The following is a 72,089-nucleotide window of genomic DNA, read 5'->3' as shown; positions in this document are numbered from 1 at the left end:
TCTTCTCTAAAATCATTTTCTGGAAATCTCAGAGTAGGTTTGCTAGGGTCTTTGTAAGGTGTCAATACAGAGATCGATAGTTGTATCCTGCAAGATAGACACCCACTAAAGCTACTTACACCATAGTAGGGGTGAAATTCTGTCTTAGGAGATTGCGTTCTGCAAGCCTCTATCAACATACGTTTCAGTCTCGTAAGAAAGAAAGAATCATCAAGTAAGTTTCTGGTTTGTAACAAGTGTAAACTGTATTTGTTCTGTTCTATAAAGAAGACGTAGTTGGATACGTATGATCTGATCTGCATCTATATTCTAGGAATAACAGATGGAGCCATCAGAGATTTCAAAAGAGAGACTGGAACCGTCAAAGAGCCCATCGGAGACGATAACGCACAACGACGAAGACGGTAGAGAGATTGCAAAATCGTCATTTATTTTGATATTTTCTAATATAATTATATCTTAATATTCACAAATGGTATTTTTGTAATATTTTAGAGGATGTGCTAGTATAGGGTATTTCTCTTATTCACTATATATTCTTATCCCAAAAAAAAAAGTAGTAGAGTAAAATGTAAACTAAAAATAAAATAGTAATGTAAAGCTATAAAAATTGTAAAAATAAAATATATTTTTACAATACTAGAAAAGAACGTTTTCCTTTTCAAATGGGTATTTATCATTATTTTTAGTATATAACACTAATCAAAATTTAAATTGTATAAGATAAAATATATTTAATATCTGTAGCCAAATTATTTTAATTCAAGCTAAATATATTATTTTATATTTGATTAAATATTTTAATTAGTCCCATAGTCTAATAGGAATTCATATTAAAACCACGGTTATGAGATGGAAAATCATATATGCGACAAGACATACCACTTTTCTTTTACTATTTTTTGTCTCGAACTAGAAATATCACATTTTTCTATTCTTTTTTTTTTTTTGTTTAAATAGTTATCTTTACATAGAACAAAACAAGTATGATAATTTTTTGTCTATCCCGAATTAAAAACTAATTGAATATTAAACTATTATGAGTGTGGATTATGAATAACATTCCTAAAAATATGTTTACATAGTTAACTCCAGATATACGCAATATATGATGAACATGACAACAAACTTAATTTTTGAAATCAACCCCGCACATAACTTCAAATTTTACCTAATAGTCTTTTGGCAAGGTAACTATTCTCTTTTTTAAACTTTTATGCATATTGAATAAATCTATAGTTTAAAATTCCTGCGTTTTTGCAAATTTAATATATATTTAAACTTTTATTATAATAGTAGGATTGTTACAATCGATGAAAAAACTATCGAGGATGGTGTAGAGGAAAAATTATTGCACATGAACTTTTTTTGGAAGGAGTATCGTGGAAACTTTTCCTTAATGAGCAATGATTTATCTTTAAACTTAGGATTTTGTTGTTAGTAATTTAGTATATGGTTTTTGTATGTTTGAACTGTATCAGTCCTGGGTTTAGTCTCAAAATATTTTCCGTACTATTAAAATTTTTTCCTTTGTATAAAATAAAAAAGAAAAACTTTTGTAACATTTTTCGAATTGGTAATAGAAACTACTTATTGTAAATAACACACATTCAAACCTAAACTACAGAAAAGAAAAAGCAGAAAACAAAAAATTGAGCTAGATATAAAACTTGAATAACTTACCAAGATATAGTATAGATTTCTTCTATACTCCACTTCGATTGTATGGGTTGACATCATCTTATTCAAACACTGGAATTATCCTAAAAATAAAACAAATTTGACATTAGCCTTCATTGAAATTAAAAATACAGCCATTGTTAAACACAAAATTGATTATGTTTCTTATCTTTGAGTTCATCTTCCTCAATTGTTTTCATTATTGTCGAATTCAATAACACCCATATTAACAAGCGAAGCTGAAAAGTAAGTAATGTAAATAGAAACTTCAATATAAACTATAACATTTATTCGATGTGAACAATAACAAAAAATTAAAACTATTTTCTAAAAAAGATTCAAACATGTAGATCAAGACCCATACACGATTCAATACCATGAAGATCCACACTAAAGCTAAATTCATAAATAAAAGAACATGTAAATGATAAATTAGAAAAAATCTGAACTATAAGACGAAAATTTAAATAAGAGATCCAACTATTACCTTAGTCATCCATACAATCGATTTAGATAATCCAAAAAAACAGATTGATGATGGAGCTTTAATTGGGTTTTCAGACTGGAAATTTGGATTTGGCAGAGAGATTATCGGCTGAATCATATCAATTTGGTGGAATTGATTTTTTTGTTTATGAGACAACTCTCTATATTTGTCGTTTCGTCTTTTTTCTTTGTTTTTGTCTTGTTTTTCCCAAACAAATAAATGTTTGTACCCGATGGGATGATAATGACCCATATGTTTATAGAAATGACCCATTTACACTATTAATTTGGACTTCAATATATATGGTCCATTTTTTTTTGGCATTTATACATATTGGATTACATCATATTTAACTTCATTAAAATTAAAAATATAAAGTTTATAAATATTTTTTAAAAATTTCCCCTGGATGTATGTGCAGGTCGATCACTAGTTAGATCAAAAGAAAAAATGTGTCGGTCGAAACCAGGTTGTCAGTATTGGTCGACACCAGGTTGTTAGTGTCGATCGACACTAGTATGGTGTCAGTCGACAGCAACCTTCGTAGAGTTTGTGTCGGTCGACACCGACTTTCAGCGGACGACTATTACTTGTTTTCCTGGTTTGATTGTATTTGTTTGATGATTGTTGGACATTGGATTCTCAAATACTTATGTGTAGAGTCCAGTAGATGGGAGAATTGTCTCACTGAGTGTTTATGACAATACTCATGCATCTCAATTTGTATTTGTGGTGCAGGTAAAGGCAAAATGTGATCGTGAAATCAAGACAATGAAGAGGAGAATGTTCTAGTGGCTCGATTGGTTGTTGTCTGGCTTCTATAGGTTGCTAGAGTTGAGGCCTTAGAATGTTGTTATAACATCCCCGAACCAAAATTGTGGATTTTGGGGATGGGTGTCGATCGACACCAAAGGTAGTGTCGGTCGACACCAGCAATTTCTAGTTCGACCATATTGTTTTAAATCATCAAAATTAGGATTGGCTTGGTTTGGGAAGCCCTAAACAGAAGTATTAAAGGGAGAGGTCGACTTGAGGTTGAGTAGTCTCAGGCTGGGTGACATTCCGGGAAATGATTGTCGGAATTGTGCGAGTGAGGATAAAATACATTGAAAGATCATGTGGTGATTTGTAGGGACGGTAAACAAGTCTTTAAAGTCTCCCGGACGTAGTAAACCGACCGTCATATATGGATGAGCTTACGGACCTAGTAAGAGGACGTGAGGCCCACTAATGAAGGTGGGCCCATAGACTGGGAGCGGACATTGGGCCCACTTAGAGGTGACGGTCAGGGTGTGACATTGGTTATGTTTTACGATATGCATATTGTTGGTTTGATATTAATTGGTTTATGTTGTTAACTAGAATTGGTTATGATAGATTATGTATAGAGATAATTGGAAAAAACATACGTTTTTGAAACATAATTTGCAAAGTAGTACGTTTACTATTTACAATTGGTAAATAACACGTTGACCACTGTTTACCACAGTTCCACTCTCTTTTTTGCCACCCCAGACCCTACTTAATTACATCTCATGCCATTACTCCTCTTTTTTTTTTTTTTTTCAAATAATTGTTAATATAATTTTCTTTTTAGAAAACTTCTTAGATACAAAAAAATTATTAATTTTTTCTTTACAATTTGATATGAATTTTGTTTAATATTTTTTAAATATATTATATTATCCGTACACTATTTTAAGTGTATAGATGTCTTTTCACCTTATTAAGTGTACAAATGTCTGTACACATTATTAAATGTACGATTTAAGTCTATCCAATATGTTGGATTGTTTAAACAAATATTGTTAGACGGTTGAATCTATCTAATATGCTGGATGGTTTAAACCATACACAAATATTGTTGGACGGTTGAATCTATCTAATATGTTGTACGGTTTAAACCATCTAGCATATTGTAAGCCTAAAAATTAAATAAGTTACATTTGTACACTTAATAATGTGTATAGATGTCTGTAAACTTAATAATGTGTACGAATACAAAAGTATGTTAAAAATAGTTAACATTATCAAATAAATTATCAAACAAAATACATATCAAATTATAAGGAAAAAATATAGATTTTATCTATCTAAAAAAATTTTTAAAAAAAAATTTATTGACTACTATTTTAGTTTTTAGATTGAAGGGGCATATAGTAAAAAATAAATAAAATCTAAAAAAAAAATGTGTTTTTGCTGATTGAGAGAGACGAGAGTTGGAGAGATATTCTCCGGCCCCTTTTTGTAATTTTCTCCAACAAGCTCTACCCACACACATTTATATCTCACACCACCTCTATTTCACGTTCCCCTTTTTTACCAATTTTGAATAGTGTTAGTACTACTTTTCTAATTATGTTTCTAAAATGTACTAAAAAACTAACAAACCCTTATGTATATTGGTTACTGTTGGTTTATTATTGGTTGGATTGTACCGTTTGGTATGTTTGGATTGTAATTAAATATTATAAGATATTAAGGGATATCATTAGTATATTATATTTTAAAAAGAAAAAAATGGTAGGGTTGTTTCAAAAATTTTCAAAAAAGAAAGTGGTATTATAATGACTTAGTAGTATCTCTAGTAGTTTAAATCAATGTAGCAACCTTGAAACTTAATATCTCTATTGGTAAATATCTTAATAAAACTGTAAAAGTTGCAATGTAGTTAGAATGTAGTCGCAAATAAGTGACGTATTAGCAAAATAGTTACAAAGTGTAGTGTAACTTTTTTTTTTGTAACGCTATTTTTGAAACAAATTAAAATAATTTTGAAGTTTTATATCCGGTTATTTTCTGAATAGATTTCAAATTCCAAAATAACCAAAAACCGAAATAAACTGACCTAAATCAAACCGATTCTACTAACCAAACTCGCAGGGCTAGCTAGAAAAAAAAAATGATTGTCAGCTACTTGAAGTATACATCAACACATGACCACACATACAAACAATATAAATGTTCTGTTAACTACGTGAACTATTGTCATCACATAAGGACATCCATAAACAAACATAAGTTATGTATACAACACCATAAACATTAAATTTTGGCCGGAATCCGGTGTTGACCAGTGTTGACCGGCGTTGACCAGAAAATATTCAATTTTTTTCCTAACAATAATAATTTTTCTGTTTTTATATATTTTTTATAAATAAATAAAAAAAGATGAAATGATTTATATAATTTACAAAAACAAAATATAACAACAAAAAGTTATACGACAAAAAAATATAATAAAATTATATACCAAATTAAAAATTTTATGACAAACAAAATTTGTGGTATTTTTTTTTTTTTTAACCTCTTAGACATTTTATTAAATTGTAAAGGGATGATACAAATAGTTGACCAACCAGTGTGGTGGAAAGCAATATACTTGATACAAATATTCAATACGTAATGCATTTTTGGCAAGAACATCCGCAGCTGAGTTTTTCTCCCGATTGATGTGGTCTATCGAAGCATATGGTAACTTCAGCATCCAGTGTCGTATATCGTACAAAAGAGTACCTATCTTCTGATCATCTTTGCCTGAATTAATCAGATTGACTAACTCCAAATTATCACTCTCAAACCAAACCTGTTGAAATCCTTGTACCCACATCAGTTGAAGAGTATGTAGAAATCCAAAGGCTTCTGCTTGTAAAGCTGATTGTGCAGGCTGGAGTTTTGCACAACCCGAGAGAATAACACGTCCATTACAGTCTCAGATCAGCCAACCAGTATTAGTATATGGTTGTTCAGGCTTGAATCCACTGTCGAAATTGCATTTCACCCAATCTTGAGGTGGTGGAGTCCACTTACTGCACTTACTGTTTTGCAATTCCATAGATGCTTGATGAATCATTACAGCTTTTGTCTGGTTCTTTTCATTGGCTTCTAACCACTCACTTGCTTCTTGTAATCCTTTTCGAGCTTCACACTGAAGAGGTCTGTTCTTCTTTTGGAAAATAAACATATTACGTGACTTCCATATCCGCCACATTATCCAGAAAGGTAGAACCCGTATTAGTCGAGGTGTATCCTTCTTCTTTGCCAGCATGATAAGCATGTGGAATTTGTCTTCAACCGTATTAGTAGAAGTGTGATTTCCTATTACAGTTACACCCGCACTTCGCCACACTAATTCAGCATAAGGCCAATTAAAAAGGAGGTGATTAATCGTTTCCTCTTCCACACAGCAACGTTGACACACTGGATCTGCTGGTATCATTCTTGTACAGAGCTGTACATTTGTAGCTAGAGCACCTGATAGACATCTCCAGAGAAAGTGTTGTAGTTTTGGGGCAACGTCTAGATTCCAAATGTCTTTCTTCAGTTCTATCGAACCATCTGGAGGTCGAATAATTTCCTCTGCCAAAAGATTAACATGAGTAGCCACCCAATACCCTGAACGGACCGTGTATTGAGCATCTTTGGTGTAAGACCAGACATACTCATCAACCTCTGCATACTGGGAAAGATACAATTGTGATGCAAGACGTTGATCTTCAGGGTTTAAAACTCCTTCAAAAGTTGTTGCGTCCTATTCTCTTTTATTTTCTTTCCATAGGTCAGCCACTTTCATTTCCGAACTGAGATTTGGGCCGTGAGCTGGTCTAGGAGGTAAAGTCGGAAGCCATGGATCCTCCCTTATTTTTGTGTTCTGACCGTTTCCTAGCCGGACTATAAGTCCTTGTTGTAATAATTCTTTTCCAGCTTGTATTGATCTCCAACCATAGGAACAGTTATTTCCTGTAGATGCATGGATGTATGATGTATGAGGATGGTACATACCTTGATATAGTCTGGCTAAGAGACTGTTTGGGTTTTTTAGAATTCTCCAGGCTTGCTTTGCAAGTAAAGCTCCGTTAAAGTTATGTAGATCTTTGAATCCTAAATCACCCTCCTTTTTTGGCAGAGACATGCGATCCCATGCCACCCAAGGTATTGAGCGTTTTCCATTTTTTTTACCCCACCAAAACGATGAAATAACACTGTTTATCTCATCACATATTGAAATTGGGACAAGGAAGCAGTTCATGGAGTATACTGGGAGAGCTATCGCTATTGACTTGATGAGTATTTCTTTCCCAGCAGGAGATAAATATTTCTTAGACCATCCTTCTATTCTCTCTTTCACCCGCTTAACAATATACTCGAATAGCTCTACTTTCTTTCGTCCAAATTGCTCTGGTAAACCCAAATATTTACTACCGCCACCGACTTTGAATATCCCCAATATCTGTTGTAGTCTTTGTCGATGTAACTCTGGAGTCTTCATACCAAAGATGATTGATGACTTTGTGTAATTAATCTGTTGGCCGGATGCATCTTCATACCTCTTAAAAATCTGAGCAATATATTCAACATTCTGAACTGTTGAACGACAAAAGAACAAGGAGTCATCCGCAAATAGGAGATGGGAAATCGAAAGGCAGTTCCTTGTAATCTTCATACCATGAATACATCTATCTCTCTCTGCTTTTTGCAACATCTGACTCAACACTTCAGCGCAAAATAGAAAGAGATAAGGAGAGAGGGATCACCTTTCCTTAGGCCTCTTGTGGGTTGAACATAACCATATGGAGAACCATTGATAAGGACTTCAAAAGAAACTGTACGGACACACTCCATAATCCACTGAATCCATATTTCAGCAAATCCCAATTGTCGCATAACTTGTTCCAAGAAATTCCACTCGACACGATCGTAAGCCTTGCTGATGTCTGTCTTGATAGCAAGATAGCCAGATTGGCATTCCTTTCTTGACTTGAGAGAGTTTAAAAGCTCATGAGCAACCAGTACATTATCCGAGATACTTTCTACCTGGCACAAAAGCTGCCTGAGAATCTGATATAATGGAGCCGAGGCACTTTTTTAATCGCATAACCAGCACTTTAGAGATAATTTTATAGTTCACTGTACAGAGGCTTATGGGGCGATAGTCAGCCATTCTCTTTGAGTCTTCCAGCTTTGGGATGAGGCATAATTGTGTGTGGTTAATGCGTTTATCAATCTTTCCTGTCTCAAAGAAGTGACGAATCATATCACAAACATCTCTTCCAATCAAGTCCCAAAATTGGTGATATAAAGCAGCAATGAATCCGTCGAAGCCTGGAGCTTTATCTTTACCTATCTGATAAACATCTTTTTTGATCTCCTCATCAGTGACTGGTAGTGTCAGATCATTATTCATTTCTGCACTAACTTTGCAGTCAATTCCAGAGATCACATCATCAAGATCAGTCGTTTGAGTAGTTGCAAAAAGACCAGAAAATATTTTGCAGCTATTGCTCCAATAGCTTCATCTCTAACATGTTCGATGTTGTGATCATCAATAATAGATTTGAGATGGTTCCGAAATTTTCGTACCTTCGCTGATGCGTGAAAATATTCGGTATTGCGGTCTCCCGTTTGTAACCACTTGTTTCTACTCTTGAGCTTCCAATATTTTTCTTCATTGTGGTAAGCCTGATTTAGCTTTGATCGTAGCCGTTGTACATAATCAAGTGGTACTGTATGATCACGTTCAGCTGCATCTATTTGATGTTGGAGCAAAGGAATATGTTCTGCTGAATTAGTTTTAAACCTTCTTTTCTACTTAGCTAACTCTTTTCGGCAATAAGATAACTTATTCTGTATGCCTCCATGAAAATCTGTATGACCCTTATTCCAACCTCGCTTCACTGATTCCACAAATTCATTGCAATTGATGTATCATTTATCCTATCGAAACTGACCTCGTTTTGTAGCAACTTCATCAGCAACATCAATAAAAACTGGGGCATGATCTGATCACGCAATCGGTAAAAACTCAGTTTCTGAAGCAGGATACATGGTATGCCAATCTGTATTAATAAAAACTCGATCAAGGCATGATTGTATAGTTTCTCTCTGTCGTTTTCCAACCCAGCTGTACAGATTGCCTTTAAAACGTAGATCTTTCATGTTACATACACTGATCATGTCTTTAAAGTTTTTCGAAAACTTGCCTGACCTCTGTGTCTACCACCTTTCTTTTCTGAGGGTTCTAAGATTTCATTGAAATCTCCACACATCATCCATGGGCCAGTTCTATTAGTTGAGATTCGTTGAAGTTTTTCCCAGAGATGGTGTCTCTCACTTGGCATAGGATGACAATAGACGCAAGACAAGTAGAAATTAAAAGATTTGTATTCAACATAAAGATCTACAAGTCTTACATCTTGGGAAATAACTTGAATAGAAACATGCTTTTTCCAAAATACAGCTAAACCACCACTTAAACCTCTAGGAGAGACCAAACACATATCTTCATAACCCAAACTTACTACCAAATCTCGAACATAGTTGTCTTGTTGTTTTGTCTCGATTAGGAACAACATGTCCAGGAAATACAGTTTTTGCATTTCCTCTAGGCGTCGAACTGTCAAGGGTTGTCCTAGTCCTTGACAGTTCCAAACTCTAACTCTCATGGGACTGGTGGTGGAACAAGCCCCACCTCGGCTTCATCATTGTTAGCATTGTGTGAGTTCTCACTTGACTCATTGTCGTTCTCCAGAGGGGGAGACCATGGTTGTTGCACAGAGTTATTTTGACGCTTACTATTACCATCCTCTTTCTCAATCTCAAAGGTTTGCCTACGTTTCCGCGTTTCTCGATCCAGCAGGTCCTGTGGACTCGGAGGAGCAATCTGTTCTGCAGCAAAGGAGGGTACATGGGTTGTCATGATATCCATAGTCGTGTCCACTTCATCATGTGAGCGTCCAGAGGAGATATCTTCAAGTGCATTATGATCAGGATCGATATCAGATAAACCATCAGATCCATTAGAAGTCGCATCCTCATGAGGTTCTTCAGCAAATTGAGGAGCATCCAAGTGGTACTCTTCTTCATCAGCTTCTGCAATTGGCTGTCCATCTTCCCCTAATTCTTGAATGTGGACACCAGGATTACCATGTGGTTCATGGTTATCATCGTCCACATCATCATCATCTGAGTTATTTCCCCCACCATTCTGTATGAGGCAGTTGCCTGAATCGTGGGTCATCATTCCACAGATCTCGCAGAAACCCCGAAGGCGTTCATAGAAGAACTTGAGCACCGTGTTCACTCCATGAGTGAATTGAAAGTTTCGTTGAAACTGCAGCGGGTGATTCACATTCCAGTTAATATACACACAAACAAACTGGACTCGATTGATGGTGGCTTCATCGAATTCCACACCCAGAATGTCGCCAAGGGATCGAGCAATACTATCGATTACTCCCAGATTCATGAATTGCAGAGGAATTCCCCGGATTTGGATCCAGAAGGGAATGGAACTGAGAAGAGGAGGGTCCATGTCAGGGGACCAACGTTGGAGGACCAGCATACGTTCGGCAAAAGACCATGGGCCCCGGCGTAACACAGTCTCCATAGATTCTTCAGACGGGAACACAAATTGGAATCTCCTAATAAAAAAAAAAAAAAAATTTGTGGTATATCTAGTAACTAATTTTGTTAATTCAGAAAATATATCAAAAATAATATAATAAAACTATACCACCAAAATTTTATGTGTAGTAGATTATTTTATAAAACTATAAGAAATATATACATTTCAGTTTTAAAAATCATTTTTTGTTTTGTATTTTCAAAGATGGGGGTTTAAATTTTTTTTTCTTTTTACTTATTTATAAGGTTATGTCATTTGAAATATATCCAAGACATTATCAACTATTTCTTGTATTTTTTTGTGTATAACTTTTTGTTGTTATATTTTGTTTTTATAAATTATACAAATCATTTAATCTTTTTATTTGTTTATCAAAAATACATAAAAACAAAAAAAATATTATTAGGAAAAAAGAAAAGAAAAAATATTTTTTTGGTCAATGCCGGTCAACAGTGGTCAACGCCAGATTCCGACCAAAAATTAATGTTTATGATGTTTATACACATAACATATGTTTGTTTATGGATGTTCTTATATAATGATAATAGTTCACGTAGTTAACGTGACATTTATATTGTTTGCATGTGTGGCTATGTGTTGAAGAGATGAGCGGAGAAGTGGAACAAGGGACAATCAGTCAGACAGTTGCAAGGCTAAGAGACAGGACTCCGTGGACACAGTGTGACTTCAACAAAGTCCCATACAGAGCAGAGGTTCTTGTGAGCACCATTGTTCTTTGTGAAATGGCTCAGATAGAGGGTCTCTTGCCTAAACACTGAAATCTAACTCTGGATCTCCTACAAATCTGTCAAGGGTTGAGACCAGATGTTGTAAAAAGGAGTTTGTAGGTTTCTTTTATGGTTTGTGATTCATTCATAAAATACTTGCAACTCATCTTTGAAACCAAACATCACAAAAAAAAAGAAAAAAGGTACCATTGCTTCTGAAAAAAACACTGAACCTGTCTTTGTTTGGTTTTCCAAGTGTGTTTTAGACAACAACAAAACCTGAGCTCCTGAGATAAGCAAGTAATAACATATGATAAGAAAGAGATCACTGAAACAGCTCAGAGTTCACAAAATTACTACAAGTTTCCCAGTAGACTATCTTGTCCTTTGGTTCAACTACACAAAAAAAATAAAACATGACGACTTAAAAAAAAAAAAAACATTGTAAATGGATTATTTAAAGATTCCTAAATATTGCAAAGTAGCAAAGTCCTTTTCGATTAAAGAATTGTATTTTTTTTTACCAAAGATTCTATAACTCTTGCTGCATCTTCATCTCCAATAACCCTTCAAACCTTCAAATATCCAAGGGGTTTTAAATTCCAACAACCATTAAAGCCTGAAAATTTAAGGAATTTTAAATTTTAAGGTGCACTATTGAGACTCTCAAAATCTTTCACATATTTCAATTTAGTCTTTATCACTTATAAATCTTACAAATAATTTTATTAAATTAAATTGTTTGAAATTAAAACGACCCGACCCATTTTAAAAAAAAATATAATAATTACCTAATGGTCTCATACCCACTAATCACCTAACCACAACCAAACCAAACAGCAGAAATAACCAAAAGATACCAATAACCAATAACCAAAAAATAATAAACCAATAGTAGTGGTAATTCAACCAAGTCAAAAAACATAAAACCAACAACCTAGCAATATTTTACTGACTCAACTCTAGCAACCTAACAGAAGCCAGACAACACATCAACGAGCTACTATAACATCCTCCTATTCATTGCTTTGATTCCATGATCACACTTTGCCTTTACTTGTACCACAACACATATGAGATGCGTGAGTATTTTATAAACACTCAGTGAGGCAATCCTCCCATCTACTAGGCTATACACACAAGCAATTGAGATAACTCTAACCATCAAACAACAAACCAGGACAACTGCATCGACCAACACCAACCCATGCATTGACCGACACCAGCACTGTGTCGACCGATGCATGCTTGACATTTCACGAAATTCCTAATTACATCGATCGACACCTCCACATGGCATCGACATATGCTCCTAAGTCAAATCACATCGTTCTCGCAGTGCATCGATCAATCCACAAAGTGCATCGATCGACGCACATGCCGAGCATCGTTCTTCCCCGAATCTTCTCGTCGGATCTCCATTCCTAAACTACCAAAACACGATCCAAAGCCACAAAGAAGTCTCACAAAGCCCCAAGTGTCACAATAACGTTCTAACAAGCCAAGAAATCAACCACATAACACATAAACACGAAAATCAGAGAAATCTCAAGCTTAGATAAGCCATGGTCTTGCACTCACCTTTGTCAAAGAAGAATCTGACTCCAAACAGACAGATATACACTCCTAGCAAGCTTCTATAACGATCCCAACTGCATATCTCCTCAAGAACAATCACAAATCTCCCAAAAACTCACCAAAGCCTCATGAACACTTCTCTCTTTCCTTTCTCTCACAGAAAACGACAAAAAGAGGCCAAGGAAGTCGAAGCATTCTTTTTATACAAGGGTTATTACTAACCCAAAACACAAAGTTTAGCTTAACACGTTTTGCGACAAAACTGCCTTGGTCGTGCATCGATCGATGCACATCCCAAACCGGGATTCCGGTTCATGGATGTTACATAAATGTATCTATATAAATTCAAATAAATTAATAAAATCTGAAATTATTGATATATGATAGATTTACCATTTAGATACAAATTTTATACAACAATAAAATTAACCATAAATTTAAAAAAACAGACTAATTAATCATATATGGGAGCACTAAAAAAATTATATATTATTTTGTATTATCGTATAAGGTTTTGTATTTATTAATTTTGTTTGATTATTTTTTTATTGTATGCTTTGTATTTATATATGAAAGCTTTATCATTATAACTAATAATTAGTAGTATTATGGACTATAATATAAAATAGGAAAATTTTAGAAAGAGTTTGCAGGTGTGGGAAGTGTCTTTGGTCAAGTGGTTACAACATCACCTTTGCGATCGATCCCCACCAGAATTCTACTCCACTAAGTTGCGTTATCCCGTATAGTAGAGTTTGGCTATAAATCGGGTCTTGTTAATTCAATAATGACCAAAATAAAAATAAAAGAATTTGAAAGTATATCATTGGAGTAAGTGATCCTCAAACCTTGATTGTAGAAATTAAATTGTTGGAAATGCTCTTAATATACACATTCTATATCTATTTAGTGGGACACATGGTCACTTCCTCCAATTTCCCAACAAAAAGGTTTAATATGACCGAACAAGTCACAAAAAATTATTCTATCTATCTATCTATCTATTGTTTTTGTTTTTACGTTTTGTTAATAGACTTTAATAAAGGAAAAGTCAAAGAATTGGGATACTAATATTTGACAGAAATGAATACATCCTCCTCTATACTTCTCTTCTCGTTGTCTCTTTGGTGAAATGAATACTTGACCTCCCCTGTTTTTCTCTTCTAGAAATCTCTCTTCACATGCTTCTTCTTCGGTTAACTGGCCTCTCTTGAAAGCTCGTATTCTCAAGATCTGCAGCAAATCCATCAGCGTTCTGCAAGTCAGGTGCATTGACGTTCACAGCTGCAGCCACTACATCATTCTGTCCGGCCAGAATCTCTGCTCCATCCTCAAAACCTGCAGTAAATTCATCAGCCGTCTGCACAGCAAGTGCACTGACGTTCACAGCTGTAGCCACTACTGTATTCGGCCTGGCTATAATTTCCATCCTCAATACCTGCAGCAAAAAATAGAAATAACATATTAATTATTTAGGTATACATAATGTTAAATAATAGAATCTAAATCTAGTTTCGAAAACACAAAGCTTTAATGTAAAATCCAAAAAATATTATTCAAATAATTAGAATCTCAATAGAAAAATAGTAAAGATATTATTAAACACAGTATAAAGTGCACATATATGATAATTATATATAGATACTCCAAATATTCATCAAAACCAAAAAAAAAATCATTCGATTTTATGGTTTTTAACCAAACCATACCTAAACTATTTGATTAACAACTATAACAACCAAATATATTTTTAGACCAAACCAAATCATTTATTTCATTTTGGTTCGGTTTTTCGAATTACTATTTTTTTGCCCACCCCTAGTAGTATATGCTCATAGTAAAGAAGATCCGAAATATTGACTAAATAATTTTATTAAAAGAAAAAAAATTGTCAAAATAATCCTACAGATTGTAATAATTAAAAAGGGCATTTTATATATATATATATTTTCATAACTCGTCTATATTATTTAAAATTTTTAAATATTTATAATTTTAAACTCTTTATTAAGTTTAAATAAATCATTTTTATATTTTATTAAGCTCACTCTCTCTTATATTGCTTGTGGGCTACGTAATTTTTGCATCAAATATATCATTTGGAGCTTGTGGGCTACGTAATTTCTGCATCAAATCTGTCACATCCCTACGGAGGGCATTGATAACATTAGGATTTCCTGGTCTCTTGGGAAATACACTAGTGCACATTCCAAAAAAAAAAAAATCTCATTATATTTATACATTTTAAATTCACTATTTCTTTTAATCTCCAAACAAAGACCAATTGTAGTATCCTTATCCCAACAACAACTTATATTCGTTTCTTACTCTTTTAGACCATGATCAGCACAAAGTTCCGAGCTCCATCGTTGTGCCCACTAGCGATGAGAAAGCAATCTTAACTTGTGAACATAACTATTAGGATTCATGGACATCCAACCAATTGGCAATGAGTGTAGTGGTACATGAACCTTATATATTACCCAATATTTACTTCTTTAGTCAATGTGGGATATTGGTTCTAATAATAACAAATCAAACATTCATCAAAATCATAACGCAGCAAGTGTTCCACATGATCATGATGGCAAATCAACTTACCGAGAACTTCTGAGGTAAAATTTTTGATTCAAGTTTACTTTGCTGTTTCCCGTCCCCGTTTCTAGTCACAGTACCCGTTTCAGTGCTACTTTAGAATTTCTGATCACCGAAAAACTGAGCAGAGGATATGGAATTGGCGTTTGAAAACTTCTTTCCTGCTTCATCTGATTCTTCAACCTAGTAATCAGGTTAGTTAGAATATGATTGTAATTGGATGCTATCTCTGTTTCAGACTTTCACTAAAACACGTGTCTGACCAATAACTTTCGACGAGCAAAAGAACAGGAGACTTACCTTTGTAGTAGTTGGTGCACCAAAACTACCAATTTTTCTCGTCCCTTTTACACATATACGTTTCCTAAACGTACTGTGAACAACTGTATAAGAAGCTTTTTTAGGGGAAGAAGTGGCACCGGTGGCTTTTGGAGGTAGAGCAGTACTAGTTTCTTCCGCCATGGCTTCAGTAACTTCCTTAGCAAGAATCTGGCTATACGAATGAGCAGCTTCTGAAGTGTACTTTGCCTCGATATCGCCACTGTTTGTCCATCCATATTGCTTGAAGAACTCCTGAGTTGCGTGGTAGTTGCCACCAAGCATCTTAGTCTTGAGCTGCTAAGGGCTCCATGAGTCTATAATTGTTGACCTATACAAAAACGTTGAGAATGTATTTGGCAATTAAGACAAAAGAACCAGTTTGATAATGTAGTCAATAAGGGATCGTTGGTTTGATGAATCATTCTACTTTCAAGAAACTAGTGTAATAATTGAAGTCAAAATTCTTAATTTAGCTGATTATTCATAGCACAATCGCATTTGTTTAAGTTTAACCACACTCGAGTACACTTTCAGATCTAGACCTAAACTAGGTGTTTAACTTATTATGTTCTCACAAACCACTCAAACTATGAGCAAGAATAAGTTAAAGAGTCTGAATTAGATGCGCTGAAGATTTTGTTATTAGATCAATATTTTGTTAAACTCTATTATAGTTTAGTATTATTAGTTTGTGATTTGTAAATAGTCATTTAAAATCTTAACAAATCTGGTTATTGAATTTAGACTTTTATTAAATAAATAAAAGTTATGTGTTTATTCAATTAAAACAAAAGAATCTAAGATTGTTAATAAATCCTACTATATTATTTGAGAAGTATAAAAATAAAACTAACTTTATAAAGTCTAAAAAATCACATTGTTATGTCATTGGTCTTATGACAAATGTTTAATTTTTATTAAGAGTAAAAATATAATTTTAATATTAGACTAATAAAATCTTTTAAATAGTAATTAGTTTCAAAAAAAATTATTTTCTCTCCCTAATTAATTAGGGACGAAAATTACTGATTAATTTTTAAAAATTGTAAACCAATTGTAATTTTAAAAAGTAAGAATTTATATCTAAGTATACAATATGATTATTTTTAATAATTATATTTGGAAGATTTTAAAATTTTAAATTAATAATTATCTTTCTTTATTTCATTTAAAGATTGTTTTGAATTATCATATAATACAAATGATAAATAACTATATAGAATTTTCTGAATTTTTTATTTGAATTTTAAAAAACGAAGATATATTACTAAATCTACGAAGAAGCAAATGTGTGTTTTAATGTTCAACATCGGCGGGTTTGAAAAATTAAATTTATGTGGGTAATAAATTAATAAATTTTATTTTCTCATAATTACAATATTATAAAAATGCATATTTTTCTATGCTCATTTTCAAAAATACCTCTCCATGTTGACCATTTTTAAAACTACCATTCTTTATTTATAAAATGACTAAATTACACTTTTTTGAGTGACAGCTAAATGTACAATCACCAAAATTGAAAAATTTTCCCGCCAAAAAATAAAAAAAATCTACTAGTATCCTTTGTATCTTATTTTAAGCAAAAAAGGTATTTCTAACAAATTTTCTATTAACAATTTTCCTAGTAATTATCTTAGTTACAATATTTTTGCTCATTATCTTTGAATGAATCTTAGAATAACTAAAGGACAATACTTGGGAATGTTTTTTTTTTCCACAAATGAAATATATTGACTTAGGTAAAATCATAACAAAGAGTATCAAGGGAAGAAACAAAATTTTGTACACATAATTGTAAAATAAAAAACTCAAACCGCTCTTTTATAACCAAACCGATATATAATTTCGTTCTAATTGTAAAAACTAAACTCTAACCACCTTATTTGTAAAACCAAACCGATATATAATTTCGTTCTACTTATAAAATCCAAATCCTAACCATCTCATTTGTAAACCTAAACTAAAATATAATTTCGTCCTAATTGTAAAATATAAACCTTAACCATCTCCATTTTTAAATCCAAACCGACATATAATTTTGTTCTAATTGTAAAATCTAAACCCTAACCACCTCATTTGTAAACTCAAACCGACATATAATTTTGTTTTAATTGTAAAATCTAAATTCTAATCACCTCATTTGTAAACTCAAACTGCCATATAATTTCGTTTTATTTGTGAAATCTAAACCATAATTCTTATTTATAAACCCAAACCAATATATAACCTCGTTTAATTGTAAAATCTAAACGAAGCCAATATTTAACTTTTTATAATTAAAAGTATACATAATTTGTTTCATTTTTTTGTTTTGCATTTTAATTTTATGTTGATTTATTTTTTAATAAAAATTAGATAAAAAATTATGATTGGTCGAGAGAGAAAGAGGTGATTACAAGCATTCACCTCTAAAAGTGAATGAACGTAAGTATTTTTCATAACTAAATATATGTTAATATATTTTATTTATAAAATATTGTATGTTTTACTATATTTTTTTACCCAAGCATCGTGTGGGTTTTTTCTAGTATAGGATATTAAATCGTACTGGTGGAGCTACATAGATAGTCGTTCAATTGCATGCCTCCTTAACTTTCCTCAAACATGAAGAAAATATCGTTTCAAGGTAACCAACTTCAGTCTATTTGGCGAATGGCGACTGGTTGGTATTCAACTCCTACCAAGCGTGTGGTGTTGTTCCTACCCTCAACTTGAGTTAAGTTTCTTTTCATGAACTTCCTTTGTGTTGTTATTTGCTATCATGATGAGGATTTTGTAGTATGACGACATGACGAGGTGTTTGTAGTTATTTATCCACCATTTTTGATGTTCGGTTAGCTGATCCAGATTTAGAGGTCACATTAAGATCTAACACCGATTGATTTATATATGCCCTACCTAGACCCAGCTTCTTGGTATTCCTAACGAAGCGTTTTCTTCCCTACACATGAGATCAAATATTTGTGATTAATTTTTGTATAGGCTCGTTTATGTATAATGTCGTGGATAGTGCGTTTCTCGTGAATTTGTGATGCGTAATTTTAGCTCATTTATTTTGTTATTTTGTAGTGTTTGTGCTTATGCATTTGGTCTTTCTTTCTAGGTTGCGGGATCATCTAAACAAAGTCATATATTTGGATTTGGACCGCTAAGTGAACCTTTACCATCTGTGGTGCCTCTTCAAGTAAACCAAGAGACGATAACACATCGACTAGAAGAGATGGAAACTGATCTTAGAAAGAGTCACGAAGAAAAATAAGCAAATTCAGAAAAGACTTGAAGTTATAGAAAAAACTTATTGAGGCTTTTGCAAGTCAAAATGTCTAGATCCAACTCCACCACCAAGAGGTCCAAGACTGCTCTTTCCACTTTATCTAGTTATTATGGTTTCTATTTATCTTTGCTATTGTTTAGTTTGTATTTTCTTTAAGTTGTGTTTGTGTATTACCTTTGTGTTTGGTTGTTAGTTTGTATTTTTTTTAGGTTGTGTTTGTGGATTAACTTTGTGTTTGGATGTTAGTTTGTTATGTAAATATATCTTTTGCTGGTTATTTTTTAAACTTTTAATGATTTATTCTATTGTTCTATATTTTAAAAAAACATGGCGATTGTTGTTCATTAAAAAAATAAAACTGGAACCGTTTGTGGTTTCACTTTTCTAGTTAGGTGACAATTTGTTACAAGTGCAATAAGAAAAAAAGTCACAAAAATGATCAAATTGTGAAGAATGTATGACTATAATCGAATCATTAATTATGATGGATTAGTGACCATACTTTGGTCGCAACATGTTACGGATCAGTGACTTATACATGGTACGTGCGGGGTTATATTTGCAAAAATATTTTTAAAATTGGCAAAAAATTTCAATTAAACCTCTACTACTCACACCTACATGAGTGATATACATAAGAAAAAATTAAAATTAATTAAGATTAATTTAGTTAATTAATATTATGTATATATTATTATAAACTAATCCAAACATTTCCAACCGTTTGTTTAGGGGTGTTAAATCAAATTTGGATTCAGCTTCAGTTTTATTATTTCACGTATTTAACCTAGATGTATATATTTTAGCACGGGATACTCGTCTTGTTCTGTATGCATAAAAAAATTTCGTCCCGTAACCGTTCTCTTTAAACAGTTACATATTCAACTATATTTATTATTATAGGTTTAGACAGAATATATGTATTCTCTGTTTATAAATTTAATTTTTATTAACTTAAAATATTTATTTGGTATAGCATACATAGTTTGAATGCATGGCAGTTTTGATATTCGGTTTAGTTTCACTTCCAAATAGACACAAATGAATGATGATTTTTTTAATGTCTATAAAGAAGACAACTAAATAAAAAGAAAATGAGAGAGAGAGTGATCTTGTCTTTAGGCATGATCAAAACTAAACCATAACCGTATTTTGGACTGAAACCGTATATAACATTTAGAAACCTTAATTGTTGATCGTAAATATATGGTTAAATTTATATTAATTGAAACTATTAATTACCGTAATCGTATCAAAACTGTTGGTCAACCGAATAGTTAAACTATAAAAAAATTTACCGTCACTATTTTTAAGATATAATAAAATAGAGTAATAATTATTTATTTAATATGAACAGTATGATATATAGATATATAATTACACTGAAAGAGCATATCAACTAAAAATAAATACTATTAACCGTATTATTTCATCAAATAATATCAACGGTATAATTTCATCAAATAACTGCAACCGTATATAACCATAACCGATAATTAACAAACCGTAATTGTACCCGTGTTCATGCCTACTTGTCCATACCCATCCCATTGCGTATCGTAGAATTTCCAAATGACCTAAATATAATTGTGAAGCGATCAAACCCGTCTAATTTGTCTGCTTGGAACATTTAAAATTTTTTTGACGCGAAAAAACCTCATTCCGCATAATTCACATGAGTAAATAGTATGTCTGCATATGGTCTGCTTGAATTCGTGTTTCCAAAATTCTCGTCCTGTATTTTGTCAAGAATAGTTTAGATAATGTTTTTTATTTTCTGAATTACACGTTTCTTTCCCGTACCCATTAATTAGTGTCCCAATATTTAAAATAAATAGAGCGTTGAATTTGAATTTGTTATTTGATATTTGAAAGCCACAATAAAATTTAACCATCAAATTTTATACTATTGTCTCTTTACCTCTATTTCTTGTCCAACTTTTTATGAGAAACAGTTTAGATAATGTCATTATACATGTTATATAATAAAACTAAAAATTTCAAATGATCGTAATATTGAGATTTTGAAAATTAGATATCACTACCAATTTTTTTTTATTTAACGATAACAAAATTAAAAAAAAAAAAAAAGAGATAGTAATTTTTATTATTATATGTAATAAAATTAGCCTTTGATAGATTTGAATATAATATTAAAATTAAATCATTTAAATTTTAAGTGTTTTGCGCTACAAAGAAAAAAGTGCTTTGTTAGATTTAATCTGTGGTATAGTATATGTGTAAGTTGGAATTCTAGTATGAGAATCACATATTTAGATTTATTAAGGTAGATTAAGAGAAGCTATTTTCATGTTTCACTTCAGTTTTATTTTCATGTTTCGATTTTTATAAATACAATTACATAACTTGTTTTTTTTACTCCACCATACATTAAAATCTTACTTACATTATAAAACTCATTAACCCATTCTAAATTTTGGAATATAATCATTTTTTTGGTTATAATTTTAATAATAACATTATTACTAAAACAAATTTATATTATTATTTTTACTATTTTAAAATTTTCATTTATTTTACTTAATTTATTTTTAGATAGTTATTATTTTTATTATTTACTAAAAAATTATATTATATTATTATTATTTTTTTTGACAACAGAGTACAAGATTGGCTCAAATGAGACAATACGAAGTTACATTGTTTACATAGGTAACTAGGTGCGGAACAGTGCGAACACGTCGCGCCAGATTATCCGCTTTACCATTCTGGGAGCGAGAGACATAAACTAGGGAGAAGGAGACAAACTCCTTTCTATCCGCCTGGATGTCCTCCAAATAGGGTGTAAAAGCTGGCCACTCAGAAGGCGAAGACACCATCTTCACTAAGTCAGAGCAGTAGGTGAGGAAAACGACAGATTGATTATCCACTCCAATCATGCATCGCATAGCCCAGATAAGGGCTTCAACCTCGGAATGAAGAGGAGAGAGACTGCGGCGAAAGTTGGCAGCACCCATGGTGGGGGCATCGTCCCAAGGCGACGTGCAAAACCATCCTCTTCCCGCAAAAAGATCTGTTGCTTTCCACGAACCATCAACATAACAAACATAACTTGAGAAAGGCCTAGAAACCCCAAAACTCATCCTCCCACAGGGTACCGCCGTACCGGCAATAGCCGGTGCTAAGACCACATCATCCGTCTGAGCCAGAGCCCATGCTTTTGCTTGATCCTCCGCTAACCGCAAGATGGCTAGGGGATTGGAGTCCATATTACTAAAAAGCTTATCATTTTGGGCCTTCCAGACATACCACAAAATCCATGGAAAATATTCCTGATTTTGAACATTTGGGAATCTCTAGAAAAGAAAATCCATATTTGTGAAAATTGATTCCGAGGGGAAAACACCCTGAGCCGTCGGAAACTGTGACAAGGCCCAAACCTGACAAGCTGGGCGACAATCAAAGAGGGTATGATTAATCGTCTCCTCCCCAATACCACAGAGCCCACATGTAGAATCACAACTCAAACCACGTTTTCGTAGATTAGCGGTAACCGCCACACAATCCGAAAGCACTTGCCACATGAAGTGCCAAAGTTTTGGAAGACACCGAATTTTCCACACAAAGGCTTGAAGGGGTACCAAAGTCGGTCCAAAAATCTTCGGACCGGCTGAAGCGATCGAGTGAGAGCGAAGAGTGTGATACCCTGATTTAACCGAGTATTTACCAGACTTAGTAAAATGCCATCCCAACAAGTCTGGTTTATCCGGTTGTCGCAGTGGTAAAGCAGATATTATAGCCACATCTTCCGGTACAAACGTAGCCGTAAGCTGGACCATATCCCAGGAATTGGAACTCCTATCAATAAGATTTGTAACGCGGAGCATTGGATCAAAAGGTAACCCTGTACTCAATGCTGGTCTCGGGGATTGAGCAGGGATCAATGGGTCAGTCCATACAGAGATGGCCGCACCAGATCCTACCCGTTTAATAAGTCCTTTATTAACCAGAGAGCGAGCAAAAACTATACTTCGCCACCCATAAGACGGCGAATACGATTTAATTGGATCCAATGGATCAGAATGTCGATAGTAGCGTCCTTTAAATACCCGTGCAAAAAGTGAATTCGGAACAGTGAGTAAACGCCAAAGCTGCTTTGCCAGCAGAGCGGTGTTATAATCATCCAGGCACCGAAAACCCATACCCCCTGCATCTTTAGCATGACACAACTTATCCCACGCCACCCAATGTAACCTGCTGGACTGTGCAGACGAGCTCCACCAGAAATTAGAATCGCACTCATCAATTTCCGCGTAACCTTCTTACGCAACTGAAAACACGACATGACAAAAGTAGGCACCGCTGTAGCGACAGATTTAATCATAATCTCTTTTCCGCCCTTCGATAACAGTCTAGCCGACCATCCACTTGCTCTTGCTTGCAATTTGTCCTGAACAAACGAAAAAAATTTCGTCTTAGCCCCACCCAGGCTTTCCGGAATCCCGAAGTAAGATCCCATGCCACCCAAATTTGTGATCCCCAAAACCCCTTTTAAAACTTCTCGCAAATCATTATCCACAGTATGACCAAACTGGACTGAAGATTTCTGAAAATTGATTTGTTGACCAGAAACTCGTTCGTACTTTCGCAGGATTCCTAAGACCACCTCACATTGTTCCCGCGTGGCCCGACAGAAAAAAAGACTGTCATAAGCAAACAAAAGATGGGAGATGGCTGGACTAGCAGTCGAAACCTTGAAGCCGGTAAGAAGTTTCATCTGTTCGACCTTCTGAAACTGTGCAAAGAGTACCTTTGTGCACAGAATGAAAAGATAGGGCGACAAAGGATCCCCCTGACGCAGCCTCCTGGAAGGAGTGATGGATCCCTGTGCCTGACCATTAATCATGACCTTATATTGAACTGATGTGACACAACACATAATCCAGGCTACCCACTTATCACAGAATCCAAATCGACGAAGTAGGTGATCAACAAAAGACCACTCCACCCGATCATAGGCATTGCTCATGTCCGTTTTGATAGCCATGAACTTCCCCTTACAAGAAGGATTAGTTCGCAGCCCATGAAACATTTCTTGAGCAATCAAAATGTTATCCGAAATCAACCGACCCTCCACAAATGCCGACTGCGTTTCCGAGATGAGGGACAGTAAAATAGTGCGTAAACGCTGGCACAGAACCTTCGAAATAATTTTATACCCCACATTACATATGCTGATGGGGCTTAACTCCGTCATCCTCGTTGGCTTATCCACCTTAGGGATAAGACATATGTTTGTCACATTTAAACGTTTGTCAAAATCCCCATTCTGCAAGAAGAAATTGACCACTAAGACCAAATCTGCTTTAACTGTGGCCCATGCTTTCTGGTAGAAAAGATCAGTCATACCATCCGGACCGGGGGCCTTATCCGGATGCATCATAAATAATGCTTGTTTAATCTCCTGCTCGGTAACCTCCCTGGGGCCTTATCCGGAGGTTAAAAAATTATATTATTGTTTACACTATTTTAAAATTTAATTAATTATAGTTATTTTGTTTTTTATTTATTTTTTACAGTTATTAATTATAAGTAATAAATATGCAATGAATGAATATTAAAAATAGTATTTTTTTATGCAAAAAAAACAAAAAATTGATTAGGTGGATGTTGATGTGGAGGAAGGAGAAGTGAGCAAAGTTAACTATATATATATATATATATAGATTAATATGTGACAAATTTTTTTTCACATTTTGTGGTTAGTGATAATATTATCTATCACGAATTATGTCGTTTTATGACTATTTGATTATCATCACAAGTCCATTAACAATTGTCACAAAAGATTATGATTATTTTGAGATCTATATAGATTTGTAATCATTTTATTGTGATGTTAAGAAAATCGTATCATTTTTGTCACAATGAAAATTTTGTGACGAAATATTTATATATTACTAGATAAGGACCGCCCGATGTGCGGGTTTTAAAGTTTTGTAGATGAAATTAAATTTAACAAAAATATATCAAAATTTGTTATACGTTATTTATAAAAAAATGTTTTTGCTATAATACACTAATTTATATCCATTTACAAATTTTTGATGTATGTTACCATTAAAATTGTATTTTGTTTTACACCTAAGTATATTATATGTTACAAATATATTCTTTTTCACCACCTAGGAAAATATTTATATAAACTCATTAAGCCAACTATTATATGTCTATTTATTTTCACTTTTGCATAATTTATTTAATCACTAAAGTTGTTGGTTCAAAAAACTTCTTGAATAAAAAATATATTACATTGTATAATAATCAATGATGTATTATCACAACAGTATAAATTCAATAAAACAATCTAAAAATACTACAGTAAAAAATTTCAAATACAGTATTAGAAAAAGAAGACGCATATATTAATCTTACATTTTTTTTGGGTCAACGTATTAATCTTACCTATTCCAAACTGAAAAAAAAAAAGAGAAAGTAGGAGAAAGTTTTGGTTAAAAAAATAAGGAAAATTTAGTTTCCGATTGAAACTTTTTTACCAATAGAACAAAGTTTAAAGCAGTTTTTTTAATAACTTATTTTGTTAGATAAAATATGTGAGACGGTCTATATTTATATATAAGTGAGTATTTACATTTTTCAGAATTAATAATTAACTGTACATTTCTCTAATCCCTTTTCTATTTTTTGTTGAATTAATAAATTAAAATTAAAAAAGTAAATCATGTTATAATTTTCAAATTTTATGAATTATATAATCTCTTTATATATTTTTTTAAATGATTATTTTTGTATTATTTTATAATTATCTTTTTATATTATTAATATTGTTTTAAACAATTTTTTGTTTTTTGTCATCATCTCAAATCTCTCCTATTAAATATTAACTTTTACATTTGTCAAAATCTCAGGTTAATAACTTAACACGTGTCAAAATTTTGTTAATGACTAATTTTCAAAATCTAACTTTATATAATAAGATGACCGTTATAATGATACCAATATACACTTTTTATTGTAGTGTATACTTCCATCTGTATGTGCAAGCTTCTACGTAACCTTTTTTCAGCTTCGTGTCCCATTATTTACTATTCCTTTCTTCCTAAGGCAAAATTGTTTGAGCAGCACATAACCAATTCCTCTAGAGTTTAATTAAAAATTTTGAATTGTTAGGAATTATCATTATTAGGATATTTTTATGATATTTAATCTATCTTAAATTTGGTGTTGATTGCAATGCTAGTCAATACCATTATTGACACATCAGCTTTTTAGTTGAAGGAGGAGCTGACATATCAGCTTATTTGCTTACCAATGAAACCATTTCATTAATACAGTTTATATCTCTCAGCCAATAATAATTAATTCTTGTTCCACATCAGTATTTCTAGATTTTTAGGAACTAACACATCATTTAAATTATGTAACCAATTAAATTATAAGTTCTAATATAAATCATCGATAATTTTGGAAAAAAAATATATTTAAATTTACAGCCTAAATTTAAACTAAATTAATTAAAGGGGATTTTCAAAAATACCATTTTTCTATGTCACTTTTCAAAAATACCCTTTCATGGTATCCATTTTCAAAAATACCCCTTTTTAATATATAAAATAAAAAATTCTAAACTTGAAACCCAAATACTAAACCCTACCCCCTAAAAACTATACCCTAAATGTAAAAATAGAGAACCCAAACCTAAAAATAATTTAAAAAAATATAATTTAACATATTGTAACTGTGTAAAAGAGGGCAAAAATAAAAATGTTCATAAAAAAGTATTTTTGAATAAGGGTATCTTAAAAAGGGCATTTATAACAAATTCTCATTAATAAATCATTTACAATTTTCAAAGAACTAATAATATCAACTAAGTATATTAATCATTGTATGTCGTATCAATATTTTCCAAAAAAAAAGGTTTAAAATTATAGCTTAAATTTAAAATAAATTAATAAATTATTTCTATTTTTTTAAAATATACTAATGTTAACCAAGTATAATAATAATATTTTCCAAAAACAAAGGTTTAAAATCATAGCTGAAATTTAAAATAAATTAATATATCATTTCTAACTTTTAAAAATATACTAATGTTAACAAAGTATAATAACAAAATCAATTCAACATATGTATCATATTAGTAAAGTATAATATTTGTCAAATATAAATATAATACAAATAAAATAATAATATAATACAAATAGAATATAAATTAAGATTAACCACGAATAACACAAACCAAACTAAAGTAAAACTATGTATGTGTATATTGAGTTACATGGAATTATTATCAAACAAAAACAAAACAATTAGATTTTAGAGATTTTAGAAAAAAGAAAAAAAAAATAACTTCTCTCTGAACAAAAAAAAAATATATAAAAATTATGTGATTAAATTTGTATAAACTACAAAAATAATACACCATAAAATCAAGCTACACTAATATATCTCCCACAACAAGTAAATAAAATAAAATTTGAGATTAGTGTTGATAGTGATTTTAGTTTAATGATAAGTTGAACAATATTTAAGTTCCAGAATTGAAGGTTTTATATTTTAGTTAAAACCAGTGACTTAAAAATTACTTTGACAATCAACCTAATTGCTATGCTATTCAATATAAGTATAATAATATGAGAAAATGTTAGTAATACCCTTTTATAGATACTCCTTCTCAAAAATATCATTTTTTTGGTTATTTTCATTTTTTTCCTCTTTTGCATAGTTACAATGTGTTAAATTGATTTGTAGATTTTGTTTTAGGTTTTGATTCTCTATTTTACCTTAGGGTATAGTTTTAAGGAGTATGATTTAGTATTTGGAGTCTAGAGTTTATAATTTAGTCATTTTGTATATTGAAAGAATATATTATTAAAAATGGACAATAAGAGAAAGTATTTTTGCAAAATGGTATTTTTACAAATGCCCCTAATAATATTAAATAATACACAAAACGAGACTAAAGTAAAAACATGTCTATGTACTTTTACAAATAATAACTTTTATAACAACAAAAAAAATATTATATAACAATTATGTGGTTAAATTTGTATAAACTGCAAAAAAAAAAAGAAGCACAAATTCAAACTACACTAATATATCTCTCACAAAAGGTAAATAAAAAAAGGGAGAGTTACTATAATATTACATAAAAGCTTCCTTATTACTTGTGTAGTACGAAATTGTTGGTAATTACTAGAATAAATTCTGTACCCATTATACCCCTGAAACTAGTATTGAGAAAAAACGCAATTACGGCTAATGCCATTAGTGGAAAATAAAAAACATTGGGAACTGAGAGAAAGTCTACCGGTTGTTTGATGGTACGAAACTCTGGTACATAAAGATGGTAGATATAGTTGGTATATTAAGGTGGCAGAGTGAAGGGATACGATAGATATAATTGGTATACTTAGTTGTAGTGATGGTACACTTATGTGTATGGTAGATTAATTAGATAGATATTTGATTTCGTTAGATTAAGTTGGTAGAGAAATTGCCTTTGATGATAGACTTATTTTTTGAGTGGGGTAGATCGATAGACTTAAAAGGTAGGGAAGATATTTATGGTAGACTAATGACCCGTTGCAACAGATTTATTTGACAGACTTAGTCCTTAACAGATATGTGACAGCTGTAAGTCGTACCAGAATAATACGAATTTGTTTGAGCAAGCAAAGACAGTATAGAGTTGCGATAGACTTATAGGGGGATCTATATAACTCACTTTTTATATGTTTTTAAGTTAGAAATCAGATGTTGAGTTGAAAATCTATAATAGTTGAGTAAAAACCCCACAAGTGAAACCAAAAAAATAGACATAAGTCGTGAAAAAATAAAGTGAGGCAGAGGAAATTAGGGTTTTCAGTCGTATGTTAGAGGTAGAAGACGAGGATATTCTGGTAATTTCGGGTTCATTAAACCTAAAATCGAACGTGTACGTACATTTAAACGTGTATGTACATATGAACGCATACGTACACAAGTTATGAACGCATACGTACATATGAACACACAAATTGTTTACAAACAAAACATTCAAAACATGTACGTACACAAGCTATTTTAATGTAACATTCAAAACAAGTACTTATGTGAGAAACGTGATAGCAATCATCATAAAGCGAATTATGTCATTCAATCTTCTTTGAGACTAGTTAGGGAGATAAGTGAAACAATCACACATAAAGATATGTATAACTAAAAGGTGCAATATCATATTCTCTCACCATATTCTCACAATTACAAATAAACCCACCGTTGAGCATAGTTATAGAAGTGTCAAACCCACCGTTGAACATAGTTATAGAGGTGTCAAAAATATAAGCTATGCATGTTGCAGTTTGGGTGTAGGTACATAACGTTTTTTTTGTTTAATGTATGTTGCAGTTTGGTGTACGTACATAACGTTCTTGAGATTAGTGTACGTACATAACATTCTTTTGCTTAGTGTACGTCCATAAATCTGTTTTAATGAAAGATATTATTGTAATTTTGTAGTCATCTTTAACATATCTTCTTCTGCAACTTTAGCTAATATTGTCGTTGTTGTTCACCGGAAATGGAACAAGTAAGAGATGTTACTAGAACAAGTAAGAGATGTTACTAGAACAACCTATGTAATTCGTAATTATTTATTTATTTATTATATTTCCGAGAGGTAATGAATAATAACCACACAAAACAAAGAGTCAATTTTCAGATATAAAACATTTCTTAATTACTTCGTCAGTCTTGATTGCTCACGAAACCAAAGAGTCAATTTTTTTGTTTTGGGCAAACTGAAATTGATTAAATAATTAAAAGTTTTACACTCTATGAGAGGAGGACCCAGAAATAACTGGACAAAGCTAAGCAAACAACTAAAACAAAAGCAGTAGAGATAGATGTGGAGGATCGCTTTTTTTTTTTTTTTTTGAATAAAATATTAAATTAAATTCAAAGAAAAAATAGTGTTTGTACAACTGGTAGCTGAAAATTTTTAGCTAAGAACAATTACAAAACTGAAAAGAAGAGTAAAATCATCAGTTCAGCCTAGATCTCTAGAAGAAAACCAAACTTGGAGACCTTCCTCATAGGGCCTGTCCCCCAGACCAGAGATAGCGAGGAGCTGATTCCGGACTTGTTTATGGATCTAAGATATTAGAGTACCTGCTTACCTTCCAGATCATAATACTGATATCGTACTGCCAATTACAATATCCAGAGACTGGGGAAATACTTGCTCCCATTGCTATGTCGCTGTTGATTTAAATAAAACCCGAGCAAAGAAGATTGTAGCAACCAGTTGCAAATGATTGCCAACGTTAGAAAAAGTGAAGAGTCTTGTGTTATTGTCACCATATAGATTCAGGCTCACCTGAACTAAAAGCAACAGGAATCAATACACTAAACATGAAAACCATATTCACATTTCTTAGATGTTTATTGATGAGATAACAATGCCGTACCTGCCAACCGGCTTCAATGCTGTTAAGATCCTGTCCGAACGAGCCACCAAGAAGCCATATTTGTGACAAGCTGAACTCATTCTGCTGAACATATTTGTGACATGCCCGAGAGCAAATGCAGTAGGCGAAAGCAAAGTAGCAACTACCTTCAATACTCTACAAGACCGACACTTAATTTTACATTAATGTATTCTAGACAAAATGTTTGAAACAAAGATGAGCATACTTTTTGTCTATCCATAATACAGCTGTCACGGAAAAAAAGAAAAGAAAAAAAAGCCTAAACATACATGGAGACAGATTCATCGTTTACAGTGTAGTAAGGGAAGAAGGCTCCGAGAAAGGCTACGGTCCCAACTGCCACAACTGTCTTTGCTCGAGTGAACATAAATGAGAGCATGATTGCGCTGACCCCAAATAAAAAGAAGTATGTGAAGACTAGTGTCGTTTCACTATACTTAAAGAGACTTCCCATCGTACAAGCTGTAATAATCCCAGAGCACAATGCGAGCTGCAGAAGAAAGTCTAGTTAGTATAGAAAAAGAATACCTCGAACTAAAAGTTATTACATATATCGAAAGAAGTAAAGCGTCTGCTTTTTCCAGCTGAAGTCAATATTGTTGACAACTTGTGGTTTGATCATAGCCATGGGAAGAGGCAAACAAAAGTTCACAAGTCAAATTTCAAGCAGAAAAACTTGCCTGCAATGCATAAGTGATAAACCAAGACAAATGAAATATCTCATCCTTCAAGCCCATCATGTAAAGTCCTTCTCTTATTTTCTGTTCCTGCAAGCTCAGAAAGAAAAAAAGCCTCAGTGAAACAAATATTGGTAGCAAACAAAAACTATTTGTAAACGCATAATATCTATCAGCTGTTTTCCGAAGTAAGCAAAGTACATAAACCCAAACCAACCTTCTCGAAGACAGAGTAGCTGATAAGCCGGGAGATTGGAAACAGAAATCCCAGAAGGTACCTGCTCAACAATTATATAATCATCCAAACCATACAAAGACTTAAATACCATACATATATGTACGGGAAACCGAAAGAAAACATAAAGCAGCTGAAACATACAACAATCCCATTACGCTTTTGACAATAGATTGAAACTCATCATCAGTGTATTCGCGGGTTGGAAATGGAACCATTCTTATCACTGAGGGGCTAAACAGAGTCCATGGCAGCTCAAAGCGTATAGCTGAACCAAAATTTGAATGTGATAATGGCAAGTCGAGATTTTTCTGAGAAGCAAATATAATGAAAGAGTCTACCACCTGCTGAAGCTGCAAAAGGGTATAAGACAAATCAAAACCGGGGGAAAAGCAAGATAAAACCTCCTATTTCAAGAATTTCAATTCAAATCTGATGAGTTGATCTAGTTTACTAAATAGTAACTACTGGTTTACTGTGTGATAATCTACCACCAGATTTGGAATTTCTTTGAATAACTCCTCTAAATTCCCTATAATAGCATAGTATATATAGTCTACAGACAAGAATTATTTGACTATTGTGCTGCCAAGTAGCTTAATGGGGAGAGCTACAAAGATAATAGAAAAATCATGGGCACATATTAGACGAACTTTCAATGAAAATAAGTAAATGACCATACAGCAAGAATCCGCTAAAGCTGTACTGCATTGTTGGTATGGAATTAATCCCCATTTCCAGATCATTGATATAAGGTCCATTTGTGTCCATGATCGACTTGACATTAGGGAACCCTGCGAATGCCCATGTGTGGTTCAAGCGGATGCTATAATCAAATAAATGAGGTCCTTGTTCATGGAATACCACTGCTCCTTTTATTTTTGGATTCGAACAGTTCCTAAGCAAACATGATGAGGCTTTATTAGTTTAACATTCAAAAACGAAAAAAGCATAGCCAGCTAGTTATAAGACTACGTTACTCGTGAAGACAAAATCCAGACACACTGGACATGTGAAGTCAAAATATTTCCCTATTTATAACATAGAAAAGATACCGGTCTTTTTCAGGTAGTACTATCATCAAAGTTGCAGCATATTGTAACAATTAAACCAAGGAGATACTGCCATTATTAAAGAATTGTTAACCAATTGACAGAATAAACAGAAATAGAATCAGAGATGAAATAGCCTTCTTTTATCAGCTCGAACAAAGAACAAAACATACCTCAATTGGCTGCAGACACCATAATCCAGAGAGGTTATATAATTTTCAAGCTCTAAGTCAACTTTAAAATTTTTAGTAACTAACCGCATGACATATGAAGAGTAAAGTGAGGCAAAATATTTTATATGCAGCATAAAAAGAAGGAGTGATAGTACCCGCAGTTCCGGGAACTTAAGAGACAAAATGTCGATCATGTTCTTTGTTTCATCAGTGTCAGGTGCAAAAGCTAGATATTGCCCCTCAGCAACCAAAAGATTCAAGAAGCGCCTCGTATTTGTCTGGATGTCTATCCTGCAATTAATATAACAAGTCGAGATTATCACCTGTTATCGTCATAATGCTTGGCAATGCAATCTAAAGTAGGAAGAGAGTTGAAAAGACTATCATATCACTTCTTAACAAACTAAAAAAATAGTACTAAAATCAGGCCAAAGCCACAACTACAGATCCAATGTACACAACTGAAATTAGTGAGGTATACATACTGAACCAAGGCGATTCAACATGACGTGAAGATTCTATGCCAGAGTTCATAAATTATACCAGAAGAGACATTTGTTGCTCCCTGCACCAGAGCCGAAGAATATCGCAGGAGTATTTCTTGATTGTCAAGCTCAACTTCAAACAGCTGAGAAGCATATAGAAACATGTTCAAAATAATGGACTGAAGACAATGCAAAGAGTAAAACCTCAGGGGACTGAAAATAAACACTAAAGCAAAATCCTAAGGTTCACAATTTTGCATTTATGAAACAGTAGAGAGAATATATGCGATGCAAAGGACTGGCTAAAGAGCTGCACCATCAAATCGAGTATATCTTTTCCCCTCTCAGAGACTTTCAGAAAGCTGGAGATCAGAAAGCTGATCGTTGGTTAACTTCCCAGTCAAAGTTGAGACAGCTACGACATTGTTGAGTTCTTGCAACTTGCGACTATGACAATACGGGTCCGCCTCGACTCAAGAGAACCGCCGCTCTACAACACACCTCCCGGGAACACCCATCATCCGACTATCTGGCACCCGTGAACAGAGAGTCCCGTACCTAGCAACTCACCGACACAAGCCTAACCTCAGCCACCTTCCTAGGGCTACTAACAATCTTCTCCCAAGACAATCAAACACAGATCCGGTTTGGTTAAAAGCTAATCGTGGTGGTTAAGGAGGCTTGATGGCTCAATCACCCTCAATGAAGAACTGGGCACCGAAAAGCAGAAAAAAAAAAAGAACAACTAGATCTGAAACTTTGTTCTCGAGAGAAAGTGAACAGTGAGCCCACATAACGATTGTCTAGCTCTGATAATTTTCTTCTCCCTCGGGACACTAATCTCCAACAAGAATATGGTGTTTCTTTTGTTTGGATGTCATGATTTAGTCGAAGAAAGAATCAATCTCATTTCTCTTAATCAATCTCATTTCCCTTTTAAATGTAAATGGCATTACGGAAATAAAACAAACAACCCTGGTTTTTAGTAATATTCATTGTAATAACACTACTTTTTAGTATTATTATTGTAATAAGACTACTTTTTTATTTCCCATAAAAAAAATAAGAACATACATTAAATTTAGTTAGGCTATTTAAGATTTTTCTATTTTGTTATTTTATTAGTGCATTATTATATCTTATTATTGGATAAACTATTGTTTTTACAATTAATCCAATTTCAAAACAAAAAAAATTTCCAATAATTTTATATATTTAAAAATAGCTACAAAAAGAATCCCGCGGTATAGCGCGGAACTAATCTAGTTAAGGATAAAACTACAATATGGATGAATTTTAAAGTAATACTAGATAACAACATGAACTATATGTGATATGAAATCACTTTTAAATATTTTTACTGTAATTTTTACTTACAAAATCTGTTGTAATTATATAAAATTATTATTTGGGATCTAAAATTTGCTTGTGTAATATATAATTTCAGTTTTATTTGAATATGTAATTTCTTGTATAATAATTAGGATTTAACTTGTGACATTTATAATAATGTAAATTTTATATTGTCTCGCCATATGTGCCAAGAGTTCTTAAAATTCATTTTAAAGGTTTTATGAAAATTTAATTAATGGATACAAATCTTGAGTAAAAAGTATACTTATAAATATATAATATAAGGGATTAATTGAATATATATATATATATATATATATTTATAATAAAAATATATTCAATTACATATTAATGATATTCCATTTTAATATTTTGAAAGAAATAGATTTATGATGATCAATTTTTTTTGATTTTTAGGCAAAAGGTGGCCTGTTAATGGTTATAAGGTTAGTGAAAATTTTGTTTATTTTTATCACGATTTATGGTATATGTTTTGTTATGTTAATATATTTATTTTTAATTGCGAATTTTGGTTATATATATATAAGCATGAGTAAATTCCAAATTTTTTTCAAAAAGTTTTTGTTAAGTATCATGATTATTAAGATTAGCCAACTTTTTATTATGAAAAATGACATAGTGTGATAACCCGTCCCGTGGACCCCACTAGCCTATCCGCTAGCTTGTCCCCATAGGGAGCAAGCTGGCCCTGCAGGGCATCGATCCTAACTCATTACTGTAGATATCCAAATCTACCAGTAGGTTATTGGTGCGCCAGACGTTTCTCGAACCCTGGTCTCCACCCTTTAACAACCTTCCCACATGACAAGCTGTCATCAATTGAGCTGCAGATCAATTGGTGACAACTTGTCCTGTGGGAAGGTTGTTAAAGGGTGGAGACCAGGGTTCGAGGAACGCCAGACGCACCAATAACTTACTGGTAGATTTGGATATCCACAGTGATGGGTATGTGATAACCCGTCCTGTGGACCCCACTAGCCCACCGCTAGCTTGCCCCCATAGTCCCCAAGCTGGCCCTGCATGACATCGATCCTAACCCCTCACTGTTGACAGTCAATTGGTGACAGCTTGTCCTGTGGGAAAGTTGTTAATGGGTGGGGACCAGGGTTCGAAGAACGCCTTGCGTACCAATAACCTACCGGTGGATTCAGATGAATAGTTCCTGTCTACGGTGAGGGGTTAGGATCGATGCCCTGCAGGGCCAACTTGGGATCTATGGGGGCAAGCTAGCGGTGGGCTAGTGGGTTCTTCGGGACGGGTTGTCACACATAGTAACCAGAGGTATCTATGGGGGCAAGCTAGCGGTGGGCTAGTGCCTAATTGTATATTGAATGAAATATATACCAATGGTAAATTAATGTAAAAGTTTAGAAAAAAACTAAAAAGATTAGTGTTTTTAAACTTACGGTAGCAACAAAATTCGGAAAAAAATAGAGGTAAAGATCTAATACTTCTAATTTCACAAGCAATATCTGAAAAGAAAAATGATGATTGCCAACTACTTGATGTATATGCCAACACATGACCATACATACAAACAATATAAATGTATTCGGTTGGCTGGAATCCGGCATTGACCAGTGTTAACCGACGTTGACCAGATATGACCGGCATTGACCAGAAAAAATATTCTCTAAAAATAATATATTTTTTTGTTTTTATCTATTTTTGATAAATAGTTTGATCATCCACAATTAGTACTTTTCCAAGTTTTCCTTTGACTTGAAATTTGCGACTTTGGGATATTAGAGCTCTTTATCTTCCCTTCAATCCGAACCCATCTTTTCCTGCAAAGAAGATTACATATATTTAGGTGAAAAGATATAGATAGAGATGATGGAACTGAGATAAACCTCTATTGAATGCAACTGTTTTTTCTTTGAATCGATGAATCATAATTATAGAAGAAATAAACGATGAGGCAACGAAGAGCAAGAAAGCATGTGAAGATTAATTACAGTTCATCATTGTGAGTTATAATCTTATAAATAAGTAAAAAAAAAAAAATATATTTAAAACCCCTACCTTTGAAAATACAAAATTAAAAATGATTTTTAAAAAGAAAAGGTATATATTTGTTATTGTTTTATGAAAAAATCTACTACACATAAAATTATGGTGGTATAGTTTTATTATATTATTTTTGGTATATTTTCTGTATTAACAAAACTAATTACTAGATATAACACAAATTTTGTTTTTCATATAATTTTTAATTTTTTTTTGGTAAATAATTTTCTTGTATTTTTTTGTCGTATAAATTTTTGTTGTTATATTTTGTTTTTGTAAATTATACAAATCATTTATCTTTGAGGAATTGCAGTGTATAACAAAGAAAAAATTATATTTCACCCACTAACCATACTAACCATATAAAAAGTATACACACTATATTTTATATATTAATGACACATTTTACCCTTACCACTATCCCCTACCAACATAATCACCACCACCCCTATCACCACCTCCGGCGACCATCTCCGGCGACTATCTCCAACAACTATCTCCGGGAACCATCTCCGGTAACTATTTCCAGTGACCAACTCCGGCGATCATCTCCAGCGGTCAACTCCGGCGACCATCTTCGGCGGTCAACTCCGGTGACCACCTCCGGCGAGCAACTCCGGCCGTCAATTCCGGCGACCACCTCTAGAGATTAATTCTGGCGACCATCTTCGGCGACCACGGTAAACTCCGGCGACCATCTCCGGCGACCGCGGTAAACTCCGGCGACCACTTCCGACAATAAACTCCGGCGACCACCTCTACCATCAACTACCACACCATCTACCCTAAAATGATAATTTTAACTACCCCTAATCCCATTTTTTTAATTTCTTTGATTAATGTGCTATATTCTTAATTTTATTACTGAATTTGGTTATTGGGCAAATTGACCTTTTATCTTTTTTATTTCTTTATCAAAAGTACATAAAAATAAAAATATTCTTATTTCTAGGAGAAAAAAATTAAAATATATATTTTTTTTGTCAATGTCGGTCAACACTAGTTAATAATGGTCAATATCGGTCAATACTAATCAACGCTAGATTTTAACCAATCTCAAATATTTATGATATTATTGTACGTATAACTTATGTTTGTTTATGGGTATCTTGTTTGATAACAATTATTTACGTAGTTAATTAAATATTTATATTGTTTGTACATGTAGTTATGTCTCTGGCGTATACTTAAAGTAACACCAAAAATTACTATTAAATTATTTCACAAACATTATTATTTACAAGTGTATAAGAGACGTGTAAAGTGAAAGACAAATTAAAAAGAGAAACAAAGGATTCACCTTTCTCACCAGTTTTCAGTTCACTATGCAATTTGCAAACACACGCATACGCATCTCCATCTCTCCTTTTTTCTATTGGATGCTTGCGTAGTTGTGTGCGTCTTCTTAGATGCTTCGGCACTTCTTCTTCACTTCCTTACTTCCTTCTCTCTCTTCTCTCTTCAATTGTCACTTTTTTTTTTGTAATCTACAACATTTGCTCTCCAACACCCATATCATCTTCTTATCCAAAGCCAAGATCTGAAAGTTTCTGGCTTTTCACTGTCAATCGCAAAATCGAGCATACCCAGTAGCTAAAGCTCGGTGCTTTTGGCCTTCTGGGTTATATTTAGGAGTTTTAGGTTTTTATTTTTGTGCTTTAGAAGCAATGGTGGATTCTGGTGGAAGTTGGAGAGATGCTTATAAAGGAATGTCCTCGGATAATGTAAAGGGTTTAGTTTTGGCTCTATCTTCAAGCTTATTCATTGGTGCCAGCTTCATTGTGAAGAAGAAAGGACTTAAGAGAGCTGGTGCTTCTGGTCTCAGAGCAGGTCTATTCTCACTCGCTACTTCTGCGTTGTTTAAACTTTGCTATTGGTAATTTGGGTTTGATGAATGTGTCTATTGATCAATCTGTGTCTGATTCACTTGACATGTGTGTTGAAATGGAGACTTATTGAGACTTGAGTTGCAAAAATTGAAACTTTTGTTTTGCTATTGATTCAATCTAGAAGGTGTCTGGAACTTTCAAAATTCAAATGCAGCATTCTTATGCAAATATTCTGGTGGATTTTGTTATGTATTTGTAATTTTCGGGAGTTGTATAGTCAATGGCAAAATCTTCTTTGCAATGATCTCAAGTCTAGTAGATATTGTTCAATACAATGTTTGATTTTTTTTTGTTGTCTGTTTGACTAAATTTGGTGGTGACATTTGTGTAGGGTCTGGAGGTTATTCATACTTGCTTGAGCCTCTCTGGTGGATAGGCATGATAACAAGTTAGTTTCTTTGATTCTTTGACCCTGAATTTTGCTGGTGCACTGTGGTGTTGGCATGATTGTTCTTGGAAGGTTGTGATGACGTTTATGGTAGATACAATGTTGCTTGTTTTGTAGTGATTGTGGGGGAAATCGCCAACTTTGCCGCGTATGCGTTTGCACCTGCCATTCTAGTTACTCCTCTTGGTGCGCTTAGCATTATTATCAGGTGTGAGTAAACTCATAAGTTTCGCATAACAAAAGTGTTTCCTAGGCTAGGTGGTAGTATTTTCCTATAGATTTGGTTTTATATTTGATAGCTTCATAACCTATCCATCCAAGTTGTATATAGAATCATTGAGCTTTTTATTGTGTTTATGTGTTTTTCCTGCAGCGCTTCGCTTGCACATATCATCTTACATGAAAAGTTGCACACTTTCGGGATCCTTGGTTGTGCTTTATGTATTGTTGGTTCAGTAACAATCGTGTTACATGCTCCACAAGAACGCGATATTGATTCTGTTTTAGAAGTATGGAATCTTGCAACAGAACCTGGTACAAACATCTCTCTCTCTCTCTCTCGCTTTCAAAGTCCAGATAGTTTTCATGACACATTGTGTGTTCTTTAACAGCTTTTCTCTTCTACGCCGCGGGTGTGGTAGGAGCAGCCATCTTACTTATAGTTCAATTTGTACCACTTTATGGGAAGTCACATGTCATGGTATATATCGGTGTTTGCTCTCTCATAGGATCGTTATCGGTACGTGATCGCTCTATAAATCTTACAATGTTGATACACTTACCCTTGTTGGAGTGACAATGTTCGTGACTGTTTACAAAACAGGTTATGAGCGTGAAAGCTCTCGGGATAGCTTTGAAACTCACTTTTTCTGGAACGAATCAATTAGGATACCCGCAAACATGGGTCTTCACTGTGATAGTACTTATGTGCATACTAACACAAATGAACTATCTAAACAAGGTAAGTGAAAGTGCCAGTTCTACATATTTTGTCTTTGTAATGTTATTGGATGAAATGCTGGTTTAGGAAACATTATTTCGGGTTCTCGCTTTTCCTCTCTGGCAGGCGCTTGATACGTTCAATACAGCAGTGGTTTCGCCCATATATTATGTTATGTTCACGTCATTGACGATCTTGGCTAGTATCATTATGTTTAAGGTATTACTTGTTTCTTTGTCTCTCTATATATCATATTCTACATTCCAGTTTACAAAACAATTGGCCATAAACAATGATATGATCTGTTTGTTTCGTCTGGTGATTGCAATGCCTAAACAGGACTGGGATGGGCAGAACGGAACACAGATCATGACAGAGTTGTGTGGGTTCGTCACAATCCTATCTGGAACGTTTCTTCTTCACACAACAGCAGATATGGTTGATGGCGAGTCTAAAGGAAGTAAGCATATTTTTTTGTTTCTTGAGTGTTTGCAGGATATGTTCATTTCGAGCTTTGTTCATGAACCAAATAATTAACAGCGACAAAAAAAAAATGCAGATTTATCATCGGAGAATCATTTGCTTCTGCGACTTCCAAAACATTCAGAAGACAGTAAAGGGTTTGCACAAGAAGGCATCATTCTCAGTCTAAGACGTCAAGAGTCAGCAAAGTCACCACGGCCTGCACGTCAGGTCAAGCAACAAGAAGAGGATCTTGAAGCAGCTGTACCACTTCGGAGACAAGAAAGTTCATCACGTTCATAAGGTTGTTTTGCCTATATATGCGTAAATATAATCTTATACCTAAAGGTCTTCAGTGCCTTAGTATCATCGGCTGTAGAGAAACAGCATTCTTATAATTAGCTGAGTCATTTTTCCACAATATCTATTTGTTATACTGAAAAGTTGGCTTCTTGAATGTGTACTCTTGTCTTGAGCACCATACTCCATGCTTAGTTACTGTTAACTTCAGTATATGATTAACGAGTGCCATTGTCATCATTTGGTAACATTTCGTATTGCGTTGGATTTGAGTGTACCATACAAAATCTAAGTTAAGCTTGAAGTTTGGTCTCAGTTAATATAACGCAATGAAATCATAGAAAATACCTTCCTTGGATTTTATGCCCAATACCATATATCAGAACTTAGAACCCAAACCAGAAACTGCTTTCGCGATAATTGATCAGAACTCTTTGGGTTCTTGTTGAAATCATACACTGATACAGACTACAAAGCCTACGGAAGCAATGAATTGAATAAAACATTGAGACGACTGTTAATGAATTGAATCGGCCTTTTTCACCAATGAAACACCTCTCCCCCTCCATCTCTCTTAAAATCACATCACATATGTATACCTCTAAACCGGGTTCTCACCTGAAACGTGGGTGTTGTTGATCTTCTCACAACAATGTTAGCTCAGAGAAAATTAACTGTGGTGTTTTACTCTTACTCACAGTCAATACAGCCGCGATAATATACAGCATTTAGAAAATAAATGGTCTGTGTTATTGTGTTGCTGCTTGTATAAGGTTTCGCTTCTCCTCTGATCTGTGACGGAACAATTTCGTGATTTTTCTCCTCTCGCAATCCTGAAATTTTACAGAAGGGACAAAAAAAATTAGAACTCTTCTTGATATGCGTTTTGCTCAGGAGTCAGGATCATGATATGAACATAACTCGGCAATATAGCCAAACCTGCATTGTGACACATTCCTACAAATGGATTTGATTCAAAACAGATAATTTAACACATGTGACACTCATATTCATCACTAGTTTCATATATTCAGCTCTGATACTATTTTTTATATCTTACAGACTATACTATACCAACTCCACTTTCGCAAAAATCCATAAGTAAAAGATCTCTCTCTATCTATCCTCAGCTTCAAAGTGGAAACAATGCAAATCAACTGATGCCTATAAGTATCAGGCAGGTCAATATATGACTCTCAACTTCATTGAGGGTTACTGAAACATGAATCTTACCTTGAACATGTGAAGATTAAATGGAGTGTCAGGATTCATCCTTATTAATTTCTGGTAGGTGTATGCAAAGCTCAGCTGATCTCGGGGAGTGAAGCGCTCAACTTCGTTGAACCAAAGACAGGAGAATAGGTTTGACATGGGGGTATGTTCCCTTACAATGAAAGACCCTTCTGGAACATCTGCAAACAACATACACAAGGAGGATTATAGTCACAAAGTGAGAAAAGGAAAACATACGAATGTGTTGAATACATCTATTGGTCGACCATAGCATAACTCGGAGCCAAAAAGCCTTTAACCCACAATGAAAACTTAAATTTGAAGACTGGAACTGCAGTTGACAGCAATCAGATACATGTGACCAATTTTCACATGAGATTCAAACACAAATGCACAGCATTGGCAAAATTTCAAGTGTGAAATTCCACAATGCACGTATTAGCATAATTTTATATGCAAATCGTTGGCAAAAGAATTCTACTTCTTTATCATGCTTGATAAGATTTTGTTACTTTACCATGCACACTAATCATTTTTTTTGTAATTATTATCAGTTTCTTTCTAATCACATATCGTCCATGTTGTAAGCAAACACAAGCAGCTATGGCCACAAACTACAGAAAAAAGCTCCCTAAGCGGGGTTTTGATCATGTCGTATTGCAGTTATCAAAAAGAACTTACTGCTGGGTAGAAGCTTGTTGGGATCTGAAGCATTGAATCTCGTCAGCCCGTCAGTCTGGTAAAACTCAAACTGCTGATCAATGACAGTGTGATTGTACTTGTTCAGCTTCTTGTTTTGTGCAACCTCTTCCCATAGGCAATGGCGGTCGTAATGATTGGAAATAGCATACTCGTGCCCTTCGCGCCACAGAAAGTATTCCAAAATGACTAGGGGGTCCAACTGGAGACGTAACTTGCTGTCTAACCAGATTGAGTACCTAAAGAATATACATCGGATGAGTTTCTGTTTTAAATTGTAGAGGCTTAGGTGGGTAACCAAAACTTCTTCCAACATCTAAACTTCAACGTATTCCCATTTTGGGCTCTTGCATTTGTAGCTTAGTACAGAAACTATACATATTGTCATGCCCAAAACTATACGTAAACTAGTACGGAATCAGTCCGTGACAATATGCTAGACAACTGATATCCTCTCCAGTAGATTCTTATTCATACTAAACCGAGAAATGCTTGTCTAGTCCCTCTAACTTTGGCTAATCATAGCTGCAGGAGAAATTGTGCTAGTTAGACCTATTGAAACCTATTCCTATCACATGAGTCTCACCTTGCCGAAGGGAAAAGTCTGTGTGGTAACAGTTTTGGTATTTTGCCTACCCTCCGCATATCTGCGTAAGGAAGATTCCTCACCACAACCAATTTCCACAGACCAATGAATCCAGCTTCGTCAGGTACTTGGCCTTCGGCAGAAAGTGTTTGCATGGTAATCTCGTCCACAAACACAACGAAGCAAACATCTTTTCTTGACAAACTACTTACCTAAACGAAGAGAGAAATCTCAGGTTAGCAAAGTAATGAATATAAATTTGATAATAACAGCGTGTAATCAAAGAAGACCACATACAAAAGGGATATGTAACTATTGTCTTTATTAATTTTTACTGCACTATAATCATGCCAAAACGAACGCAGTTGAAGCTATTTACAATTCACGGGTAATTTCCTGGTGGGCATAGAGCTTAAGAGATGGTTGGATTCATGATTACATAAACACTCATCAAACAATATATAAGAACTCATTCACTATTCATAATTCACCATTTGCATGTCCGGCTACGGCAATTATGAATACATCACAATATATTTTCCTGCGACCAATTTTGTTTTTAAAAATATTTTGCACTCAAATATAACTGTCAACTACTCATCTTCATCTAGTTGCCAAAATTAGTTTACTGTTCATCTAGTCAGGTTCAACAATTGGTCAAAGTCAGCTTGAAAATCTCAGCTAGTGAGTATCTAAGTGCCACAAAATTTATTAAATCACTAGAATGGGATATTTCCGTGTACCTAACCCGATGTTTAAAGACAATAGTGGTTAGGAATTTCAAATTATAAGAAGGAAAAGACAACAAGAAAATACATAAAGGGCTTACTTTATCATACCATTTTATTAGCAGGATGCCTCAAGCGATCAGAATTTCCAAAGATACAAGATATCACAGCAATGTGACACCTACTGATATAGTTAGCATCATCTTCTGTCAGGTCAAATCCAGTGCTTGGCAATCCTTCGGGGGCTTTGACAAAGCCACAATGGATTTTCTGTTCTTGCACCAAGAAAGATTCTTCTCGTTCCTGTAAACTCTGGTGACCTGCAAATTTAGGCTCCCACTGTTCTTCTCCATCGGGTTTCTCCTCCATCTGTATGTATTGTAAAGAGGGTGTAGCAAAATTTTGAGTGTTCAATGGCTCTTGTATTTGTTGAGTCGAATTCAACAGCTTCATCTCACAAGATACGCCTATAAGATTAAAACAAAAAGAGGATTCTGAGAAGCAAGAGCCCAGAATATATGTTCTTCAACCCAGCTTTATAAGACATTACCTGAAAATCTGTGACTTCGAGCTCGTCTTTTTGTATCAGGTTGTGATGTTTTCCCAGACTTAACACCCGTACCAACGAGAGTAGACTTCCCACGTGACCTTTTCGATGTAGCTCCATTAACCTTTTCAGTTTTATGATGCTTGGTCATGGAATGAAGAGACACGGATGCATTCTCTTTGTGAGATTCTTCAGCACCATCTTCATTGTGCCTATGATTATCTTTGTGTGATTCTTCATTTTCGTCCCCCTCATGACCCATATCAACGTATTCATCCCCTTGAGTATCAATTGAATCATCTCCATGAGGGTCCGTATCAAATGGCGGATGATGCCCATCATTTTCTTTCAATGATTGACCACCTTTTACGAGAGACGCCTGATACTCCACTTCATATTTCTTGAGTTCATCACGTCCAGCTTCATTATAAAAACCAACCCCCTTCAATTCTGAACCCTTCAAAGGATTGCGCAGCGATAAATCCTTTTTCACTTCAGACACTACTGACCTCTCCTCAGCAACAGATTTATCCTCAGAAGCTACCTCTACATCATCCTCATTATAATCTTCATCCCGTCTTCTATCATCCTTATCCCAATATCTCGAATCTCGTCCTTGTAACACTGAACCATGACCAAACTTAAGTATTTTCAAAGGATCAGTTCTTGACACATTCGTGAGAAAATCACCTTCAGATGTATCAATTCCTGCAAAAAAAAACGTAACACAACGCATCAGCTTACGAACATCAATTTCTCAAATCCAATTCGTTATCAACCGAAACCAGGATCTAGCTAAGTGAATCGTTCATACTTTTCAAACTCGAGAAATCGAACTGACCTTTATCATCTCTGCCAAAATTAGTATAACCGGAGAAATAATAGTAAGCGGAAACACAAACAACAAGCACAACACAAAGAAGAAACACCAAAGAGCCAACACCGAAACGGCGATTCCTATCCAACCGAGCAGATCGCCGCCATCGACTAGCTTTCCCGTGCTGCGTAACTACTCCGAAATTACCACCACCGCCGCCGTTACGGATCCCGATCGCTACGTGATCCGACGAAGCTCCGCCGTTGACATAAGGATTGTAACCGCTTCGACCTCCCAAAAACCTCTCCGTTCCCGATTGCCTATACTGAGCCATTCTCGCATTGTCGAACGAGCCACCTCCTCCGTCGCAGTGTCTCTCTTTACGTCTCCGCCGGATTCTTCTTTACATATACACAAGCATTAGAGTGGAGAATGTGAGGAGTAATATTGAAGTATGAATGAAGCAAACTTGTTTTGATTTTGAGGGATACTTGACGAACAAGATCGGATTAAACAACAATTAAAAAACGATCTGATTTGGGTAAGAGAGAGAGAGATGTGAAGGCGCGTGAAATGTCACGCGCTTCCGGGGATAATATGACGGCGTGTTTGGATCAGCAACAGTTTGTTTGTATGATGTGGCAGTCACGAGACTGTCCTTTTGGATCCGACCCATTATTTGTTTGGGTCATGGGTGGGTGTGTATCGGGGTAACAACAATTTTCCCTGGACATTCGGGTACCCGTTTGGATTCGGATCGGATATTTCGGATTTTTGGGTTTAGAGGTATAGGATCCGTTCAGGTATTTATAGACTTTGGGTTCGGATCGCGTATTTCGGGTTCGGATTCGGATTACCCGAAGTTCACAAAACTCTAAATTTTAGGGGGTGTTATTCAACCTTGGATTTTAATGGAGTTGGGTGTATTTCAAAATTCAGCGTTATTCAATTAGGTATTTTAAAAAGTACAATAAAATCTGTTGTTATTGGATTTAACATTTGTTAGATAATTTTAAATCACTTATAAAATCACTGTTATTCTATTTCCAATGGATTTTGTTTCACTTTAGATTTTAACGTATGTTACATCCAAAACATAAACAAACACAATCCTAACAATTTTTAAGTATTTCATCTCTCTTTTCATAATTATCTCTCCCAATAAAATCAATTCGTTGTCGTCGACGATCATCGTCATCGTCATCGTCATTGTCATCGTTATCGTCGTCGTTATCGTCGTCGTTATCGTCGTCGTCGTCATCGTCCTCATCATCATCGTCCTCGTCATCGTCGTTGTCGTCTTCGTTGTTGTCGTCATGATTATGCGAAATTTGACTCTCAAATTTTCTTCATGTTTACCTCTTTCTTGTTTCATAAGTTATTTGAGAGTTTTGTTCTGCATAAGCAGCTATACCTGTTGGAAAATAAAATTAATGTTTTATCAACATTGATGATAAAAGAATAGAATAACATGGCCAAAGGAAAGGCGTACAGCAAGCTATCAACATTCACTGAAAACTTTGTGAAGGACCACCTGTTACCGAAAATGTTTGTGGATTACAGAAAAGGCGTACAGCAAGCTATATCAAGTAATCCTCATAAACTATAGAGATTTGATCATAGATGCTAATGCAGATGCTTATATATTTTAATTCGATATAAGAATTGAGTTGTTATTAGTTTCTCCTAAATTTAGTCTGATCATGGAACATAAGCTTATGGATTGTGTAGTATCCTCTCAAAAGACCCAGGGAAAAAGGACAATCAAGCCTACTCAAAGAGCCCAATAAATGCAATGGACTAAGGTAGGTGAGCTTAACATAATTTAACAGTTGCATTACTAACTAAAGGTAACGTAACGTAATTAAACAATTCCATTAGTTTAATTATTTGGTTTTAATTCACAACATAATTTATGGATAAGTTATATTTTTTTTATTTACTTTCAAAACTAAAATAAAAAGTCCACTAGTAAATGACTTTCATAACCATGAGTAAAGCTTTTTAAATCCACTAATAACATTTAAATCCACGTTTAAAGCATTTATAAAACCATTTGACTCTGAAATCCACTAATATTTTAAATATGTTAAAAACCTTTGTTGAATAACATCCCCTTAGTATCTAATTTAGTCTAAATTATTCAATAATACGCAATATATCTGAAAATTTAAAGTATTTTTACCCAAATTTACTAATAAACAGTTTAAATACTTCAATTTATCAAAAATATTTAAAAAATGAGTATTTTGAATACTTATATTATTTAAATTATAAATATTACTAATGTATTACTACTATATATTAATAATGTTGGTATATTCGGATATCCGTTCGGATTTCGGTTGAGATCGGAATCGGATTCGGGTTCGGATTTTCGGATTTAGAGATTTAGAACCCATTCGGGTATTTTACAATTTCGAATACGAATTCAAATCGGGTTTTTCGGATCGGGTTCGAATTGGATCTTCGGATCGGATCCGGTGTTTGTTTTCTATTTTTGTTTGACTAATTTTGATGTCAATTATTAGACAATTTTAAAAAGTGTAATGAAGAAAATGCAACTTCAGTTTTCGTTAAGGAAAAAACAGGTTTAAATATCAGCAAAATGCAAAAATCATTACATTCATTTGATATATTATATGGTACCAAGTTGTGTATTAATGTATTATATTCTTACAATTAATATTAACAAGGTAAATCGATAAACATTTTTTATTTGTACATTGTATTATTTGAAAATTTTTATTCAATTGCATGATTTTATAAATATTAGAGAGTATATACAAAATTTTGCATATACTTTTGTATCATAACGACCTTACTTGAACATTATCATATAGGTATGAAGAAAAATTAAGGGCAATTCTCAAATATAGCACTAACTAGATTAAGACTCGTGCTAGAGCACGAATTGAAATTCATTTTATTTACATTGTAATTTTTTATAAAATATAATTTATGTGATTATTTTTAAAAGTTTTTTTGGATAAAATATTATATAATAAAATCATATGCTAAATATGATGACTTGAAAAATACACTTATTTTGTAAGTTTTATATTGTTAATGATTATAGATAAGTACCCGTGCTATAACACTGGTTAAATTTTATTTTATACAAAATTTTGTATATTTTCTATTTTAAAATAAAATTATAATATGTTGTATTAGTGTATGTACGTGAAGTTATTTCAACAATGTATATTCTACCACATGACTTGAATGTCATTATAAGACATAATTTTGTGAATTTGGTTTTTAAAAAGCGAGTTATTATATTATGAGTAATTTGATATATTGTTATACTTTTTGTTTTAATATACTTGGTTTTTTAAAATTTTTTCATATTATAGTGACATATTATTGACATTGCTATAACAAACCAATTTAGAGTGTTTATAGTTTCAAACTTTAATATCAAGTTTCAATATTTTAAAAATATTTCAAAATATATTATTTAAAGTTTATTCTATTATATAAAATTATAAAATTCAACAAAAAAGTATGAAATTGAATTTAAGTATTCAAATTTTGACCCGTTACTTAGTAAATTTTTTAATTCAATATATATTATTTTTAAAGAATAATATTACTAAAAATTGAATATTTTATAGATTGAATCATTTATATTTGTTTTTAAAAATTCAACTTATGGTATATCCGGAAATAAAACTATTTTTTAATTATAATAAATAATATGAGAATTTATTTGTTTCACAAAATAGACTCATATATAAAAATGAGAGGTGAAGTATAATAATAATTAACAAATTAATATTTTAAGTTAGATATCAAAGGATTTTATATTGATGAATAATTTAATAACAAAAATTAATATGGTAAGTTAGATGATATCAAATGATGCTTTAGAATATTCTCTTTAAGATTTTTGGAAACAATAAATCCAGACTATACAAATAATATAAAACTTAATATATAACCTATTTGTAACCAACTTATTAAAATTATATAGTTTACAAAACAATGTTGTGTACTTCCGTTTTATTATATAGGGGATTTAAGTTTTTGTTCCAAAACTAGCACACAATCTTATTTATTCCAAATCTAGCACAACTTTAATTTTAGGGAAATTATTTAAATAAAAGAAAATATTAAACATTAAAAGAAAAAAGGGAAAACACAACGGTCACCGTCTATGCAAAAAACCTAAAAACTGAAAGTCTTTGTATTTCTCTACCCCTTTACAATCGAGATTACAAGGTATTTAAAGACATATTAGTTACAAAGTGAGTTCAATCTTCCTAAGATCAAGGACTAGATATCTGAAATATCTGAACCGATATTTGGTATGTTTGAAACCGAATATTCCATATCCGATCACCCTCCCGCAGTGAAATCGTCCGAGCACCAGACGGTTAAACTGGTTCTAAAGTCCTTGAACAGTGTAGATGGCAATCCTTTGGTGAATATGTCTGCCAACTGCAGAGATGATGGTACGTGAAGAACTTTGACCTGGCCGAGAGCTACCTTCTCACGAATAAAATGTAGATCAATCTCTATATGTTTTGTACGTTGGTGTTGAACTGGATTGTTGGAGAGGTACACTGAACTGATGTTGTCACAATACACCAAGGTTGCAGTTCGCACCGGGCAATGCATCTCGAGAAGCAGATTGCGTATCCAACATGTTTCTGCAACCACATTCGCAACACCCATGTACTCTGCTTTGGCGCTTGAACGTGAAACAGTTGGTTGACGTTTGGCCGACCACGAGAGCAAATTATTTCCTAGATAGACACAGTAGCCAGATGTAGACCGTCCTGTATCCACACAACATGCCCAATCCGCATCAGTATAGGATGTTAGTGACCCAATATTGCCACGAAACAATTGTAGACCGTGAAGTTGTGTGCCTTGAATATATCTCATTATCCGTCGCAAGGCCTGCATATGTGGGACTCGTGGATCATGCATGAACAAACAGATTTGTTGGACCGCATAAGATATATCATGTCTTGTAAATGTGAGGTATTGCAAAGCACCAGCGAGACTTCGATATTCTTTTGGATTTAAGATCTTGTCACCGACTTCACTTGAGAGCTTCGAATTGACATCCACTGGTGTCGAAACAGGCTTACATTCCTTCATACAAGCTTTTAAGATGATGTCCTTTGCATAATGTGATTGAGATAGCATTAGACCAGCCTTTTTGTATTCAGCCTTTACTCCAAAAAAATGATGCAGTATGCCGCCGTATGTCATTGGAAACTCTCCCTTGAGTAAGGTAGTGATGTCAGCAATTAGACGTTGACTTGAACCTTTGAGTATTATATCATCAACATATAAAAGGAGATAAGCAATGTCAGCTCCTATCTTGTAGATAAACAAAGAATTGTCGCTTTTGCTCATATGAAAGCCAAGCTTAGTGACAAAATTCTTAAATCGTGCATTCCATGCCTTGGGAGCTTGCTTTAAGCCATAGATAACTTTATTTAACTTGCAGACATGACGAGGAAAAGCTTTGTTGATGAAACCGGGAGGTTGATGCATATATATTGTCTCTTCTAGGTCTCCATGGAGGAAGGCATTCTTTATATCTAGTTGTTTAGTATCCCAGCCTTTGGAAACCGAGACATGTAAAACTGCTCGTATCGTTGCAGGTTTTACTACGGAGGCAAACGTTTCAAAGAAATCAACCCCTTCCTCTTGTGTTTTCCCATTTGCGACCAGTCTTGCTTTGTAGCGAGATAAGTTTCCATCTGCATCATATTTGTGCTTAAAAAACCACATAGAATTCACAATGTTAGCATTTAGCGGACGAGGTTCTAAGTTCCAGGTCTTAGCTTTAATTTTAGCATCATACTCATCAGTTACTGCCGGATTCCAGTTAGGATCTAACAAGGCTTTTTGGTGGGTTGAAGGAATCGGGGAAACAGAGGATGTGTGAAGTAATAAATGCTGCTTTGTTTTTCTGCAACCTGTTTGGCTTCTTGTTTTCATTTGCTGGTGGGTAGGCTGAGGTACCGGAGCTGTGACTGTAGGCAAGTCAGGTGGGTGCTCAGTACTCAGAGGAGAAGGAACCGGGTTAGATACCGTTGTTGGTGTTTGAAGAATATCACGAAACATCGTCGATGGCTCATCGACCTGACTTAGAAAGTCATAAGTAGTCTGTACTTGAGAGTGATTTTGAGCCGCCAGAAATGTATTCTCATCAAACACCACATGTCTAGAGATTATAATCTTATTAGTCTTAAGATCTAGACAACAGTATCCCCGGTGTTGAAGTGGATAACCCAGGAATAGACATGGGGAAGAACGAGGTGAGAGTTTGTGAATGGTGGAGTTGTTCAAGTTTGAATAACAGAGACAACCAAACACTCTTAAGTGATCATATGTTGGTGTCTTTTCAAAGAGAGCAAAATAGGGGCTTTGAAAATTGATTGATGACGAAGGAAGAATGTTTAGAAGGTGAACAGAGGTATGAAGTGCTTCAGCCCAATAAGTAGGAGGGAGCTGAGCCTGAAACAAGAGAGTTCGAATGAGATTATTAATGGTTCTTATCATTCTTTCTGATTTCCCATTTTGTTGAGAAGTATATGGACAAGAAAAGCGAATGTTGATTCCATTAATATCAAAATGATGAGTAAACTTCTCATTTGAATATTCTCTTCCATTATCACACTGAAACGATTTGATAATGGCATTGAACTGAGTTTTAACATACGTAGAAAAATGCAGGAATTTTGTGAAGACTTCACTTTTTCTACGAAGAGGGTAAACCCAAAGGAAATGAGAAAAATCATCAATAAAGATAACATAATAACGAAGGCCACTCATACTTGGCACTGGAGAGGTCCACACATCGGAGTGGATAAGTTCAAATGGTTTAGAAGAAACTATTTGAGATTTATGAAAAGGAAGTTTGACATGTTTTCCCAACTGACAAGCATTACAAGAAGATGGTAAGCTTTGCTTATTACACTGAAACATCTTTGAGGAAAGAAGAGATTTGAATGTTTCATTATTTGTGTTGCGTAGCCTCATATGCCAAAGTGAAGGAGAAACAACCAAGCAAGATGAGTGCATAGCAGCGGTGTTAATGGTGGATGAGTTGAGGGGATAGAGGTCGCCATTGCTATCACTGCGGAGTAGAATCGTTCGTGTGAGAAGATCCTTCACAGAAAATCCAAAGGGGTCAAACTCCACAGTGCAAGCATTATCTTTTGTAAACTGGAGAACAAATATAAGTTTTTTGATGATTTTTGGAGTGACAAGAACATTGTAAAGATTTAGAGGGCGAGAGTTTGAAGGAAGAGAAGTAGAACCAGAAAGAAGAACAGGAAGAGAGGAACCGTTACCGACAATAACTGACGTGTTGGTGTTCGAATTAAAGTTAGAGTGGAGCATACCTGCCGTAGATGCTAAGTGAGCAGTCGCAGCCGTATCCATGTACCATCCACCTGATGTCGGATCTGTGAGGGTCATGGTATGAAATGCTTCAGCCACATCTTGTGTTGGTTGAACAGTTGTGATATTTGCAGCAGCTTGAGATGTTGCAAATGGTCGTGGACTTGATCCGAGAACACCACGGTTCTGAGCACTTGGCTGATAAGGGCTCCATTGTGCATAAGGAGATGCAGGCCAAGTGTTGAATGTGGCTGGCCAGTAGTGTGGAGGAGGTCCCCAGTTTTGAGCCTGCGGTCGCTGTGTTTACCTCTGTTCTGAAAGTTCGGCAGAAAGTTGTTGTTGTGTCTACCTCTGTTGTTGTTGTTGCGATTGTTATTGTAGTTGCGTCGCCAAGGTCGGTTTTGTTTGGAAGAATTGGATTGGTTGCTTGGATTGTGATTTGCAGAGGTTGTGGTGACAAGCGCCGTGGGAGATGAGGCATGATCAGCATGTGAAGCAACAACCTTATGAGCCTTCTTCAAGCGAGATTCCTCTTCTTGCAGCATAGACTTAGCATCATCAAACGATGGAAATGGTTTCTGATGTTTAATAATATTGATGATGTTATCAAACTTGTTATTGAGTCCATTCAACATGTACATCACAAGATTGCGGTCATTGACAGGAGCATCAAGGTTGGAGAGAAGATCAGCAAGAGACTTCAGAGATTGGCAATAGGCCTGAATTGATTGGTCTCCTATTTCCAGCGTACACAGCTCATTGTCAACCTGCATAACTCTCGCATCTTTGTTGTTGCGGAACTGATTTCAACGCGTAGCCATATGTCTCTTGCGGTGCCTCCCGTTTTGAATGTTGATTTGAACAATGGTGGAGCAAGGGTTCCATAAATCCAAAGTTTAACTAACCCATCACGCTTTAGCCAAGGTTGGTCATTGGCATTCGCTGGATTTGACGAACCATCAACGTGTCCTAAGACATCAAATGTGAGACAGTGGGTGAGGAACAGTTCCCACCACGCATCGTAGTTATGATCATCCATGTCAAGAATCAGAGGGATGTGCAGTTTGATGTTGGTGACACCAAATGCTTGTTCTGTAGGAACAGCCATTGAAGCAAAAAGAAAGAAAAAGAAAGAGTGAGAGAATTGAAAGACGTGAAAAGAGTGAGAGAATTGAAAGACGTGAAAAGAGTGAGAAAGAAAAAGAGAGGAGAGAACTAGATCAAGAGACTTGGCTCTGATACCATGAAAGACTTTGTATTTCTCTACCCCTTTACAATCGAGATTACAAGGTATTTAAAGACATATTAGTTACAAAGTGAGTTCAATCTTCCTAAGATTGAGGACTAGATATCTGAAATATCTGAACCGATATTTGGTATGTTTGAAACCAAATATTCCATATCCGATCAAAAACTTTCAGTTGAATTCGAGAGGCTCAGAGGAGGAGAAGGAGACAAAGCAACAAAGCGTACGTATGGGGAAGAAGCAAGGAGAGAGAGGAAAAGCTTTGATTTTGAGGAATGATGCAGTAAATGAAATCGGAGATGATGGTTATTGCCGCCACCGACGCTTCTCTCTCGCTGTATTGCTTTTTCAGTGTTAGATTTTAAACTTACGGTAAGATCGATATTTTGGATTCTTGTTTTGAAGCTCGATTCTTAAGTCTCATTGTTTTGTCTGATTGAAACCTCTGTTGTGATTAATTTTCCTTTCTAATTTTCAGAAAGTTTCTGATTTTTAGTAGATTGGATGATTTGTGATTTGGGTATCTCAATTTCCAAATCGGTAAGCTTTTCTTCCACCTTTTCTATGTTCATTGGATTTAACAAGTACTAGATTCTGATTGATTTTCTATGTTCATTGTTGGGCCGCATTCTTGTCACCGATTGTCCTCGCCTCGCTTGAGAATCTGATAATAGATAGATTGAGAGAGGAAGCTGAGAAGGAAGAGAAAATGATTTCTTCATGGATCTCTAATAGAGAATATAAAGTTGAAACTGGGGTTGCAGAAGAAGAGAAGGAAGAAAAAGGATATTAGGGAGAAGAAGAAGATGACTCTAGTGGTTGTCATAATGGAGAGAGTTGAACAAGAATCAATTGTGATTAAACCTGATTGTTTCAGGTATAAAAGACAGTTATATTTGATTGAGAAACAGAGACAACGGCATGAGGATCTGATGATTCTTGCCGTCTTTTCTAGAAGAACAAGCATATTCTGGGTATGGTCATGGCAACGTTGCTGGAGTTGATGGTTTGGCAAATGGACTGTTGTTAGACATCTATGAGAGTTTTAAAACATTTTTTATATTGTTTTGGTACTTTACAATGTTTATGCACTATAAGAGTGTCACATGTTTTCTACTAGACAAGTTACTAGTTGTTGAGGTAACTGTGATTCAGTTTGCTACAAATTCTCATTTATTTCAAGAAAATTAAATAAGGATTCCACAAAATTCAGGAAAGATTCCACAAATTCTGGAAAGCTTTATTGATTTTAGGCTGACCTTCATAAAACGTTTGGAATATATGATGGTCTTCATAAAAAGTCTGGACAATAGTAAATTGGGTCAAACCTAAGAGGTCTCAGAACATAGGGAAGAAGTAGAACCTTGAGTCTTCAAGGTAAAATGTGATCTTGTTAGTGTTCAAGCTGATAGCCATACACATGTACTAGGTTCCATTATACTTTAGGTTATTATTTTTTTTTTGTCAAAAACTTTAGGTTATTTTAGGTTACAATAGTTGTAGATGATGGATCACAAGAACACTAGAATGTGATTGAGTTTGCTACATGTTCTCTTTAATTTAAAGGACTCCTTGAAAATTCGGGAAGGATTCCACAAAATTCATGTAAGCTTACACGAAATTCAGGAAGGATTCCTTGAACTTCATGATGACCTTTATGAAAAGTTTGAATTTTCTGATGAATTTCATAAAAATTCTGGATAGTGGTAAACAACATGATATGCACAATACCCCTTACTAAATGGAGTAATCTTTGACATATTGTGGTAAAACACCAAAATAGATTTAGAAACACATTTATTTAAATTTAGGGAATGATTTGATAATATTAAGGAGAAACCCTTAAACTTCATGATAGCCTTCATAAAATATTTAGAAATACACAAAATCCAATTGTTACTTGTAGATAAAATATCAGGATATGCACAAAATAAAATCAGAAATCTCTCACTAAATGGAGTAATATGTGATACATTAAAGTAAAACATAATTAAAAAAAAAACTCATTTATGTAGACTTAGGAAGGATTTCATAATATTTAGGAAGACATCTTTGAAATTTAGGAAGCTTTTCCTAAATATTCATTAATCCCAAAAATGGTTATGACCAGAACGAGAAGATCCTCCCCCACTGTACTCTACCTCATCAACACTACTAGCCAACTCCATAACCAACAAAGTATAACCCGAAGAAGCCGAAGACATCAAAACCAACTAATTTTCTTACTATTTACCAACTTCTTTGTTCTCAATGACATTATATCAAACACTTGGTATGCAACAATTTTGGTGTCCAAAGATGAGAAGATAGCACTCAAATACATATTTCAGCTTCAAGATTACCCATGCTTTTTTATTACCTAACAAAACAGTTCCAATATTCAACAGTACTCAGCAATTTCAATACCCAACAATACTCAACAATTTCCAATAGTTCATAATTCATAATCAGATTTCATTTAATACCCAACAATGCCAATACCCAAAGCTTCTTCTTCTTCTTCTGCTTCTTCTTCTTCTTCTTTATATAGAATCACGATCTCGCTGAGAATACAAAATCTGAGACTAAAAAAAAATATACGAAGAAGAAGAAGAAGAAGAAGCTTCACCAAAAGCTTCATCGTTGGAAGCTTCACCACAAGCTTCAACGGAACCTTCATGTGACCTATCAAAATGTAAGTTTAATAATCTCATACTAAATTTTATTATTTAAATTAAATAAGAAAGTTAATATACACAAATGCTACTTTTGGAAAAATTGAGAGTGTGTGCTAGACTTGGAAGAAAAACTTAGATTAGTGCTATTGAAAGGAATTTCTCTAAAATTAATGCATTTAGTGCAAGAAAATATAATGTTCATACACCTTATGTTTCGAAGTTAACAGAATCGTAGAACAAAGAGATTTGTGAAATGATTTTCTGATTGATTGATTGTAACAAACTTTACAATGAATGTTATATACATAAACAGATCTAAACTAAATTGAAAATCAATCTAGGTTAAGTTAGCAAATGTACATAAGCAAGCTACTCTAATACCCCCCCCCCCCCCCTCAAGATGACGAGAAATAAATGTTAATGACTCTCATCTTGCTGATGTTCTCTTGAAAAGGAGTTGGGTGGAGAGCCTTTGTTAAGACGTCGACGAGTTAGTTGTCTGTCCGAACATACATGGTCTTGATGATAACATCTTCAATAGCCTCACAAACTTTATGACAATCCAACTCAATATGCTTCGTACGCTCATGAAAAACATAGTTACTAGCGATGTGAAGAGCTGCAGTGTTACCACAATACAAATACTCAGATAGGCGGGAGAGGCAAAAGGAACCCTCAAAGCCTTTAAATATATGTGATAAGATGATGATTTACAATGCTCCTACGATCTCTATTTATAGAGTCGCAGGAAAAACTCAAATAAAACCCTAAACCTATTAGTTAAGCGTTTAAAGAAACCCACAATGCAAGAAAGCCTAAAACAAAAACCGACAATGCAAGAAAGCCTAAAACAAAAACCGACAATGCAAGAAAGCCGGCTCATGACGAGCCCACCAAGGAAGAGAGACGCGCTGCATCAGGTCCCTCCAGGTGGAGAAGGATTAGGCCTCGAATCCAGCTCGTCATTGTCCCCACGATATGGAGATAAGTGCTTCACATTGAACACATTGGACGTACGCAATGCGGCGGAAGAAGAACCCGGTAAGCATTTGCATTGATACGCTCCACAACTTCGACAGGACCAATCTTCCGAGATGAAAATTTTGTTGTATTCCTTGAGAGGTAAGCGCTCCTTGGTCAGGTAAACCCACACCAAATCTCCCGGGTTGAACTCCAAAACAAGACGCTTAGTATCAGCTGCAGCCTTATATTTGCTCGAAGAATCTTCTAGGCGCAACTTGGCTTGTTTGTGCACGTCTTGTAGATCTTCAATGAAGTCGGCGACCTGACCATGAAAGAGAGACTGATCTAGTAGCGTAGTAAGGTCCAAAGGACCAAGAGGAATGAAACCATAGACTACCCGAAACGGATTAAAACCAAGACTGCGGTTGAATGCATGGTTTTGCGGTTGAATGCATGGTTGTGAGCGAATTCAGCCTGACAAAGCTTAGCATCCCAAATTTTGATATTATCACCCACAAGACAACGTAAAATATTACCAAGAGCACGGTTAGTAACTTCTGTTTGCCCATCCGTTTGCGGGTGATAAACCGTACTCATGTCTAAACTCGTACACAAGAGCTTTGATAACATCATTATATTACCCATTTTAGCTATAGTATTAGTATGCATTTATGATGAGTTTGACATGATTTCAAGGATTTAATGTATATTATCAAGTATTTTAGGTTTCAAGAAGGTTTTACAGGTTTTATAGCAAAAAGGACTACAAGACAAGGAAAATATGTTTTAGAACAGATTCAGAGCTTTACAGTATGGGCAACTTTTGAAGAACTTTCAGAACTCACATTTCAATGTACTTGGTGACTATGGAAATCTGGAAGAGTCATCTTTCTCCTTCAAGTGGAATCAAGTCAATCCGTTCACTCACCAGGAAGTTATGCCCAATTTACCGAGACGTGTTATAAACCAACAAGAAGATAAGTTTGAAGCCAAGTGGACTTTAATGATGGCCCGATTAGCAAACATCACGGCGGCCCGGCCGGGAGGATTCACGACGGTCCAGAACCTTCCTCAGCCTCCCCTTGTTCTGCACTCATCAAGAAAAGACGTTTCTACCCTTAAAAAATCCTAAGCCTTCAAAAACCCTATAAATACTCTTCTAAACCTAGGGTTTAGTGTGTGCACATTTTGGAGCAGCCAAGACACACGACCAGAGGAGCAGCCGACGACCATACCTCTCTCTCGTCCCTCTCTTGAAGCTTTGAAGATCACCAAAACTCTTTCTCTTTATTTGTTCCATCTTTTGTTCTAGTTTTCTAAAGGAAGAAGATCATACACTTTATTTGACAATCATTGAAGTAATATCTAAATCCTTTTTCTCTATATATTATTTTATGTTTATGAGTTTATTAAACCTTACTTTGATGATTCCCTTAAACATGCTAGAGTAGTTTTCTAGTTGGGTTTAAAGGGATAATCAAAGGGGGGAGATGATCTTAGTTTAGGTGGCAATTTTTAGGGTTTATTAGATTTATATTCTTGTTTATTCTATGCTTTGATTCTAAGTCTTTGCTTAATGCTTTAAGTTAGCCTCATGAACTAAATATGATCTAAAGTGTTTGTGCGTCGTCAAAAACTTGCATGTGTGCTTGACCTAGCTTAGATGTGTGAGGTGTCATAGGAAGCACATACCACTTACCTATGGAACTTCATGGATTAGAATCAAACCTGTTTTAAATGATTTGATCTATGCGTTCTTGCCTGCGAAAGTTGAGTCTCGGAGTATAGGGATCTTAGACGGTTAGCTTGTGATCTATAAGTTAACGGTTCATTCGTGTTTCGTAGTCCGAGTTTTAGATAAACAAACTAACCCTAAACTTTCCTAGATAGATAGATCATTGATCTCCTACGATTCCCCTTGATGCCCAACACTTGTCTTATTTATTTTAGTTGCTTTTTATTTACGTTTATTGCTTACTACGATCGTGACAACCAAAAACCCCCCAATTTATTGAGTCCTAGCCTTCTTCCGACGGATTCTCTAAACAACAACTCTCTCTCTGTGGGATCGATCCTTAAATACTACTACCGATTAGCTGTGCACTTGCAGTCGTCGTGTGGTCTTTTTAAGGTAAAAGATTTTGAAGTGAAATATCACACGCATCTCAAGCTTTTTGGCGCCGTTGCCGGGGAAAGATTGTTGTTTACAAGAGTCTAGGAACTAGAGTAACGTCTAGGACACCTTGCTTTTTAATTTTTCTTTTTGTTTTTCACTTGTTTCAGGAGACCTTGAGGATGAACCTCAACGCTCTTCGAGGAGATTTTGAGAATCTCACTATTGCTGAGCTCATGTCACACTACCGAGCCACGGACGGAGACCCATTCACATCATCGAGAGCCGCTTATAGTGGAAAGTAGAAGCCCTGTTCAATAAATCCGATGAATGCAATAATTGGAGTGATGATCAATTATATCAACCTACTGATGCTGAAGAAGGATATGGAGTCTCACATGATGACCCAACCGATCCTAAAAAGTCCAAGGAGTGGACTAGAGAAGAATACTACCAAACCGATGAAGGAGATGCTTATTTTGAAGAAAATGCCAAGGAGAACCATTATGAAGATTTGCCATTAGAGAATGATGAGTGATATGATCTATCATCTACTAAATAATATGGAGAAGAAGAGCTCAAAAACTTCTACTGTTGCATGACATTTCGGATCCCTAATGAAGAAGTTACCGAAAACAACAATTTTCAACAATTTCAACATCAAGAAGAAGCTATCTACCGAGGTAACCCTTGAACCCGACCAACCCCAGCACCATACGATGAAGATTGGCAACCTGTCCCAAGTCACCGTCCATCACATTTTCAAAGACCTTACCCAAGGAGAGCCGATGCCAATCTAAACCGCCCCTATCCACGTCGAGAGCGTGATTTTATTCGATTTCCCCACCAAGTTTTTGAAGAAAATTTTCATGTGTCTACACAACAAAAAGCTGAAGAAGAAAGGATGTTGAAACTAATAAAACAATTAGCAGATCTTCAAGATGAGACTATGAGGATGCTACATGAGAAGCTTGACAAAGCCCAATCTGATCTTTCGGGAAAAATGGATGACATTGCTTTTAAAGTTAGAAGCATAGAGGATCAAAGATCTAAAGACGCTGAAGCCATGGAGAAGAAGCTTCATTATCTTGAGGAAGAACAAGAGAGACATCTCAAGAGTGCCCAAGATAATGCAATGAACATTAGAGACTTGGCGAATGAAGTATCAAACATAACAAAGGACCATGAGTCCAAGTATGGAGTTTTGTTCAACAAGGATTTAGACACAAGGAAGCAAGTGGAGAAGCTTGAGAACCGAGCATATGAAGCTGAGAGGAAGATGTTTGGTCTCGGTTTTGAATAAAAAAGTTTTGGAGAAGTCTTATCCAAGGAGTTTACATTCACAAAGGAGAGCCAAAAGCTGCTTAAGGAGATTAAATAAAAGAGAAGAACCATGATCTTGCTGCTAATATTGAGGATCTCACCTCAAGTGTTGCTCGACACAAGGAAAAAGAAACTCGACCCGACGAGAAGGAAGGAGAAGAAAGGAAACCTATGACGACAAAGGAAAACATTCATGTTTTCTTTTAGAGACATGAAAATTTTCTTTTATAAAAACACAAGAGGATTTCGTGGAAAAAAAGCTGCAAGGTTCCATGGAGGCCGAAACCTTCAACCTCAACTCACAAGAGACCTCTCAACAAGGAGAAAAAAAATCAGCACCCCAAGTCGCTTGTAACACCGTCACAACCTTCGAAGAAGTCCAACCTTTGCGAGAACTTGAAGACGGGGAGATTTATGAAGAAGATGAAGAACAATTCAGGAGAACCCAGTTCCAATATGAACCACGTGGTCTCACCCTCTTGAACAACCGTTGGTACCCACGCATGATAAGCCTAAGAGATCAAGGCGATTTCAACCGAACAGTTGGGAGACTACCCCAAGGTACCACTTTTTCAAGCTTGTTCTATTTATCATATTGACCGATTCTTTCTTGAGAGTTGTGAGTCAAGGAAAGAGATGAAAGAGCTATATGATCAAGCCTTACACTACCCATGGCCGTTCAACACACTACACAAAGTGGAGTGCCCTGGCGGATTCCTCATCACTTGTTTTATCAATGGAGTCGAATTCAAGGATGCATTATGTGATTCCGGTTCATGTATCAACATCATGTCAACCGATGCTGCTAAGAAGATAGGCTTGAGACACTTACAACCATCAGACATACGCATAGGACTCGCCAACTCCTCATTCACAATACCTGAAGGAATGGTCCGAGACATTCATGTGAGAGTCAGAATCTGCAATGTTCCAATCGACTTTCAGATTATCAATGCCGAGAAAGGAAGGTTTACACCACTTATTCTTGGAGGAGCATTCCTAGCCACAGCAGGAGCCATCATGGACTGGCCTAACCGAAGAATGACTCTCACCAACATCAATGGAGACATTTTTTATGAAGCTAAACCATTCATTCCAACAACTCGACGATGTAGAGAAGAAGATTATGCTAGAGAGCCACCAGATTCCTACATTGGAGAAAGATCCAAGAGAGCTTGTCTAAGGACAACCGACTCTCCACACCCTGCTTGAGAAAGCAAGCTAACGTCGAGCCAACGACGTTAAACAAGCGCGCTTCTTGGGAGGCAACCCATGTCTAGTAAGTTTTTATTTTTAGGATTTATTTTCTTTTACTTTTAATATTTTTGCATTTTAGTTTCAGGTTTTCATAAAAAAAAAAACACAAAAAAAGAAAAAAAAAAGAAGGTCTATGGATTGACTACACATACTATGTCTAGTTGCAAGTACCACCTACTGACCGACCATGTTCAACTTGACCGATGTACGCCGAAGGCAACAGATCAATCACAATCCTCATGTGATCGATGCCGAGAGTCCCCACCAGCCATATAAACTGTAGCCAATGCCATGTCCTATATATGTACTGTGTACCATGTCCTATGTACCGCATACCATACCCACCATTTGCTGCTGTTCGCGACCGATCGAATTTCGGCTTCGTGCGGATCGTATTGCTTTGGTGTTGGTCGACACCATGTTGGAGCCAGTGTCGACCGACACCAGAGTTTGTTAAACATTGGTATCTCAGTTGCTTGTGATAGCCCAGTAGATGGGAGGATTGCCTCACTGAGTGTTTATTAAATACTCATGCATCTCAATTTGTGTTTGCGGTGCAGGTAAAGGCAAAGTGTGATCGTGGAATCAAGGCGATGAGGAGGAGGATGATCTAGGGTCTCATTTGTGTGATGTTGGTTATGCATGGTTATGTTGTTGGAACCTTGGTTAGAGTTATGTTAGGTAGCTTGATAGAATGGTTAGGAATGTTATTGTATTAATGATATATTGGTTTTGTATTACTTGTATGTTTCCGCTGTGTAAAAATGGTTATGGCTGGTATAATGATGAGTTGTGGTTTGGGTTAGTTTAATTAAGTAGTATGGGATGTTAAATTATATATTGTATTTATTATTAAAAAAAAAGGGTCGGGTTGTTTCAGTTTCTGGGTGCGGTTGTTTCAGTTTGGTATCAGAGGCCTTACGGTTCTAGGATGGTTAAGTGGATGATTTAGAGCAGTTTAGGAATATAATTGGTTGAATTATTTTCCTGTTGGGTGATGCATGATGTTGTGAATGGTAATTGATTATGAATAGTTAGTCAATTTGCATGTGGTATGGAGTCCTAGCATCATCCTCTTCGAGCCTTCAATGAGATTCCACGGTAAGTTATTTTCTGTGTTGTTAGTTGTGTAGTGTTTTTAGCTTCTGTGCAGGAGGTGCAGTTGGCTATTGACAAGTTGTTGGAAAGTGCGGCTTGCAAAGCATTTGATGCAGTGAGTCAGAATATGCGAACGTATGGTACTTGTTTGTTTTATTACGCCCGTATTGATGATTTGCTGTGGATAATTGCAAAGCGGAAAAGCTATTTTTAGAAAGGGTGTGAGTGAACACCAAAGTGTTTTGGATGTTTGTAGTGAGGCCTGGGGGTGGCCATGGCGGTGGTGTTATTCTGGGAGAGAGTATGGTGTTGGTAGGAAATTGAGATGTTCTACGCTGATCACACGGGGTGTTCCCGGTTGGTGAAATGCTTATAGACGTTATGACTGTTTGCTATAGGGACGGGGGGTCCTGAACAACTCATGAGGAGATGGGGGTTCTCCTGAGGGGACGGGGGGTTCCCTAGATACCGATAGCTCGAGGGACTGCGGTCCTGAGGGTGGCAGAGGAGATGGGGATTCTCCTGGTACCGAGATCCCGAGGGTGACGACATGAGGGTGAGATGGTATGACTCAAAGACGGGGGGTCTGAGAGTGAGATCGGTATGGCTTGAACGTTGCAACCTAAGAGCGGATGAGTTGGTGGCAAAAGTGTCAAGGGCGTGGAGATAAGCAGTGTGACCGGATGCAGATTTAGGAGATTGATGGGGGTTCAATCTCAGATTTTCTGTTGTGATCAGGTGCGGATTTAGGAGATTGATGGCGGTTCAATCTCAAGTTTCCGGTTGAGACCAGATGGGGATCTCGGGGTTGATGGGGGTTCAATCTCGGGGTTTCTGTGTGTGTTGACCGGGAGGGTCAGGTGTATACTGGTCGAGGGGACCAGTGTTGTGATGATTTGGAGAGTATGGTTTGGATTGACCGGTGGGGTCTGGTTTGGTGCTGACCAGTGGGGTCGGGGTTATGTGGACCGTTGGGTCACATGGTTATGCGGACTCTTGCTGCAGTTGCACGGAAAGCCGTGGCTGATGTTGTTTAGTCCGGTCGGAGAATGTGCGGGCCGTGTTGACGGTTGCACGGAGGTCCTTGGTGGAGGGACGACGTTGCAGGATTCGACAACGAATCCAGGTTGGTGGGGGAGAATTGTAACGCCCGCGAACTAATAGGTTCGATTTTAATCACCCGGTTTGCGTGATTTGTTTAGGGGAAGCCCTAAACTCGAGTTCAAAAGGGGAACTCGACTTATTTCGTCCTTTTAACCGTTTTTGACAGAGAAACAGAGAGAAGAAGGAGAAAACATTTTTGAGAGAGATTTGTGAGATCCTTGGCTGTTCTTGGGAGATCTGAGGCGAGGAGGGTGTTAGAAGCTTGCTAGGAGGGTTGGATTCGTTATTGTTGGTCAGAATCTTCCTGCAAAGAGGTGAGTGCATGATCATGGCTGATCTAAGCCTGAGAATCCTTTGTTTTGCTTGTTTTGTTGTTGTTTGTGTTGTATTCTTGTGTCTTTGTGGTTGGTTGTGGGTTTCTATGAGTTTCCAGGAGTTTTGGATGAGTTTTGGACGATTTGGAGGTTTTGGGAAGCGGTTCTTTGACTTTCAGCTTCGTGCGGATCGTGTTGCAGTGTCGGTGTCGGTCGACACCATGTTGGAGCTAGTGTCGACCGACACCAGCGTGGTTTCCTGGTTTGTTGTGTTGTTTGTTAAACATTGGTATCTCAGTTGTTTGTGTGTATAGCCCAGTAGATGGGAGGATTGCCTCACTGAATGTTTATTAAATACTCATGCATCTCAATTTGTGTTTGTGGTGCATGTAAAGGCAAAGTGTGATCGTGGAATCAAGACGATTAGGAAGAAGATGATCTAGGGTCTCATTTGTGTGATGTTGGTTATGTATGGTTATGTTGTTGGAACCTTGGTTAGAGTTATGTTAGGTTGCTGGATAGAATGGTTAGGAATGTTATTGTATTAATGATATATTGGTTTGGTATTACTTATATGTTTCCGCTGTATAAAAATGGTTATGGCTGGTATAATGATGAGTTGTGGTTTGGGTTGGTTTAATTAAGTAGTATGGGATGTTTAATTATATATTGTATTTATTATTAAAAAAAAAGAGGTCGGGTTGTTTCAGTTTCCGGGTGCGGTTGTTTAAGTCTCTGCCTCTTTTAGCAATTATTTCACGTGATAACAATAACACTTCTTGATTATGCGAGACCTTGTGTAGGAAAGTTGTTCCCACAATGTCTTCTTCTTAGTAAACTAAGTGGACAGATCAAGATCTCCTTGCCTAAGCATAGTCATAGTCTACTCTAGTTGGTATTTCCTTGGTCAATTGTTTACTTTGAACCTAGTAAATAAATTTCAACAGCATCTTGATAGTACAATATGCTATCATAAATCTCCTTATTCACGACGTTCAGGATCCATGATTTTACCATATTGTTACACCTACTCCATATCTTGAAATCATAATCACTCTCACACGGTCACAACATAAATCCGTCAATAAAAGAAAGCTTATTCTTAGCTTCTAGACTGGTTCTCATCGCTATAGAACATCTATTGTAATTTGTTCAATCTAAGACACGAGCAACGATCGTTAAACCTGGATGATCGAAGGATTGAAGATTGAAAGGATTGTGAGATGATTCTGATTGTTGCGACATCGATCCGTGAGCTCCATATCCCTCTGAGCGTTGAGAACGTTGTTTTTCCCAAATCCAATTTCAGGTTCTTCATAGATCACCGATTCGCGAGTAACCTTAGCTGCAGATCCATCGTACTCCGGTGTAACACTTTGGCTCTTCTGTTTTTCCACTTTTCGCACTAATTTCTTCTAATCAAAGCTTCGGAAGAACAATCGAAGAAGATGAAGATGATTGATCGGTGTAATTTGAAGGAATCGAAAGAAGATGAAGATGAAATCAGCATATTTTGTGGAAAAAAAGCTCTGATACCATAACAGAATCATAAAACAAAAGATTTGTGAAATAGTTTTTTTGATTGATTGATTTTAACAAACTTTACAATGAATGTTATATACATCTGAATAGAACTAAACCTGATCTAAACTAAACCGGAAATTAATCTAGGGTAAATTAACCAATGTATATAAACCAGCTACTCTACTAGAAGTAATTGTAGAATATGTGAGTTAAATAAAAATATGTGAGTTAAGTCAGTAACCATCAAACACAATCAACAATTTTTCATTAACAAATATTGATCGACACGATGATTAAATTTAAAGTACTATAAGTTGTGTAGTTAACCAAATTGTATATCAGTCCCTGTATTATACTATACTTAAATTGTACGTCAATCTTGAACTACATGTTCGCTTTAAGAATATCGTTATATAGCAATTGTGTCGTACGTATTAACACATATTAATGGATTATGAATTGTTAGACGTTGACATTTAGCTTATTAGTTGTTTGTTATTTTAATTGTGTTTCTAGTTCTGCAGTTGAATTGAATGTGGTTAGGTTGATAATGAATATAAGATCACTAAATTGAATGTGGTTAGGTTGATAATGAATATAAGATCACTAGTTGAATTATTATATTAAAAACAAAATGAGTCTGGTTTCAACAACTAATTTATATTTATGAAGTACATGTCGATGCAACAGATGTCGAGTTAGTGTTTTGGATTTTGGGATTTTAATATAAAAATAGAATAAATAAAATCAAGAAATTTAAATTCATTCCAGCCAAATTTATGTTTGAAAATTTCTCTCTCCCTCTATACATATATCTATTAATTAGATTATAACTCATAGTATACCGCAAGTAAATTTTGATTTAATTTTTTGTTAATGCATTATTTTAATACTAATTTTTTTAATGTATTATTTTGTTAATTTTAGTGATTTAGCGTAATATACCGTATAACAATTTTTGTTTTCACAATTTTAATTACGTCAGTTTAATTTGATATATTTTATATTGGTGTTGTTAAAAGTAAAATGAGGATTAAACCATATTGAAGTATCATATTAATGATATTTTAATTTTTAATATTATCAATTCAACTCTGTCATGTCATATAATCCATCCTGAAATATACCCCGTTTATGTAATTTTGAAAATTTAATATGTTTAAGTGTTCATAGTTTTAAAAATTTTATTAATTTTAGATATATCAACTATAATATTTTAAACTTCTTAAATGTTAATAATTTACTATATACGGTTAAATTAAACAGTTACTAAAAACCCAAATTAAACTCATAATATACTGTATAACTATATTTGTTTAATACAATTTTAATTAAGTGACATATATTAGTGTTGTTAAAAACATTAAAATAAAAATTTAATTCGTACTCAAATATCGGATTAATGATTTTTTATTTTTATTTTTATTAAATCAAAATCGTCTTGTTATATATATAATTTATTTGTGTTGTTTAAAAATTAGAAGAAACTATGAAGTCTTCTTTTCCATGTTTTCAAAATTTCAAATGCATCGTTTACTTTATTTTCTTTATGCTTATTGATTCTTACATGTGTATGTATATATGGTCAACAAATCATGTGCATATTATTAATATTTTTTTTGATCTTTTAAATATTGGTGTTTCTAGAATTAAAAATGATCATAAATAAGTTAGAATTATTTTCTTGTTTAGACTTCTCAATTATTATATTTCTTCTTTTTTCATAATGTTACATCATTGAGTTGTACATGTGTTATTAAAATATTATCAATGTTTTATACATATAACTAAACAAATTGTGAAATATTAATTTCATTCGGAAAAAATAGTATGAAGAAAGTATTGATTTGACGTATGTACTACAAATAATTAAGAAAGTAACTATTTTACATTTATTTATTAAATACAACTAATTTTATGGATCAATAATAAGTTAATAACTAATAAATGAGATCTATCGTAAAATTAATTAACATTCAAATTAAGTTTGAGGGGTGAGTATTAATATAAAATAGTTATAATAAAAATGTATATTGGAAACACATTCAAAATATCTATAAGAAAACACGATATAAAACTTGACATTTGATAATACAGTAAAACCGGTTGTCAAAAAAGAAAGATAATACAGTAAAACCTCTATAAATTAATAATATTGGGACCAAAACATTTTATTAATTTATCTATAAATTAATAATAATTATTTTATAGTATAAAATATAAACTAATAATAATTAATTTATAGATATATTTTTTAATTGTTAAAATTTCAAAAAAATTATGAATTGAGATAATTTTAGCAAAATAAGATTAGACTTTCAGATGCTGTAAATTTTATAGTTTTTGAATTGAATTTGTAATATTTAGAAAACATTATTGACAATAAATTATAAATACTATTTACAAATTGTTATGAAAGTTAGAGAAATCGAAGGAGGTTTCTCTCTTATCTTATTATTGATTTAATCGTTTAGAGGTTACATATATATAGTAAAGTAAAGGCTTAAACATAAACCGACTTAGAATAAAGACAATATGGGCGATGGGCCTTTGTGGTATTGGACATGTATGGGCCGGTTATGGAAGTCCACTCCAAATGGTTTACAATGCTCCCCCTTGGATGACATAACCGTGACAATGCTAAGGGATCTCCGTAATGCGCTTGGGGGTGCTGCCTCGTTAAAACCTTACCAGGAAAACCCAGTGGGACAAAACCAAGGAAGGAAAAAGAGTACAGCATGCATTACTCCCCCTGTTCTAAGCATCACTAGAAGTCTTTAAGTCTCCGCATTCCAATCTGGTGCGTGAGCTTCTTGAATGTTGATGTCGGTAAAGACTTGGTGAAGAGGGCGGCTGAGTTGTCGCAGGATTGAACTTGTACCACTTGAACTTCTCCGTCCTTTTGTAGTTCATGTGTGAAGAAGAACTTTGGTAATATGTGCTTCGTCCGATCTCCCTTAATGTACCCTTCTTTGAGCTGTGCGATGCAGGCCGTATTGTCCTCATATATAAATGTTCCTTCCTTATCATCGGCCATGCCACAATTTGTCCTCATATGTTGAATCATTGATCTCAACCAAACACATTCACGGCTGGCTTCGTGAATTGCTAGAATCTCCACGTGATTAGATGAAGTGGCCACAATGCTTTGCTTCATAGAACGCCACGAAATCGCGGTACCACCGTGTGTAAACACATAGCCGGTTTCAGACTTTGAATTATGTGGATCCGATAAGTAACCGTTCAAGTGCCTTTGGGTCGGACAAGAGCTAAATCTAGCTAGGAGGTTCACGGCAAAACATATGTCTGGTCTAGTGTGGCTAGCCAAGAACATTAACGCTCTTATAGCACTGAGGTATGACACTTCCGGACCGAGAACTTCTTCATCTTCCTTCTTTGGACCGAATGGATCTTTATCCAAATCAAGGGTCCTTACAACCATTGGGCTAGTCAATGGGTGAGCTTGGTCCATATTAAACCTCTTGAGTACCTTTTTAGTATATGCCATTTGATGCACAAGGATTCCATCATTTATGTACTCAAGTTGCAATCCCAAACAGAATTTAGCCTTGCCTAGGTCTTTCATCTCGAATTCTTTCTTTAGATATTCGACTGTTTGGGCGATTTCCCCAGAGGTTCCTAGGATATTTAAATCATTCACATATACTGCTATGATTACAAACCCTTTTTTTGCAAACTTCTTTACAAAAATACATGGACTGATGGGATCATTCTTATAGCCTTCTTTAGCTAGGTACTCACTCAATCTATTGTACCACATACGCCTACTTTGGTTCAGTTCATAAAGGGATTTGTCTAGCCTTATGCAGTATTGTTCTCGAGAACCGCTCTTATCTTTGAGCTCAATACCCTCTGGTAATCTCATATAAATCTCATTTTCCAGTGGACCATAAAAATATGCGGTAACAACATCCATTAACCGCAAATCCAGTTTTCTCTTATAACCAGACTTATTAAATATCTAAAAGTCGTTGCATCTATCACAGGGGAGTATGTCTCCTCATAATCTATTCCTGGTCTTTGAGAGAATCCTTGTGCTACAAGCAGTGCCTTATATCTCACGATTTCATTATTCTCATTTCTCTTTCTTACAAAGACCCATTTATGTCCAACAGGCTTTGTATCGAATGGTGTCCTTAAGATCGGACCAAACACATTTCTCTTCTTTAAAGAGTTCAACTCCACGTCAATGGCTTCTTTCCATTTTAACCAATCTTTACTTTGAGTGCACTCTAATATAGACGTGGGTTCATGATCCTCATTTATTTTAAGTGCTACCTTATAAGCAAATACATCATCGATGTCGACATCTTTTCGGTTCCATTGTATTCCAGACATGATATAATTGATTGAGATCTCATTATTATCAATACCTTCAGGTCCTTGAGGTTCAGCGTCCCAAACCTCATTTGGTACCTTAGGATTTGCCGCGGCCATGTCTGTTATTTCCTTAACCTCGGTATGATTTGCACTTTTCTTGATTTCCGAGGGTTCTTATCTTTGGAACCTAATGGTCTACCACGTTTCAAACGGGCCTTAGACTCTGTAGCAACTTGATTATTGTGTTCCTTGTGAACATCAATACGTACTGGTGCATTACAAGCTGGTATGTACGATTTTGTTTCTCTCTTTGGGTCAGCAAAAGAATCTGGCAATTGAATAGCTAGCTTTTGCAAATGTATAATCTTTTGGACCTCTGCCTCACATGCTAGAGTCCGAGGATCTTGCCAATTTAAGGATGTTTGATTCCATGATATTTCTTTGACCAGCTTGTTATTCTCTTCACCCAACATAGAAAATTCGGATTCAGCAAACTGACAATCCGCGTATCTAGCCTTAAATAAATCACCCGTAGTTGGCTCAAGATACTTAATAATGGTGGGAGAATCATATCCAACATATATTCCCATCCTCCTTTGAGGTCCCATCTTAGTTCTCTATGGTGGAGCAATTGGTACATAAACGGCACACCCGAATGTTTTTCGATGGGATATGTCTGGCTCATGACCCGTTAATAATTGGGATGACGAATATTTATGTTCACTAGATGGCCTGATGCGTATAAGCTCAGCTGCATGTAATACTGCGTGTCCCCAAGCCGACACAGGAAGCTTCGACCTCATAAGTAATGGCCGAGCAATCAATTGAATACGTTTAATGAAGGATTCAGCTAATCCATTCTGTGTATGGACATGTGCCACGGGATGTTCCACACTCACCCCCGTGGACATACAATATTCATTAAACGCTTGGGATGTAAATTCACCAGCATTGTCTAGACGTATAGTCTTACGTGAAAATCTGGAAAGTGGGCTCGCAGACGTATAATTTGGGCCAACAATCTAGCAAACGCAAGGTTTCTAGTTGACAATAAACAAACATGCGACCATCTGGTCGATGCATCAATAAGGACCATGAAATATCTAAACGTCCCACAAGGTGGGTGTATTGGTCCACATATATCTCCTTGTATCCTTTCCAGAAAGCTTAAAGTCTATTTAGTGACTTTCACTGTTGATGGCCTTATAATAAGTTTCCCTTGTGCACATGCTACACACGTGAGATGTTTAGGGATAAATTTTCTCTCTTTAAGAGTGTGCCCATTAGAATTCATTATTAGCTTACGCATCATGTTAGAACCCGGATGGCCAAGCCGGTCATGCCATAAAGTGAATTGTTCATTGAACATCTTATTCATTGCCAAATTAGCTTCTATCATATTAATCCTAGCATGGTAGAGACCAGTGGCTAGTGCAGGTATAGACTCTAGGACTTTCTTATGTCCTTGGGTGATTTCGGTAATGTATAGGAACTCTTTGTTTCCTTCACCCTTTGTCTCAACATGGAAACCATTCAACCGAATGTCCTTAAAGCTCAATAAACTTCTCTTTGAGCTGGGTGAATATAGGTCATCACTTATTTCAAGATGTGTGCCATTAGGTAATAAAATATGAGTCTGGCCGTAGCCCTCAATAAG

General features: G+C 34.9%; 3 protein-coding genes, 2 long non-coding RNA genes and 2 pseudogenes across 30 annotated transcripts in view; 2 read left to right on the top strand and 5 right to left on the bottom strand.

Annotated features, from left to right (window-relative positions):
* Positions 1–715, top strand: part of LOC147940142 (uncharacterized) — an 832-nt gene extending 117 nt beyond the window's left edge. The window contains exons 1-2 of the long non-coding RNA XR_015564643.1: positions 1–214; positions 314–715. The exon at positions 1–214 is cut by the window's left edge and continues 117 nt beyond it. This is a non-coding gene — a long non-coding RNA (uncharacterized LOC147940142). The remainder of the gene's footprint in view (positions 215–313) is intronic.
* The window catches only part of LOC147940141 (uncharacterized), a 9,165-nt gene extending 6,866 nt beyond the window's left edge, over positions 1–2,299 (bottom strand). The window contains exons 1-2 of the long non-coding RNA XR_015564642.1: positions 2,168–2,299; positions 1,684–1,763 (exon numbers count right to left, since the gene is read on the bottom strand). This is a non-coding gene — a long non-coding RNA (uncharacterized LOC147940141). The remainder of the gene's footprint in view (positions 1–1,683; positions 1,764–2,167) is intronic.
* Positions 2,300–5,489: 3,190 nt separating this feature from the next.
* LOC147940140 (uncharacterized) lies at positions 5,490–11,301 on the bottom strand (annotated as a pseudogene).
* Positions 11,302–15,206: 3,905 nt separating this feature from the next.
* Positions 15,207–24,474, bottom strand: LOC104709573 (uncharacterized; annotated as a pseudogene).
* A 5,536-nt stretch (positions 24,475–30,010) lies between these two features.
* On the bottom strand, positions 30,011–34,150 carry LOC104707252 (ABC transporter A family member 1). Of its 24 annotated transcripts, XM_087460551.1 has the most exons (12): positions 33,465–34,150; positions 33,207–33,291; positions 32,819–32,954; positions 32,664–32,724; positions 32,494–32,559; positions 32,121–32,336; positions 31,583–31,706; positions 31,421–31,481; positions 31,207–31,293; positions 30,796–31,016; positions 30,506–30,661; positions 30,011–30,419 (listed from the first exon to the last, which is right to left on the bottom strand). In XM_087460551.1, the coding sequence occupies exons 6-12, from the start codon at positions 32,221–32,223 to the stop codon at positions 30,392–30,394; spliced, it is 780 nt and encodes a 259-aa protein (XP_087316677.1). In that variant the 5' UTR covers positions 32,224–32,336; positions 32,494–32,559; positions 32,664–32,724; positions 32,819–32,954; positions 33,207–33,291; positions 33,465–34,150; the 3' UTR covers positions 30,011–30,391. The 24 variants fall into 24 exon arrangements, with proteins under 24 accessions (XP_087316677.1, XP_087316687.1, XP_087316692.1 ...); XM_087460561.1 differs by having other exon boundaries at positions 31,583–31,791; positions 32,664–32,954; XM_087460566.1 differs by having other exon boundaries at positions 30,011–30,414; positions 31,583–31,791; positions 32,664–32,954.
* A 3,648-nt stretch (positions 34,151–37,798) lies between these two features.
* Positions 37,799–40,751, top strand: LOC104707251 (putative magnesium transporter NIPA5). 2 transcript variants are annotated; one of them, XM_010423557.2, is made up of 9 exons: positions 37,799–38,362; positions 38,753–38,809; positions 38,927–39,017; positions 39,183–39,343; positions 39,421–39,548; positions 39,633–39,770; positions 39,876–39,968; positions 40,089–40,209; positions 40,309–40,751. In XM_010423557.2, the coding sequence occupies exons 1-9, from the start codon at positions 38,200–38,202 to the stop codon at positions 40,512–40,514; spliced, it is 1,158 nt and encodes a 385-aa protein (XP_010421859.1). In that variant the 5' UTR covers positions 37,799–38,199; the 3' UTR covers positions 40,515–40,751. The 2 variants fall into 2 exon arrangements, with proteins under 2 accessions (XP_010421859.1, XP_087317892.1); XM_087461766.1 differs by having other exon boundaries at positions 37,833–38,362; positions 38,904–39,017.
* A 95-nt stretch (positions 40,752–40,846) lies between these two features.
* Positions 40,847–45,903, bottom strand: LOC104707250 (uncharacterized). Of its 2 annotated transcripts, XR_015563878.1 has the most exons (8): positions 45,146–45,814; positions 44,308–45,012; positions 43,869–44,224; positions 43,030–43,241; positions 42,426–42,682; positions 41,745–41,923; positions 41,210–41,344; positions 40,847–41,129 (listed from the first exon to the last, which is right to left on the bottom strand). XR_015563878.1 is itself a non-coding variant. In XM_019228496.2 (7 exons), exons 1-7 carry the CDS (start codon positions 45,453–45,455, stop codon positions 41,261–41,263), a joined length of 2,103 nt encoding a protein of 700 aa, XP_019084041.1. In that variant the 5' UTR covers positions 45,456–45,903; the 3' UTR covers positions 40,847–41,260. The 2 variants fall into 2 exon arrangements, 1 of the variants encoding a protein (XP_019084041.1); XM_019228496.2 differs by having other exon boundaries at positions 40,847–41,344; positions 45,146–45,903.
* Between the last annotated feature and the right edge of the window lie 26,186 nt (positions 45,904–72,089).

This window comes from Camelina sativa, chromosome 8 (genome assembly GCF_030686135.1).
Source record: "Camelina sativa cultivar CO46 ecotype springtype chromosome 8, ASM3068613v1".
NCBI classification, from domain to species: Eukaryota; Viridiplantae; Streptophyta; class Magnoliopsida; order Brassicales; family Brassicaceae; genus Camelina; species Camelina sativa.
The sequence above is the reverse complement of the archived record's forward strand: the minus strand, read 5'-3'. Positions and strand labels throughout refer to the sequence as shown.

What these genes read in the sequence shown, in the direction of transcription:
- LOC104707251 (XM_010423557.2), top strand. Translation starts at nt 38,200, where the DNA reads ATGGTGGATTCTGGTGGAAGTTGGAGAGATGCTTATAAAGGAATGTCC. An exon ending in AAATGAACTATCTAAACAAG is followed by an intron (nt 39,771 to 39,875) that starts GTAAGTGAAAGT and finishes CCTCTCTGGCAG; the next exon opens with GCGCTTGATACGTTCAATAC. An exon ending in TGATGGCGAGTCTAAAGGAA is followed by an intron (nt 40,210 to 40,308) that starts GTAAGCATATTT and finishes AAAAAAATGCAG; the next exon opens with ATTTATCATCGGAGAATCAT.
- LOC104707252 (XM_087460553.1), bottom strand. Translation starts at nt 32,223, where the DNA reads ATGTCAAGTCGATCATGGACACAAATGGACCTTATATCAATGATCTGG. An exon ending in AAAAGCGTAATGGGATTGTT is followed by an intron (nt 31,482 to 31,582) that starts GTATGTTTCAGC and finishes ATTGTTGAGCAG; the next exon opens with GTACCTTCTGGGATTTCTGT. An exon ending in GCATTGAAGCCGGTTGGCAG is followed by an intron (nt 30,420 to 30,505) that starts GTACGGCATTGT and finishes TGTTGCTTTTAG; the next exon opens with TTCAGGTGAGCCTGAATCTA.
- LOC104707250 (XM_019228496.2), bottom strand. Translation starts at nt 45,455, where the DNA reads ATGGCTCAGTATAGGCAATCGGGAACGGAGAGGTTTTTGGGAGGTCGA. An exon ending in TCGAAGTCACAGATTTTCAG is followed by an intron (nt 44,225 to 44,307) that starts GTAATGTCTTAT and finishes TTAATCTTATAG; the next exon opens with GCGTATCTTGTGAGATGAAG. An exon ending in AGACTTTTCCCTTCGGCAAG is followed by an intron (nt 42,683 to 43,029) that starts GTGAGACTCATG and finishes TATATTCTTTAG; the next exon opens with GTACTCAATCTGGTTAGACA.